The sequence below is a fragment of the Anopheles marshallii genome, chromosome 3 (assembly GCF_943734725.1).
Source record: "Anopheles marshallii chromosome 3, idAnoMarsDA_429_01, whole genome shotgun sequence".
In the NCBI taxonomy this organism is placed as follows: Eukaryota; Metazoa; Arthropoda; class Insecta; order Diptera; family Culicidae; genus Anopheles; species Anopheles marshallii.
Genome location: NC_071327.1, coordinates 25546973 through 25619061, shown reverse-complemented (window position 1 = coordinate 25619061; position 72089 = coordinate 25546973). Strand labels below are relative to the sequence as shown.

Genomic DNA, 72089 nt, shown 5'->3' with positions numbered 1-72089 from the left:
TACGGATATTGAAGATGTCCAATAAAGTAGGTCAAACAGTAGTAATGCAGAATTACCAAAGCAAACGTAGAATGTCCAAATGTTTATTGTGATGGATTGCAATAAGCATCGAAAGACTTAGTTTGTGGAGCTTTATTTAAGGGGGTTGTAAACGAAATGTCCCACAAAAAAAAAAAAAAAACAGGAATTTCAGAAAGACCCCAACGATGTTTCTAAATAAATCGTAAAACACTGAAAACAAACCCGGCACAGTGCAACCATATCCGTACTACCATCAATCTCAACATCCCGCGACCAAGCATCCATCCAGGGTGTGTAGCCCTTGCGGGATGGAGGATATGAATAGCCGGAAGCCTGCACCAGGGTTTATCCGTTGCACGAAACCAATGTATCTTACCTTCGTCCATGTGTCGGTATTTGTGTATGTGTGATTGATTGTAAGTGTGTATGCTACAGGATACAGGGATTCCCTGGTCTAGCGTGGAGCGTACCCAAAACCCGATTCCGACCCAGCTTCGCACCGGTGAAGCTTTCGCAAAACTTCACGGGCTAGCCCGGATTTAGCAAAAAGGACCGGTTTCGATTGCAGAAAAGTAATCCATCATATCAGTGGGTTCCGTAGCAGTTAGTGAGTGTTGTTTATGTGAATGTGTTTTTTTTTACTCCTTTTGCAGTAGATGGTGTTGAATAAAAGAATAAGCTATGCTTGAGGAAGGGCCTCGGAACGCTACGGGGCCTGCAGTGTAAAGCCGGACAAGCGACTGCGGAGTGTTTGTTAGTGCAGGCAGTTAGCGTGAGCGAGCGAGAGGATAAAAAAACAAAGTTGGACGTTCTGGAGTTTGGTTTGGAGCCCGGTAGAGCGTGTGCCAGAACGGCACCAACATCTCACGTCAGTGTCGGGAAACGCGCTTTGCAAAGCCTGCCGCTGGTGTGTTGTTGCCGCAACAGGGTTGGTACGAGACCGTGTACGACCCGGGAATGTGTGTATTGTGAAGTAAATTAATTAAAAAAGTTATATTAAAACGTTCTAAAAAGGCAAAACCAAATTAATGTTCCACGCTGTTTTCGGGTGGTTTCTTGCATGCCGGCGTGGGAATTTGCGCCAGGATTTCGTTGTGAAGCGAGAGAACGGGAGAGCAGACCCGAAGTGAGGTGATCGTTAGCGAGGTGAGCGAGGAATCCGACCCGTAAACCCTTTGCAGTTCCGTTCACCCGAGCCACCGGAGTTGCACAGTACAACTCTGGTTGAAAAAGGGTTTTAGCTGTGTGTGATTGCGGTTAGCGGTTGGGTGTTTTCCGCCGGGAGTACGAGTGTAGTGCATGTTTTATAATGAAGCAATAGAAAGGTGTGTTCTGCGTGTGTCCGACATGTGTACTTGCCCGTGCGTTGGTGTGGTACGGGCTACGGTGGAAGCGTCCGCTCAGCGCAGTGATTTGTTTGAGGGTAAAATGTGAAGAGGTATTTGTTATTTTCGTGTTGTTTTTTTGTCGTGCTGATTGAATCATGACTACCGTTTCATCGCTACTCACGTTCGTGTAAGACACGGGAAAAGGGCCCGGCAATGGAAATGAATCATCGCTGAACCATACAGTGCTACTAGCAACGTTAAGGATTCCACCTGGATTATTGTTGTTTTTTCTCCTTCTTTTGACCAACGAGCGTCATTGGTTGCGCGCAACGAGATAACAAGATAAAGCGGTAAGATGCTGTTTAATTAATTATGAGCGTTTTCTTTCTTTCAGCTAACATTAGATGAAATACGCGATTCTTGAAGCGTTAAAAAAGCTGACTTTAGATTTAATTAGTCTAATTACTAATTTATAATAATAAGTAATTCTACATTATTTTTCACATTCCCAAGTAGCAATATCATCATGATTTCTCTTATTGGTAGGTTAGTTCTTAGTTTGACAAAGTGAAAAACCATGATGATTTGACAACTGTGGTTATTTAATTTGAACTTTTAATTTCAATCCGACCGAGTTATGGACCAGGGACTCAATAAACTAGTCATGAATATTTTTTTTATACTTCCACTTCTACAAGACATCAAGAGGTTTAAAATCTAACATTTTGGGCTTCCTTTGACTTTATTTCCGTTTATATCCGTAACTGAATAGTCAGTGCATCGTATGGAGGATTGGCCTGGATAGGATTTTGGACCGGTCCTGTAGTGTAAAGTCCGGCTCCGCTATTAATACTTCACCAGACCGCCCTTTTAAAATATATTATATAAATTTATTTCTTCAGGTTAGCATAAAGTTGAGTTATGTAAAAACGTACAAGTAATCCTGTAAAACAGAGGTTCAAATCATCTATAGATGCGTCAAACCATAAATAACTGAAAATTGGAATAAAAATTTCCTGTATTAGAACTGATTTTGGACGAAACTAATAAGGACTATTTTTATTACATTTCATGGTAATTTGTCAGCTTTTACATTTAGTTTGGTTGGACATCTTCCTTGAATTTATGTTACATTATAAATATATTTTTACAATAATAACGATGACAATAACAATAAATATATTTTTTACGAATGTCTGTGCATCTAAAATCTAAAATATTTATAACGCAAAATAAAATATAGTTTCACATTGGTCTTGACAAACACATGCTAGGTTCCACATTTTTAAGCTTTCTTTGAAGTTTCACAGCTCATTGATGTTGAATAACAACAGCAAAAAATATAATACTCCTATGACCTTAACGCCACAGTAAACAACCGAAACCAACCACACTTTGTTGCTGTGAGGCTTTTGATCCGTTGTTGCCTGGTGGAAAGGGTTTACTATGCTACTATAGGATAATCTCCCACACACATTGTATGGCAGGACGTGTGATGGAATACATCTTTTTAAACTCACACAAGCAACAGCAGATGGTTAACGATGGAATTAATCAAGTATATAAATACGATTTTATTCAAGAACGTAGTGTTACTACCTTGGCCTGATGGATGGTTTCGAAATTTGGTGATTAAAGTTAAAGATTTCAGATTTAAAAGATTTCAACAGTATTGTAAAAGGCTTTTGTTTTCAGCAAAGCTCAACCAACATGGTTTTAATTGAATGAAAATCTTTTAAAGTCGGCTTTGTGCCGGAGCTGTTATAGTTTCCGCTGCTTAAGTTACGCCATCTTGGTCCGCTTCAAGCAATAACTTCCCATCGACCTATCACCCCACACTCTTTGTGTAGCTAATTCAATCACGGTAACGATGGTGGCAGGAGAATATAGAAAACTCATCAGCTTATCTAAAGATTTTCCAGAAATCTTAGAGCACATCTGGCGCGACGGGTGAACCGCTGAAACCGGCCGGAAAGTGAGAATAAGTTGAAAACTGAATTTAGGTAAATTTGATTACAGCCACTTCAAGCCGGGATTTTGTTCCCGCCTCGCTTGAAAGGGTTCAGACGGAAGCAGGACAGCTTCGAGCGCGCGATTTCAGCGTGAAAGGAGTGTTCTGAGCACAAGATTAAGTGTATTGAGAAGCCAAACAAATAGTACCGGTCTCCCAACAACGGCGGGACAACACAGGCTTAAAGATCACAAGACGGACGAAGTGCCGGAACACTTTCCTGCTGCCGGATCAACGGCGGCACTGAGGGAGAAAGGCAAAGTTTACACTGAACGTCGACCTGTCGCTATGCTTACTGGGTTGTTTTCCCATGGTTGGGCCGTTTATGGTAAATCGCATGGCGGACGGGCAGGGCAGAAGATCTGGCAGGGATTATACGTTCGCAAAGTTTAGACGGTGATGGATTTCGGTAGGAAGAGTAACTGGAGAGATTTAAGCACTGGCATAGTTAGAGGATTACGGCGAGGACCTAGTTTCCGGTGGATGCGGGTTTTACCGAGACTTTGGTTATGCTTTTGTTGTTATGGATGGGAATTCTTTTGCAAGCGGATCGATACATGTTCCGTACCATAGTTTTATTATCCGTCATGGAATTAAAGTGTGATGATATCAATGTTTTGGAACATTACTTCCATTGAATACCGTCGAAAAGGTTTTGCTAGAACTTTCCGAAATGTTTTGTGAATCATAAACGAATGAGAAAAATTAAATTGTAATTAATTCTTATTCGAATTGAATGCATTGAAACATGCCAAGTCTTGAATGCACCTTAGTGATCGCTTTCTTTTTGACAGATGGCGTCGATTCATAACTCAACAGACCACGTATAAAGGGGCCTGAACAGTGTAGTAGGATGACTGGAACATTATAATCTTAATCTCTTGTAACTTACGAATGTTCCGTGTGGATTATGCTGCAGTTGCACTTCGCGTAAACGTGCCCAAATGCAACACATGGTTGCCCAGGACGAGCTAGCTGCTGGTGAATGGTTTTCTGAAGGGTGGCTTTGTATGTTCCAGTAGTTTATCGATCACCTCTATCGATTTGGTAGCCCGTTAGTAGTGGTAAGAATAATCGCTACCTGTACCTCTCGATGGAACTATCCTATTTCACAATCTTCACAGCTAAGCTCTCTGAGATGCTTGCTCGTCTATTACGTCGTACTGGACTTCATCTTTCGTTCTCTGTTCCCGTATTACGTTGAGAGGGTTACTGTGAAGGGCACTCGGAAATGGATGTAAGAGTGCTTTAAAAGCTATCGCATGCTCGCATCGGTAGCCTTCACAAGCTCGAGCTGCTTATCGACCCGGCAAAGCAGCAATGCTCGAACGGCGTACAAGTGTCCTTTACAGCCGGAAGCATCAGCTATGGTCGAGGAAATAGGACCGATTTTCGACATCTGTTACCAAGATCTTGTTTAGCAGTTTAGTTGAAGCATATTCGCTTCTTGTTTATCTGCTTAATGTTTTAGTGATTATGGCGAAAATTATCCATATTATTTGAAAAAAAAAGAATAGAGATAAAACCCAGTTCAACACTGGTTGATTTGAAAATAAACATGATTATTTACCAACTATTGTTTCATGAATATTTTTTGAATCGTTTTTCTGTAATTTTACCTACTCAAGTCCCTCAGACAATGACCTTCTTTCACGGTTTTTGTGAAATCTTGTTCAAAAGGTTCAAATATTGTGTGTGTTCCCCGAACGCTTCGATTCCGATACGAAAGAAGTAGGATGCGCAGTGAATGGCAGCGGGAAATATGAATACGAAATGAGGTTACAAGGGAGAAGCAAGTCGTACTTTCCGGTACTAATCCTAGACACTCGTCCAATGCAATCGAACTCCGAGCTAGTTATAGAGTAACCATCTGCACGGAAAACCTCTATGGTACGTGAGTTGTAGAACATGTTCTTGTTCTTGGAATTGATTCCCTTGCAAAACCCGTACCGTAGACAGCAAGGCGAGAAAACTCTACCGAAAGGAAGGTCATTATTTTTACATAAATTCCACCTTACAAAGATGCGGATGTGGCTTATCATTGCTGGGAAGTGGGTATTCAGACAATGCGAAAGTTTTATTAATAAATCAGTCTTCCGCTTGTATACCGGCGCTATGCATGGAGTGGAGATTGTGGAAAGATATTCAAATGCCGAAGTTGGTTCATGTTTGTTGAAGGATAAAATTAGTTTACCAAGGTGTTTCACCATTAAATGAACTGATAGGAAGTAGACCAGAATCTGCATGTAAATAGTTAATTTAGTGCGAAGGTTTCAGAGTGTTGTTAAAGTCTCGTTTTTAGGATTAAAAGTTTTCATGCTCAAACAGGAATAGCAATACCTTTAATGTGACACTTCGTGTGATACTTGTATTATTCTTATTAAAATGACCATTTTTTGTAAAGTGGTTGGAGTATGTTCAGATTGATAACATTTTGACGTTATAGATATCTTTTCTGATATAAACATACGGTGAAAAGACGTATAACTCCGCTAGGCACTGTGACTCAATTCATGTTCATAGTCCTAAGTAATAATTCAAATTGAATGAATAGACAAACTTCTTCCATCACTGAGACACCATCTCAATCATCCTGGGAATTGAACATTTCATAGTACATCCCAAAAGGCCAACGAAACTAAAATCATCCTCACGATCCGGTCGTAGTTGAAACGATCTTCGTCATTGCATGAGTTAAACGCTACCGCTAAGAATAGAACGGAAAAGAAATGTCCCGGAAACCCCATGATGAAGTAGTATTTTTAACACCTGATTGAGCTCATGATATAACTTTTGTAATAGGCTCTTGACATATTTTCAATTACTTCTAGCGAGTGCTCCCGCGTTAAGCAGGAAGCAAAGCGCAGCGGGAAAACAGTGAAGCGAGGGTAATTTTATTAGCGACAAATCTTCTCCACAGTATCTGTTGAGTCAGCAAATGCGACGGCTAAAGAGCCTATCGCAAAGCAAGAGCAAGAGAGATCAAATCAATAGGAATCTTCGAAGGAGAAAGGAAAACCGTGCTCGTAAAACGGAAGTACACGGTGATGGTGTTTCCTGCTTGTGATGTGCCAGCTTTGGTGGTTCGGATTGCATCCATAAGCAGGGCCCGCGCTAAAGCTCCCGCTATATCCCGTTTTACGACTTCACCATATTGTTTCAGGACAATCGCTTGCGAATCCCGCGCACCAGTGGAAGAAATTTGTATCGCTTTGGAAGATCCCGGACAACTACAGCCGCCGGACGTAAAAATGAAAGACGGTTGTTAAAGAGCCGACCCAGAAGTGTGGGAGTTGATAATAACTTTACTTTTTTGTGGATGTCTATACCACTCTTTCTCTTCATTCTGAAGGGATCTTCCGATTTTATGAGATAAGCGTGAGAATAACGAGTGGTCATCATGGAATGTTACGACCCGCGAGTGAAAAGTGTCACAGTGGCTAGACAGTTTGTGATCTGTTTTTAACAAAAACAACACTAAGTAGGTTGTAAATTTTGTTAACCGTTAAATATTGTCACTTTTATGATGATTTGGTAACTTTGCGTCTGCCATATGCGTGGCGTAAATTCGCCTATTTTGTTTCCCATCGCTATTAACTATGCTTTAGCAAGAATTTTAATGGAAAATCAAAAACCACCCCGTTGAATGGGTCTTTAGCACTTGGTGGTAAATCAGCGCTCGCTAACTTATCGCTATCCGCCACAGACGCCGCGTTGAAGTGTTAAATTATAATAAAAGAAACCCGAGCGATATCCAGCGGTGGGAAGTGGAATGACATTTGTCATTGGCTAAATGTAAACGAGTGGCACCAATAAAACAAAACCAGCTACCCGACAGTTCGGCACCGTTGGTCACCGGCAGAGCAGATTCTTGGTGCTGAGGGCAAAAAATGTTTATAACGAAACCGAAACGACACCACCGACACCGACGAGTTCGTAAAGTGTAAAAGCCCTGTCGTAGGTAACTTCGTGGCTCTTTTGCTGTTTAGAAGGTGGCGTACTTGGCGCAACTGATGATTTTTTCCTTCCTTCTCGTTATACCACCGATGTTCGTTCCGAGTGAGAAAACCTCTTGCACGCTTGGAATGGTTTTCGCGCGTTTCGTAAAGTCCCTGGCGAAAATTCAGTCAACAATAAATTTTCAGATAAATGAAAAACGAACTTCCACTTGTCGGTAGGACCACGGCTGAGGTGAACGTAGGGCTTGATGTGGCAAAAAAAGCTCCAACTCTGCAAAGCAACTGCAGCAGTTGCAGTCTTATTCGGTGGAGTAGATATTTTGTACCCACCGCTTGCGGTGGCTGGTGGCTAGGTGGCTTATTTCGTAGCAAAGGAACCGAATCTGCAGGTGTGTAATTTATTTTTCGCTAACAGCAATCCCTGCCCGGCACACGGGGCACTACCACTGGAACGGACAGTGCGAAAAAAAATGGCGCTCTGCCTCATTCATTATTGTTTTATTTCTGCTGCCACACTGGGTGGCACACAGCAGTGGCAAAACAATTGCGGCATGCACGTAATAAAAAGAAAATCGCTCACCGTGTAGCTTAAACAAACAGGAAAGCCACAGTCAGCACCAGCACATCTTGGTCGTGTTTGTGTATGCGGAAATGGTGTGATTCGCGGTTGATGCACAACCAATGGCTAACCGCCCTAGAGCAATGGTTAGTTCTCGTTTCGCGTTATTTTCAATGGGAACAGTAGATTGGAACCATGCAAAGGAAATCATTAATAAATAAATTAATCAATTTTTACGATAAATGTGTATTTCTATATGAAAAAAGGAATCATTATAAAGTAAAGCAGCGAATGAAAACTGTAGTATGAATGTAGTTAAAGAGATGGTATTACAGATAAAAATCATTGACGGCACTATACCGTCTTTATTTTGTTTTCATTATTTTTCAAAATTTTGTTTGTGAGGTAATTTGATTATTTGTTAAGAGTTTTTTTTAATTTCTTTTGGAACTCAACAATTTTGCTGCGAGCTAAAAAATTTATCACAGCTAATGATTTCTAAATGGGCGTGAATTATCTGCCCGCTACCCGTACAAGAACAGTACTGAGCGTGAGATAAATAAAAAGGCACCACAACTTGTAGAAATAAACAAACAATCATCGCAAAGGTTGCGACAGTGCAAAGTTGTTAAAGCATTTTCCACCTTCTCCGTTTCAACTGGTACTGAAGTGGAAATTTCCAGCATTTTTCAGAATGTTTTGTTGTTCTTCTTGCCGACACTTGTGCTAAACATTGAGTTCACAACTTTATTTAGCAAAAGGAAACACTTTTTCACTCGAGCACATAACGCACCGAAAGTTACGCTGCAAAACTGTAGCAAGAAGCTAACCGTGAAGTGAGTTAGCTACGTGATGCTTTTTGATTTTAAAATTGGGCACATTAGGATCATCTGTTGGCAAGGTAGAATTGCGGGCGCAACTACAATGCTTGCATGAATGTGGAATTAACGTGAAGCTTTTGTAAATACGCGATGTACGCATACCGTTTGCGAGTAGACAGAGTGTACATTAAAAATTACCATTTAACAAAATCACCCCCAAAACATGTGAACCGGATTCATGGTTCACGCATGAAAGTTGAACCCAGGCGAGGAATGTTTTAGCGCTCATTTGAGGTCATATAAATGTAATACTAACGCTTCGCTGAATTTTCGTACAGCATCGTAAAAAAACGTCGTTTCGTGAGAGAAAGTGAACTGCTCTCACAGCCCTGGGAAGAAATTACACCTTCCGTAACACACACCCGCACACACATGCTACTCGTGAAAGTCGTGCCGCAGATTCTGGTCCCTGTCTGTGTCCCGAGACGTTTAGCATTGCCCATAAATTTGAGTGCATGCATAAAATTTATGAACCCCAAAAACCGTAAGGAATTCTATAAATCTCTCAACGGGGCAGGCACATGTATCGTTGCAGAAACATTCGTTCTACATTTTTGGGGGGCAGAAAACGCTTGCGGACGTATGGGCAATAAAGTGATGTCGTAAAAGCAGTCAGGTGTAGTTGAAACCGATTTTGCATCCACTGGTTGGTGCTAGCGCTTACATCGTCGTAGCGTACACTGGTTTGACGAATTCTGGTCAGAGATAGTGATTTTTGGAAATATTTTATAAGAAACTTACACGAAAAGAAACGAATACGACTGCCCGTACGAAAGGATCACAACTAAATCATATTGACTAGTTGCATGCTTGTGTTTTATTAGAAGAGTATTTACGTATGCGTTGCTAATAAATTGTTAATTCCAGTTTCCAGTCGAATTGCGTAAGTTAATTAAAGGAAGTAGCACTTAGTTTTGTAGAGCCTATTTGAATTAATGACCCATTAGAAGTGTTCACTACGTGTATTTCTGTCATAAGAACACGGTTTAAAAAAAAGATGACTTTCCCAGGCAAAGTGAATTGTTCCCAATACAGTATCGTATTTAGTTTTAAAATGATACAGAATATTCCCAACGAATGTTCTAAATGATGTCTTAAAAATTATCAATACAAGCTAATCACCATTACAGAAAAATCATAACCGTGATCATTTTTATAGGGTTTTACCACGAAAGGTGTCTTACTGAAAAAAATTTCGTACAGATTAGTTATCTCAGATATTGGGCTATTGTTCGGCGGTTTGCTATTGCGATTCGTGGTCCAACTGATTATTATCTGTGTAAGTTTCTTTTAATTTTATAAATCGCAATGCCGTACAGCTTTGTTATAAACCATGTAAAGAATCAACCATTACGTCATTTTTTGAGCAGATTGAATCGAATATTACGTCTAAATCATCGCAGCGGAACTTGACGTTCAAAAGAGCAGGAAACATAATTTTAATAAGATCATATTTAATACTGTTATAATATGGTACAACATGTGTGAAACCGAAAATAAAGTTTGATAAGCTCCAACAGAAGACCTTCTCCTCTGTTTAATGGCTTTGACTGAACAATCTAGCAGTTGCTAACTGATTAAGAAATAATAACAATCTATCCCCTTTAATCAGATTTTCACCGTGACAGGCCCCGGCGTACGCATTATGTAAATCTAAAACGATTCGTCTGTTCTTTTTCTTCCCTTGAAGTTGACGTTGGCGTAAAATCTCGAAATGCAAAGAGACCGGCGCCTAACACACATCCTTCAACTACCAGTTTATGCTGCGCACTTCTAAGCCCGCCAAAGAACGTTAAGCACACAAACGCGGACAGAGTACCTTTACGGTGAGGTCGTTATCGTGTAGCGGAATCGAAACGGTCCGGGATGCATAAATAACGAAACTCGCACATAATGCCATTACATAAAATATTTGGCTTGAATTTTATTTATTTTGCTGCTCTCGACCTCGGCTTTCATTCACTTCCTTTCGGCCGGATATGGGGAGCTGGTTGGTTTTATTTTATTTTCACCCCAACAGGAAGAACCCATCAAACCTGTACCCCTGACTCGTCTCGTTGCGGTCGGTTAAGGTTTTTTTGTTTTTGGTCGGTACGCAGGTATGTTTTGCCATTCGGCAAAAGCACATTATGTTATGTTTACTTGGTCATAATGATGGATTAGTTGTTTTTTTGAGTTGGACTTTGTTTTAAGTTTTCATGTAAAAAGAGCTCATACTCTGTGTTACATTTCAACAATGGATGCTGATTAATATACGTTTTTTTAAGTGCAAAAATAAGTATATAATTATTGGACAAGACAGGACAGGCATTTCGTTTCACTTTTGTTTCAGAATTGAATGAGTAGTTGGAATAGTTGTAGTGCCCCTAAGCATAATAAGTGAAAAATACGGTTTTCTTATCTGCTAAATATTGTGATCATAATTGTGGTAATTCACAGTATTCGAACGGATTATATAGTACAGGAATGTTCTACCTGTTCTTCTAACAAAGTACAAAGTTACTGCTTTGCATAAGCCATACTCCATCGGCGCCCAACAACATACTGAAAACAGCGGCAACAGCAACAACAACCAGGCGCCTCCATCACCATCCCTTCCCGGATGTGGTGAATAATTTGGAGGGCTGTAAAAAAACAAAACCGAACTTCCAGCAAACTGGCCCCGAAACGGGGGGTGGCCGGTTAAGTTGCTGCTCAGAATATGTATATGTGCGCATTACTTAGCGACAGAACGGTTGAATTCCTCACAGCAGAGTGCTTAAATATTTGCGCCACTGTACATGGGTGTATTTTGGTTGGGAAATATTACCATTATGTTTTATGGCGGTGTTTCCGTTTCCACCTGACCGGCCGCGGTACGTTTATGTACATTTTTCGCACATTTTCGACTCTTTCCACTCGAACCGGACCGGTACCACTAACACATTGACATTGGTACACCCCCGTGGATCGTTTTGTGGGAATGTGTGCTGTTTTTTTTCTCCATTCCTCCATTACTTAGTTGATGGGGAAAAGTGAAACGAAAATGTTTATTACTAGCATCACTGGCGAGCGCAAAACGTTCCATCAAACGTTCTTTTACGCTTTAAAGTTGAGCTTTGTGCACGCACAAAGTTGAGCGCTGATCGCTGCGGGGCTCTTAGAAGCTGCCACTGCCAGTTCCGGTACGATTTGGTCGATAATGATTTTCGTCAGTGGTCGGTGGTGTCTTTCACCAATTCGCCGCTGCTACAGTCGGAAGTGTTTGGTACGACAACGTGCTAGATTTGTCGACAGTATGAAGGCTAAGGTCAGTGAATTCGGGCACCATCGGCACGACGCGCTCCGTTTGACGTCGTAGGCGTCATAGTGATGGTTATTTATGCGATTGCGTTTGCTCATGGTAATGCTTATTTTGACGAGCTGCTTGGCTTGGCCAGCAGTTGACAGCAGTTTGGTGCCCAAAGGTGCTGCGTGTGCTTTTAGCACTTTGGTGAGTGGTGGGTGAGCGTTTAGGTAGAAGGTTTTACTGACACTTTCACCGGTACTGCGAATCATTTGCATTTATTTGCGCTTTCCCATGAGTTCTGCGTGGTGGGTAATCATCCCATGGTTGTGAGAGTAGGTATGAATAGAAATAGGAAACATACGTATGTGCTTGTTGCTATGCGCATCGTGAGAACTAGCCAAATGTTGTAATTTACATCCCCCGCATTCTCGCACAATACGAACAAATCAGCCAGATAAAACCCCCTGTAATGGCAAAAACAGTAGCAGCGGGTAGAATGTGGTAGAAGAGTCTGGTGGATAATAAAACTGATAACACTACAACATAAAAACTAGGCCATTCGCTTTGAAATGCAAAGAAAATTGAATATGCTGTTAGCTTAACAAATCTGTTTTATAACAAACGTGTCCTGCACGACTCGCCAGTGTTCAGTGTTCTGCTATGTCATTTTCATTTGTAAATTAAATTTACCTTCCGTTTGTTCTCACAGCCCAACAGCGCTACATGGGCGGAACACGCGTTTGTACATTTCCCACATTGTTATGGGCCGCGTTCTGTATAATGGCTTACTATTTCGACGGGGAACATGCCTTCTGTACCGTGCATAGAACATAGAATTTTATTTTCCCTGTTCTGTTTGCGTACGTGGATGATAAATTCCAAACTAAATTAAAAAATGCGGTGCTGCTGTAGAACACACAGTTAGCAAAAGAAAAAAAAATAGAACACACACACACACAAACAAACATTAAAACATCGCAGCTTACTACACCATATTACACCGCATGCTGCCTAAGGTTTGATGCATACAAGCATTTCCTTAAAAAATATCCCCCAGCGTTAATTGAATGGCCGCGGTGCACGGAAACATGGTGGTGGTTGTAAAATTTCTGTTTGTTCTCGGCTTCTGGGCCGACTATTCGCCGTTGTTATTTTACTTTATTATTATCTTTTTTCGAACATACCCTGGAAACCATTTCCCATGTGTCGCAGCGGAATGTGAACCACAGTTTTCAGGCGTGGGGACGAGGGGAGGGGAGGGCTGTTTGCGCTGGGCTTTGCCGGTCCAATCTAAAACCCCCCCGGCTAACACAGTGCGATAAAAAATGATGAAAATCCTCACCGGAGGCTCGCTGGCCTGTGGGGCCAGGATAGACTCAAAACAGCTTAGGCACATATTCGCACACAACCAACCGGCGCTTGACGATTGCAAAAACGGGGAACGACCAAAACTAGAGGGCGAAAACCATTCCATTAGCACAAACAAAAATGGCTGTGTCAATATTGATATTTTTCGCGCATTCGGGACCGCTTGTTGGCTGATAGGCCGGTTTGCTGGACAGACGGAATTCGAATCACACCCTGTAGGATGCTTGACTAACTGTTTCTTAAATCACCCTTCAAACTCGCACACTAAACAAACAGTAGATTTTTATGTCGTTGCACCACTCGTTCGTGAGATATGGTAACAGGTTTATGATATTATTAAGAGGTTGTCGCCATAACTAGTTGAGAAGAGATTTGTTGGGCGAGCAGGTGTTAATCGCCAGTGTAAATTGATTTCTTATCTAGGAAAGACTCGGGAATGCTATAAAAAGGCAGATTGTCGTCCGTTCTGTTTCCCTAGTCAATATGTTATGTGCTCATTTCACGTTCTAACTTCGTTTAGTACACTTAAAAAAAGGATTTAAAAATAATCAAGTTGAAATTTGTTATTGTATCAAGTACAAAGTAAAAACCTGGTAAGCTTTTTCTTCAAAATGGCAGACATTTGGAATTCATACAGCATTTTTTGTTAAAATTTTAACTGTTTTTATTTTTAAACAAAGAGAAATCTTAGGAAAATTTCGCGACAAGTGCGACGAGTGCGACAAGGACTACATATCTGGTATACATTTTAAGTCTATTTGTACACTTTTCGTGTTTTCGTTCATGTTCATGGGCATGTTTTTGAACCTGCTCACTATATATTTTGCCCAATGCATAATTAAATACATAGATACAATGTTACTTTTTTCAATACAAAAGCATGAAAGGATTCAGTTTTCATTTGCATAACCATGAACCATTTTTGCCATTTTTGAAACCCATCAAATTTCACAACAGTTTACTCTGCATGTCATCATCATTTTATATCTCTATTTAGCGCAGGAAATTAATTTATCATTTTGCTACATTTTTACTGCACACCTGACATCGGCCGACATAAAATCAAAGTTGTCACATTTCCTGTAACGAATTTCCATTTATTATGCGCCAGAACCTTTTTCGGTCCGTTTGTTTCACCATGCGATATTAACCTTCCATTAGGGTGCCTACCTTCGGTTGGTCCATTCAATCTCGCCGGGTGCCTGCGTCATGTGCATGTGGAAAAAAATGATAAAATGAAATAATAAAATTTAATCAAATAAATTGATATAACTTTTGCATATTGCTTCGTGTACCGGGGCGCCCGGGATACAATTTACATGGGATTGCTCGTACATTTTTCAAAGGTGTATCCAGACCAGAAACCTTTACAACCGGCCGACGAAAATGATGCGGCATCGTGTCAATGTGAAAAAGGTATGTAAGAAAACTAGCAAACCGTTCGGTAAATCGAGTGATGGTGGCCTATCCCTCACGGATGTTGGACACAAAAAAGGGATGGAGGAGTAACGAATGTGAAGATAAAAAAATCGCCGTCCCACACTCAAGCGACTGAGGCTGAAATGAAGGAAAGCAGCTACTAATGGAACCAGTGCAGACAGCGAGGAACTCTTGTGTCACCTTTCGTGATCCTCCAAATGGAACGGTTTTTTTTCGGAATCGAATACGGATCGGGCATTGGTAGCAAGCGCAAGCGATATCTGTAACGCACCTTGCACTTGAGCAGGGGGAACACGCGGTACGGTAGGGTATGGGGAGAGCATGGGACATCTATCGCAAATGTAATTATGTAAATGGAACACGGCACGTGATGTTCAATATTTTAAATTACTCTTGCTGTGAGTAAGTGAAAAAACATTTCTTTATTCCTTGAGAGCTCTTGCGCTAATTTGTTGCAGCGTCATTGCGAAAATGAGCTGGAGAAACATGGTACGCCGTTAGGAAGTGGATGGACGACGAACAGAGCTAGATGCCAACGATGTTAAGAGCATTTAGTGAAATTAACATGATTCTTCCTGAGAAATGGCAAATCTTTGGCAATGCTGCCGGGCAGATTTCGATTCGATTTGGTTTCAAAGGCTAGCGAAAATAAACAATGGTTTTCCGGAACAAGTCAATAAATTATCTCAATAGCGCATGACACGGTTATCTCAAACGGTTCAACATTATAAGAATAAGATTATCCAAGCGAAGGATCTGTTTGTTTGTAGTTAAATTGTACAAAAGCTTTAATTATTTACTTTATGGACAGATCATTCGTGAAGCAAAGCAAATGATATTGGATATGGTGGCTCTAGTCATAACAATTGCAATGGCACGTGTATCTGATTGCCTAACCAAATGGATTAATATTATGGCCTTATCTAGTATATTATTCAATGATTGCCATTCACAAGACAAGCTGTAATCATCATTTACTCTTAGCTTAAAGGGTTAAAGTGGTCATGGGTAAAATCATTCATGGGCAAATCTACAATCCACGAAATAAATCAATAAGCCAGTTTAAGATCGCATTTACGGCGGAATGATTAAAACAATCGCAAAAAAATGAATCATGCATTTGAAATATTGTAACTTAACATTATAAATCTGATTTCGTCCTTATTTGTGTATTGGCATTATTACTCGATTTTAAATTAACAATTTTCTTCATAATACACTTGAAGCTGTACATTTTTTCAATAACCTTTAAAAAAAGATTACAAAAACCTGTTACTGACTAATCTATCACTGACACATCACTTTACTAGGCACGGAGTAGATTTGTGTTCTGCCAGTGGTTTAGTGTCCCTGAGTTGTCCCGGAAAGTTTTCCTCCCTCAAGCAGTACCGATTTGGAAGCAGTATCGGCTGTCTACCACTGCAAAAGCTGTTCCACAAAAATTTGCATAATATGAGTTCAGCAAAGCCCTTCGCGTACCATCCTTTGCAGATGGTCGCTCAGCGAAAAAGATAATAAATTTATGCACATAATAATTACCGAAAGTACGTGTCATAATGTAAATAAATTTTCTATTTCACAAGCCCCGTAACCCGCTAGTTAACGAGCGTAACGTAGTCCAGGATGTCTACCGGCCCCAGTCTAAACTCGGTCAGCCGGTACCAACGGCGTTTCGGCTAACGCTTCAAAAGGTCCGCAAAGGCCTTACAGGCATTCTGGGTAACAGCTCAGCTAACACGGAGAATCTGCTGTGGCGGTGAGACCCACTACTAAACCACCATCAGCAGGAAGTATCGTTTGAATAGCGGTAAAATAGTTAGTCAAACAGGAATGTCTTCCATTGCCTTGCGTGCCTTACACCTCTGTTTGTGGCAGCAAAACTTTCGCAACATTTCCGCCCAACACAATAAAAGTAGGCATCATAATCGGTTTAGCGCATTCCAGATATCTGCCATGTGGGTGCAGAGACATTCTCAACCACACGTGTATTTAAATCATACCTTGGTTGGTGGTTGAATCGACAAAATTCACTGCATCGTACTACAATAGGAGGTCGGACTTCATAAATACTCTATTTCCGTTCGGGTAGGAAGAAATATGAAGTAGAAACTGTGGATTTTATTTGAGGAAAGTTGAGATGCATAGCTAAAGTTTCCTGAGAATTGGTGTATGAATGTAAGAAAGAGTAAGCCCATATTTTGTTATTGCAGAACCACAAGCTGCTCTATTGGATACAATTGTGTGGTTTTTTATGTTACAGGTGACTTCCTGTTGGGGAAAAAGAAGTACGCTACTTTGAATCTGATTGGCAACAGTTTGTTCTTCTGTACTCGAACGATAATCCGGCTAGAATCCGATTGAGAAGGAAGAAGCATAAACTCAAAAATTGTTTCAAATAAATGGAAATAAATAGCTCTATAATTCAAATGTCGAACCTCGATTGAATAGATCGCCACGGTACAAGATGGTACAACTTGGCGTAGATACTTTGCTGCTAGCAGAACGTAAGTCATATTGAAAAGAGAGAGAGAGAGAGAGAAAAACAGCACTTCATGAAATGTTCTTCGCTTAAAACAGTATACTCGAAAACGCTACACAATGGCCGGTGCTTCACGATGGATAGTAACGTGGCTCCGTTCAAGTGATGCCGAAAATGGCATGCATTTATTTTAAACGATGAAAACCAGCTGCTACAACAGCCTTTCCGTTTGGCCGCAGATTCGGCAATGGACACGTGGCCTCAAACGTTGGCTCGGTTTTATAAAGTACTCCCAAGTGCTACCGATTGGACAGTGCTGGGGGCCATTTTTCATCAGCTCCAAAGTTTCGTTTTCTTAGCACTCTGCAGGGAAAACGGCCCTTGTTCGGGTCGGCCTGTTAACGGTATGCAGACCGGAAGCTAGGAAGTCTCGATCAGCACAGCATAACTTTTCGTTGTACAGGACCAGGTGAGGGAAAGATGGACTGGCGGCGGAGAAAGCGTAAATTTGTATGCAAATAATGCATTTTCATTTTTCATCGGAAATGCACCTAGCACTGAGAATCCGATGCTGCATGGTAGAATATGAGCGAACGAATCATCTGTGGATTGCATGTGGACCTACGGGTGTCATCTATTATTCAGCTGATTTTTGACTTTTCATTTTGCAAGTTTGTTTGTTTTTTTTTGCTATCATTAGAACGATTTGAAAGCGGTAGATAACTGTTACGGATGCATGTGTTTATAAAGCGTTTGTTAGTTTGCTGAAGCATTCCATCATTTATTGTACGATTCTATTTTTGTTAGCATTTATTGCTTTATTGTGGATAGTTCTATAACGTTACATACGAATTTTATCATATTTGCACTCAACAGCTCATGGATAATTTACTTTGACGCCATACCTGTAGCACTTTTCCACCAACTGCACCTGATTGCCCAAACACGCGTCAAGCTATATGCGGACAAAAGCTTTCTGGGCTAAAATTTGAATGATGCATGTTCACTCTAGCGGTACCCGCAAATTGACATTATGTGACCACAGAAAACATTATCAATTAAATCCGCCATGCACGACCGGCTGCCTGTGTATACCCGGGGCCTGGTTTCGCTAAGCTCGATGTCACTTGTTCGATTACGAGCGAAGCACAATAACGACGACGCGTGGTTAATATTTGATTAAAACATGCCCTCAAATCAACGGTTTCGCTGAGTACGTTCGCCCCGTGCTTCAGTTCACCACGGTGTGCACGTCGCCGGGGTGCCACTACGGAAGCTGCGCGTCCTGGAGGTGGTGATGCAATTATTCAACAGGATCTTCGTGTGCATTGGTGTGCGTGTGGCCTAGATCGTTTGGACATTAGCGTAACTATTATGCAGGCTTTGGGCGACTGGCGATATCAGCCGAGCGTCGAGCATGAGACATACTGCTCGGGCGTAAGCAATTCAACGCTGCGCATTGTCTAGCTCACCGGCGAGCCGTTCTTCAGCGGAGGTGAGCTCTACTTCCGATGAAACATAACGATGATAGTTCCACCTATCTATGAGCTCGCCTAGGGTGGAATTCTGTGTATGGGTTGTGGGTAGGCCCTTTTTGACCTTCGGCTTCCAACTTCCAAACCCATATCCACGCGCATCCAGAACCAACCATCTCAACACCCAGTCAGGATGCTCCTCCAGACTTGCCTCTAATGAGTTTTACGATGACGCTAACGCCCTCGGAGACATTGCTCTACCTTGGCTCAAAGCATGGAGTTTAAGCATACACCCACACTCACATCCTCTTCGTCCCTGAGCAACTACACCATGATTTCGTTCGTATCGGCTCTAATTAGAGCACTCAGCACGAACGATTGCCGGCAAAGATTGTGCATGCAATGTAGCGGAAAATTAGATATGAGCAAGATAACGGACCATTACAGAGCTATTATACGTTTGTTTACTCTCATTATCCCGTGTAGTTTTACTCGACCAATGCCCGCATTAGAGTCGTGGACCATGGAGAGAGCGAGAGCAAGAGGTCCTGGCTTGCATACAACATCATTATGTTGTGAAGTATATGTGTGAACCGAAGAGCTTGTGTGCTGTTATAAGACATAAGGGATTTTGTGCTGTTTGCTGAAGGGTTGCAGCTTCTTTGCAGCAGGGTAAAGTTTCCATGCGATCGCTTGGACTGGCTGGGTCAGGCATGCTGGCATTGTCGACGAGTAACAAAGTAAATGCATCATTGCAATGAGATACTCTAAGAGAAATTTCACATTGCAGGCTATTCCAACTATTCAAATCCAGCATAGCAACATACTTTGTGTAAGAAAACAAATGGTGTGATAGTTATATTACATTGGAAAAAGTTTTTATCATATAATGACTTTATTGTGAGTTAAATTTGAGTGTCGTTTCTTCTAAATTTGTTTGTTCTGTAGAGCTATAGACAAATGTAATTTTCCAGATTGTCTATTCCAATAATTGTAAGCGTCATTAAGACGTTCCGTTAAATCATAATGTGGCTTACTATCTAGAAAGGACATAACAAATCCTGGGTGTTGTATGGTATTCGTTATGTATGTTATGACTTTACGTCTTTTTTATTATATTCTGGAATGTTTAGGCGTATCGCAATCGTCTTTTGAAACGCTTGCAAACTTAGTTTACAATGTACAAATTGTAAATTTACCCTTTTAAAACCCCGTTCAGCAGCTTATTGAGTTTTGCTGTGCTCTAAGCCTTCTCTCTCGGGTGTACTGGTGATATCGCGCATTTTGATATCACACCTTCCACACAACCCAGCATGGGATGCCGGAGAAACGGAAAAGACCGCTCATTAAAATGCAAAATTATTTTCCTGTTGTCTTTCCGGACACACTTAAAGGGCGCAGATTTTTGCCATTGCTGCGCTTCTACGCGCCACTTTATGCTCTCGTTAAATTTCCTGATATGATACAGACCGCGCGGCGTTTGTTGCGTTCCCGTAGCCATAATATTCCGGCTTTTTTGGGTCTGATAAACAAGAAAGAATCACTTGAGATGGAGGCAAAACCTTTTGGGTGAAATAAAAAAACCTTTTTTTTTCACCGCCCACAATGACAGCTTGATAAGTCCTAGTGTAAAGTGAAGGACCGGTGTTGCTTATTCGCCCGAACACTGTTACTTCACACGGCGTCGCTTGATGCCACATCGTTCTAGCAGGAAGCTAGCCACAACGGTTGGGGAGTACCATTTTCAATACAATTTCTGCTGTCTATTTTCGACCCTGAACGATGTATCCAACACGAGCCTGTAGGGTGATAACGATCGGGAGAGGACAAATAACAAAAAAAAAAAAAAACGCTCGAATTATACAGCATCCGGAATGGTGTTTGATGGAAGGGATTTTTATTTTCCCTATCACCTTTCGTGGGTTTTGGTGCTGTGTGAATACAAAAAAAAGGTGGTGGCACAAAATGTGAACAAAGGAGCTTTGCTGTGGACTTTTCCTTTCGAAATGCTTTTGATTTTCGTTGTAGATTTCAAGAATGAAAAAGGAAGGAAATAAGTTTTAGGTGATGTAAATGGTTGTTTTTTTATGAACCACAATTTAATTGGCATTTGAATGAATTAATTTCACACTCTCATGTTTATGGAGTGGGATCGAAATAAAGCATCAAATTGTCTAACGTGAATGAAATTTCTTCAAGAAGCGAAAACATATTTTTTGGTTTTTTTGATAAATTTAATCAATTAGTTTTAAAAAATCTATATTTTTACAAAATTACTAATTTATTTACTGTATAAACATAAAAACCAACAAATTAATATGAGCAAAGGGAACACTGGTCGTTATGAGCGTTTCGACTGTATGTATATGTGTGATTGATTAAAGATAGGTTAAACAATGGAAAATCAAAAAATTAATTGCCCCCAGTTTACCTATTTTTGTCACACTGTTAACAGATGAACGGTTTTGACGTTTTATTGATTATTTTTATTTCTGAAATAATATTTCAACTTCAAACTAGACCATTCCATTCTCACCACTAATTGATATCGTTTGGCATCTGTCAATCGACTCCAATTAGCGGGTGATGGTTTTCCGGGTAAGTTAGTCCACCTTTTCTATATGCCCAAGCTCACTGATACGTATGATATAGTGCATGTATTTTCCGCTGGTGGATTACACTTTGGAACACTCAGCAGGAAGAAAAAACAATTGCTCATTGAATAGCCACGACCAGCAAAAAACAACAGAGCTTACGAGCGTTATTTACTGAGTGAGAAAAACGCTATATGAGCTAGTCGGGAACGGGAAATCGCTTGTTCCTGCCGGTGCAAGTAATCGATTGAATTCAATTAAAAAATCATTTCCAACATCAACCACCATGCGTGCCTGCAATAGACGCTTTCCACCGGCTTCGTGCTATCGCGTCGGTCCATGCACTGGCACAGTCCATGGCTGGAGCGCTGCCAACACTATACAGCGCCTGATTGGTACAGGTGTGGCGGCGCGAAACCACCTGTGATTGGATCAGCACGAAAGTAAGCCCCCAGTGCCCAGCATGGGCCAGCGAGTCCCATACCACCCGTTCTCACGTTACCACTCCACGGTCATAGTTACGGTTGGCGAGAATCGATTTTTCTGTCTCATTAATAATGTCCGGTTTCCGGTTTCCCAGCCCGCAGATGGCAGAGGTTTCATTTTGAATAACTCGGTACGCTCGGTCAGCATTATTGGATTGCACTAGTCAGATTAGAGTGCCCCAGTCAGCTCTCGGGGTGCTTCGGTTTTGAGAGCTGTTGAAGCGCGAGCTAAAGGGTACAATGAGTGCGTTCATAATTTAATACGATGATATTTATGAAACAAACAAACGCTAACTGTTGCTACACCTGGGCATGGGCATGTATCGACAGCGAGCATTCGATCGACCTCAACCGGGGTATCATCGCAACCGGAGTCACACACTCAACCACCTCGTTCAGAAGTGATCCACAAAAAACGTACTTCAGGGCAAAAATTATTACCCACGCTGTGATATAATAATGGAAGACCTCACCAGAGTCTTGGTAGCACTTGGATGTGTAGACGCTCCACTGACGAAAATCATGACAAATTCCATTTCGATCGACTCGATTGCTTACAGCTCCATAACGACTTTTTGGTACGTTTAGCCGCTCTTCAGCGAAACCCACTCAAGCGATTGTTGGAGAGTGTTTCACGGGGTATCGGGGTGGCACAAAAGAAGCTGGGTTGTAAGATGTAGCGCTCAGCGTGCCTTCCTGAGCGAAATGAAAAGAGCCATTATTGGGTGAAGAAAGTATCCTTCCTTGCGAAGGTGCGGACACCGACTCGCATTTTGGGTTGGAATTCAAAGCTCGTTGAAATAGACTATTTTTCCCGTGGAACGTGATGTTGAAATGGCTCAATTTCTTAAATTTGGCGGCCAGTCAGAGCGGTGGAAGTGTACGTTTTATGGTATCCCGGAGCTGGAAGACGATTTTGTGAACGTACCCTAGGCCGAAACCAATTTTATTAATTTGATTTTTTATGGCTTACTTATAAGATCATGTTTGTTTCGTTTGCGATTGTAATGGCGTTCAAGATGGTTTGGGCTTCGTGTTGCTGGTATACATTTACCGCGTTCAATACTAAGGTTTCTCTATCGATTTATTTTTCGTTGAGCGTAGATCAATGCTGTTTAACTTCACAACAGTTCTAACAAAACGTTATACGTAAAGGGATTTTTATCATTAATAAACTCAACTCTCAACTCGCATTCTATTGCCCGTTGTTCAAACTCAACCCATTGCTCAACGGAACTCAAGGGTTTGGTAAAACAATCACTGTCCAAACAGAGACTCTTCTTTCCTTTCGTCCATTTTTGCGATACAACATATTATGATTGATTATTTTCACAACAGATCCCGAAACCCCGGATCCACGGGGCGAGTTTCCGATCCCGTTCCTTGATAAGATAAACATGATAGCACCCATTTTCTACCGGAAAAAGTCAGAAGATTCGTCAAAAATTCCAGCAGAATCTTAGCAAGAACGATTTGCATTGAATGTGCGACTCAAGCCTTCAGATCACTTATAACGATGTCCGCTTGCTTGCCAAGAGGATGTTATGCATGGCGAAGCATCCTTACAAGATCCGGTAGGTGAAACGGCTTATGCGAAAGTAGACGCGAGTAATAACCATGATGAGAGATTTGATCCGATGATGATGTATCAGCTCGACGTTCTGCTTCGTGCCGCAGTTGTTCGTCTGCATTTCCTTGTCCCGAACAGACATAAAAGAGCGCGTGGGTATGAAAATCCTCGGCACTGTCTGGGTAGGGATAACGCTGACGAGCGGATTTATCACGTTGAATCGCCTTGACGGAGTCATCCTGATGCATGAGCGCAAATAGAAGTCCGTGTCGGTTTTAGGGTCGGGCAGATCGGCTCCCGGGCTCCTCGGGCCCTCGTGGCGCTACGATAGGTGAGACGAAGTCACCCAAAAGTCACACGCCCCAACTGCGTCATTGAGGTAGTCTGATTGGGTGTTACGTGCTTGAAGTATTGTCGGACGTGATTTATTGCTTTTCGAATGGTTTGCGAGTGGAGTGAGCTTTTCGACGGTCTCCGCGCAAAGGAATGGCGAAACTCCCAGCACTTTTCTTCTGCAGTAAGCGGTCGCCTTGTCGGGGAGCAGACGACGCGCGGTTCGGCTTCAGTTAGCGTAGTGATATTAAATGCGACGTTCGTCAGAATTAAGACGAGTTCTGTGCGCATCGGGGCCTGGCAACCTAAGACGGCCATCATAGGTTAAGGACGAAACCGTTCAAAATTGCTCCCAAAGTTCCATGTTCAATTTGTTGGGTGTGTGCTGTTGTTGGGCTTAGAGAATACCGTAGCTGAGCCATTAGTCGGCGTGATTTATAATGTGTGTATTTGATGGTCCGTGCGCTTAAATTGGGCTATTTCATTTTTAATGGTTAAAATCGAAAAGAGTTTCTCATGACTGAAGCATTTATTTTCCTTCCATCGATTTGGTTGGAAAAGGTACCACAGCGCAAAGGAGAAGACTATCGATTGGACAGGGAGGTGATTAATGGGAATTCGGGAATAGAAATGTTCAAAGAAGTTAGTCGAGAATAAAGTTGAGGAGACGTTTGGATTGATTTTTAATTTCAACAATAGTGAACTGATCTTTTTGTGTTAGATTTAAAAATTTGTAACTTGTAAAAATATGCGATATAATAGTGAAGGGGATTTATAAACAAACTACAAACGGATGCAATTGAATGATTCTAGTTTAAATTCTGATTCGAGAAACAAACTGATTAAAAATAAAAGAAACACTCAGACAACAACAAGAATTACGATAAATCTTGTCCTAAAGAAAGAGTTATCTTCCAATTAACTTCACGTATTCATTTTAGCAAAGCATTTCCTGGTAAATTAACACCAATTAGCATAGCCCTGTTTTGACATAACGTTGTGTTAATTATGGCACAATCAGCACGGTGAAACCGGTGCACGATTGCAGCACCTTCCGTTTGTGGGCTAATTTTTGAATAAAACACAGTGAAATTGCTGTAGCAGATTATTTTGTTGGCTTACGCTCGCCAGGCTCATTAATTCTGTTTTAGCACTCTTACGACAACGATAACGATTACCTTAAACAACCTCAAAACGTCGGCGAAAGATGGGTTTGCATTTGCTGGGCCCGGTGCACCCAGGGCAGGACCGCACGAAAGCAACACCGGCGGTTTCCCAGGCCATCGAAATTAGCCAGCAATATATCAAATTTATCCCCTTGCCGAGGCTCAACGTGAAAAATTCCCTATCCAGAGTATTCATTAATTTGAAATTCATTCCATGTTATACTTTTTCCCCGATGTCTGGGTCGACGGTGTTGGGCACGGTGAGGCCAGCGGGAAGTTCAGCAGCGCTAGGAGCAAAACCAACACAGAAGAGATAATAAATATTTTAACAATTTTACCCGTGCAAATGAAGGGGATGGGCATAGTTCTCTTTCGTCTCTACATGGCCGACCATCACAGGAGTCAACAGTGTAGTTCACTGTGGAGCTTTCTAGGGGTAGAAGTGAAATACAGGCTCAGAAGCAAATTCCGACTACGAAACCGTCTACTACTGGTTTCGCTTTGCCTTGATGCGATCCTTCACGGTACGCCAGAGCCGCGTAGCATCACTAGCGTTCGCTGATAAATACTTCTCGAAAAACAGGAAGAACGCCAGCCGAGAAGCAAAAGCGAACAGTGAGGCGAAAACCGAGACAAAAATCGAACGTATGCTTGCCCTAAATTTCGTGGGAATCGTACTCTTTTGAACCCCGCCTTTCACACCGGCATGCCCCAATGCCAGGGAGCGTCAGCTCAATTTACTACCAAGCTAACGTTGGTGGAAACTATTTAAACATTTCCTACCAATTTTCAACAGTTTCAACCCCTGCGGGAGCTCCATCCCCGTCTCACTATCGGTTTCAGCGCACTGCAGCAAATGGAGCAGTTTCCGGTCATTCGAATAGTTCCGTGTGCCATTGCTATGTATTTCACCCGGGAAATTCTTTTTTAATTACCTCGCATGTCGGAGGTTTTCTTTCGCTTGCCAGCGCTTTTTGCCAATGAATAGGAAAGTGCACTGGGCGGGATGGCTGGCAGCTGGTTGGTAAAAGCATCGATTGCATTAATTTTACCCGAAGCTGAGAAAACTCAAGAAGCTAAGCGTTGGGGCAGAGCGTTGCGCTGAAGCGTAATGATTTTATTTGATACTCAAGACATTTCTATGCCATCCGAATGCACGGTAAGGACAACGATATCAATTTAAATGAAAGTGCGCGCAATGAGGCGAACGGTGGGCAAACGATCTCAGTGCTGCAGGTTTTGCAGTGTGTGACATCCGTCGACGATTGCAATTCATTATATGAAGGTGGTCTAACGCTTTGAGCAAAACTTTAATTTCAGACGCTTTTCAAGTTTTTTGACCATCGCGATTTTAATTTTATTCATAAAAGATACAGTAAAATAGAATACGGTGAATGCCGTCATTCTGGAATAATAAATGGGACAAAATGCAGCAAAATTATCGAATAAAAACATATTGCTTCGTTGAACAGCATAAAAGAACAATTTGAAAAATTTTACTGATCATTTCGTGGTTTTTGTAAGCCAATTTTTAAAATAAAAAAAAAATCATGAGTTAGTCGATATTACATTTATTTAGAAATTGAGTGAATTTCTTGAAACTTGATGTAAGAAATGGAAACATTTTACGATTGTATTAGGAGTGTCTTTAATAAGTGGGAAGTGGGTGTCGAACTCAAATTTCACGGAATTGTTGTAAAGAGCAAAGTTCTATGAACTTATTTTTTCAAACGATCTCGTTAACCAAGGACAACCATCCATCCGCGCATTCGATACGACATTGCGGTCCTTGTTTTACAACGGCAGAAAATGTTGTTCACAGTTTCTGTGAAACTTCCTGACTTACATCAAACATTCGGAATCATGCGCTTACTTTTCCCTTTTTTCCACCGACCGACACGTGTGTGATATGGTTGCGAATGCGGAGATTGCCCGCCGTTCGATGAGTTTCGCTTCAATGAAGGTTGAAATTTATTCGCAATTTCGCTTTCTCCAGTGCTGCTTGCCTGCTTGCGCCTTTGCAAAACATGATAAATGGGTTACATTTATCATGTAGTGTATACGTGTAGACTCAAGGATAGCTATCGAGTTTGCCCCGAAACTAGACTGTTGAGCGGGGCTTGGTGTTGGTTTCGCTTTTTTTGCTTTGGCAAAGGGAACTTTCACTGTACAAAGAAGACCAGCAGCAAAGATTACCTGGGACGAGTGAATTTGTATTTCAAAAAGTTTCATTCGAACGTGTTTTATTAGGGGTGAGAGAAAAAAGTTTTTTCATTCAGTTTCGATAACCTACACCCTTTTTTCTGTTTCAAACTCGCTTAATCTACTTTCGTTGCAACTCTGTGTCTTATCGTTCTCGTGCCTGTTTCCATTTACATTTGCAGGCCGTGCTTCTGCGGAGCTACAAATTATAGGACAAACGATTCAGGCGCCTTCACACCGACCAACTACAAACGGCACAGCATCATGGGGTCGGCCACCGTTCGATCGGGTGCGGACATCGTTAGCATACTGCTGCTCACTGTGATACACACGGGGACGATGGGCTGGAAGCTGGATAATCGAAACATCATGTACACTAATCAGGACATCTCGTACGAGTGTCCAATCAACACCATGTGCCGGTGTGCGAGTTTACCCAACGAAACCGCACTCCTCGAGATCAACTGCAACGAGGTGTCACTTTACAAATTTCCCGGTAAGTTAATGCGCAACCACATCCTCCATCCTCCCAACGTGGGCACGCTTCCGTTGGGCGTCCCTTGCACGGAACTAAATGCATTGTTTATATTCATGGCGGTGACATTTGAACGAAAAGGCAGAGTGAAGCAGCCGTTTAAGATAACATTTTAAACGCAAACAAACGACAGTTTGTCGTGCAAAGTCAACTGCTCTTGAGTGAGAGAGAAAGAGAGAAAGAGACTGCTACTCAATTATTGTGGGCAATGTTTATTCATCGCACTTTGCAGGATACGAATGGAAGATTTGGCCGATACGGGAGACCTGGCAGGCTTTTAAACAAGATTGCGTTTCACCGGCAAAACACACCGGCCTGACATCGTGCGTATCGAAATTTTATTGAAGAATAAATATTGACCTTCAAGCGTAGTTTGCTGTCACTGGTTCCAAACTGATCGGAGTGGTGGTACGCTTCTGTTTTTCTTTCGCCACTACGAAGAAAAGGCCAGCAAAGGGTGGCAACGGGTAGTTGGGCCGATGAAAGTTGATGTAAGAACCTTTTCCCTGTGTTCCCGGCTGGTGATAATCTACCGGAACGGTGTAGCACGGTGAATTTAAATTCTGTTCACCTTCACTGATAGGCCTGCTTCTAACTGGCAGTGTCGGCCAGAGTCTACCGGAGCGTTAGGCAGTAGCTCGCAACGTACTTACGGGTAGAGTTTAGGCGTTCTAAAGGGCCATCCAACGACACGCTTCATTCGTCCGAGTGGACGGAAGGTGGATGGGTTGTTGGTTCCTTTTTTTTTTGCTTCACTCAAATCCACAAGCTAAGGACCTTTTTTCGCTTTCTTGTTGCGCATTCAAGGGTACCGTGTTCGCGTGAGCTAGTAAATTTGGGTTTGTGGCCGGGTGTGTTGCCGATGAGAGCAGGTGAACCGAAGTCTCTCTGCAGGTCTAGCTTACCAAACAACCTTAAGCAAATATCACTAACAAGCTAGTCGCACTTCAATCTTCCCCGAAGCGAAAGTGCCCTTTTCCCAGGCGTTGCTGGTCGGGTCTTTGGAAGAGAAGCTGAGACAAGGTTTTACTTCACCGCGGCCCCACGTCAGGTGCCGGAACATCAACTTCATGGTTCGTTGTGTAACTGTGAAAAAGTAGGTTCTAGTCAGCTTTTCAGAACCCCAACACATACACACGGCCAGACACAGACTTTTCTGGCCCCATTTCGGTGCAGGAGTTCTTTAGAGCGCAGCGCAAGTTCTGCTTGGTCGGCCCTTCCGTTTGCTACTTCTGCCGGACGTTTCTTGTTCTTGAGTGAACTATTCTTCTCGCATCTCCCACAGTGTGCACACTTTCTTTTGCTGAATGGTGAGAAAAGAATTCCTACCCTCCCTCATCGTATTCTTCCCACCTGCTGACGAAGAGTTCGTTTGCTTTCATTCCAGTAACATTGGAAATAAGCGGATTGGGATTGTTTATTTTGACATTTTGTAATGTTGCGATTTTTTGTTTGCTGTTTTCTGTACTTCAGCTCTATCCTCATCCTTGCTATTGACTTGCGGAATACAAGTATCCCTGTATCGTCACAACTTTCGCGAAAAACTTCTCTCCACCTGCTCTGCAGCAAGTGTTGAATCCCTTCGAGAGTCTTGTTAGTGTCAGGTCGTTGTTTGAAGGATCTTAAGTGGTCGTCCTCTTTCGTTCTCTTTCTTCCGCTCATATGGCTCGTGCAAAGCAGGTGAATGGAGAAAACTTCAAATACTGGTAGTTTAGCTGAGAAATCAAATTATTCTTCGGTAAAAATCAGTCAATCTGGCCAGCTTGCGATGGTGACGGCACTGCTGCCACTACCTGACACGAACTCGCATCAGAAGAATGTGTGTGTGTGCGTGTGTGTTGCGAAATGGCGCATCATTACGATCAATATGTCGAAGTGGCAAAATGGAAGACCGCAATTTGTGCAACCAAGCTGTGTGTTTCGAGTGTGGTGACAAACTCGTTATTTCCTGTGTACACACGAATCGTCCTGGGGTGCTGGTTTGACTCTATTTGTTTACTCCCGGGCATGCCAAAACCAACTGATGGGGTTGATCGTACCGTACCGGTGTTAAGGGAATGAATAAAACGCGCACCTATTTATTCGTCTCTTCCGTACGAAAAAGGTACACGTTTGAAGGGCCAACCCACCCACACACGCAGATCGATGTGTGGCAACACATGAATACCAACCATTGCTTTTTGGTGAGGTTGGCACGCAGAGAAGGGCTATCGTAGCAATATTCGATGTCCTTTCGGTACATTATGTTTATCGAAGTTAAAAATGGAATTACGGTGTGTGCCAAGATGTAAGGTTTCATGTTTTGAGTTAACAAAATGTTGGCAAATTGACATTTGAGGGGAAAAAACAACTATTGATTTGTGTAACCGTTTACGTCATGCATTTGGCCGTGGTGTAGGCATGATTTGGTTTTTATTTATAATGGCCAATTCGAACGATAGGAAGTAAATAATTTTTTATTACATAGCAGGTACATTGATTTACTTCTAGGCTTTATTATTCCGTTTTAATCGCCAATCATATTCAATTTGATGCGTAATAACGTTAGAGAATGATGCTTACCGCTAGTGAAGAAATATACAACTCATACAATTGTCATTATAGTTCGGTTTAATGGACACGGGCTTGGTTCCGTCCCCAAATATTGGGTCTTCAAGTAAGTTTCATAGACAGTAACGGGTCATTATGGAAAAAATTATCAAATTTATAGGTTTTATCTGTAAATATTGTGGGGCAATATTTATCTGTAAATATTGTAAACATTCCATGAAATTATTGTTTATCAATCATAGTTAAACATTGAAATCATAAATGAAGGATGAATGAAAGTGAAATATTCACTCAAAGAAAGTCGTCCTACACACATGGTGGAATTAGAAGAGAGTCCTGTAATACGAGTAACATCTGAGGAATCAATAATAAGCTTCTTTTTAGTCTTAGGAATTAAAAAATTGCTCGATTCCTTCTAATGTACCATAGAGGAGAATGTGTTTAACAATTTTCAATAACAGTGAAGTTAACAGTTTTACAGTAAGATGGGGCACATTGTAGTTTCGTAACGAACATATTTGGATTAATACTATGCAACAACATTTTTCCAAATAATCCTTCAGTTAGTTTGTCCAATCTGCTTGCAATTTACGTATACACCCAAAATTAAATATCCCATTTGTTTTTGTTTAGTTCACAGATGGAACGATGTGCTTAAACATTACTACAACACTAATAAAAACCCAACATAGTATACGGTGTGTGTGTGTATTTGTAGCAAACCTGAAATTATCACATAATCACACATTAAAAGCTGGAAATAGGTGCACACTAGTAAATAACCATCAGCAAGCGTCTCCATCAAACTGTCTCGTAAAATACATTCGACCCCATACGGCCACCATGCAATCCGCGCTATCAGTCCGTTAGTGTACAGTCCAAACGTCCAGTGCCATGGAGCCGGGTAAAGGATGGGTCTGTCAGTACTGCTACTGCCCGAGAGCCTAACATTAGCTGCTGTAAAAACGGGGTGAAATATAGCCAATGAAATATTGAAATGCACCATAAAGAAGGTGATTCCGATCATCAGTCGGTTCGTTCGTTCGGTAGCGAACGAAACGTGCAATACGTTCTCCCGGTGATGGTTCCATAGTAAAAAAAAAAAATAGGTGGGAAAATGGGCGTTGAAATATACGACGACAAGACAACACGGCGCCACTTAGCCGTTTTTCGATATCCCAATATAACATAATCCTTCCCGATCCTGCAAACTCGGTGGAAGTTCCCAGCGCGATGGGAACAACGACGTTGCACTTCTTGCCAGACCCCGTTTGGGTGGTTGTTCTTTGGTCAAATTGCCTTACATGGTTATAAATGGGGAGGGCGAATGTTTTGGCAGAACAGTGCAGCTAAGTTTCGGTATCGGAAAGGAAGCAACATCATGGGAAAACAACAACGGAATAAAAGCAAATTTATGTAATGTGCAGCAAGCTTCAGCAATGATATCTGCTCTCCTCCGTTTCCCAACGATTCAGGTAGAAGCTTTACCGATTCTTTCAAACATTGTCACCAAAAAGGGCGAAACTTGATCCTTTTCTATCCATCCGTGCCGTTGGCAGGCGCGGGCCTTACACTGACCCCCCTTTTTACCTTCCTCTTTCCTACTCTTCCCTTGCTTATCTGTGTTGTTCTTTTCTCATCCCGAGCAACATCAAACGAATAACGCTTGTTCAAATGGTTTCAAAACAGAACAGAAATAAAACAAAGACACAAAATGGGAAGTTGCCAACCAAGCTTAACCCTCCACGTCCGGTAGAAGGGATAGCCGTCGGGAGGATGTGGAGGCAAAATGGTTTTGGTTCTTTTAGTTCCGGAAAAAAACAAAGCTAACCGTTTTTGTCATCTTCATCTTGCTCTTCGGGTTGCACGTTTCCGTTAAATTTTCACCAACAGTGCAAAATGGAGAAATTGCCACCGAGCTGAGAGATACAGTCATCGAATGGTACGAGGCCAGGGCACTGGGCAAAGCAACCCATCCGGATGGAAATGGGGAGGAAAAACTGTTGTATTTCGCACTGCCGCCGGAGTTTTCTTACCGGGTGCTCCCGTGTGTTTAGCAATGGCAGTGTTCTTTTGAAGTGGAGGGATGCGTGCCAAAGGTGCCATGATGTCTTCGGGACGGGCTTGCTACAAGCTACCGAAATGGCTGAACGAGTTTTTGTTTCGACAACGCTTTCAAATCTTCGGGCACTTACTGTAAGCTTACGGTGAACGTATATTTCCCGGAAGTAGTATGCATTGTGGTACGGAGAAGCCTTATGTTTGCCAACAGAAAACCTGACGATGAGCAACATTGGTACACAAGAAAAAAAAAGACTTCAAAACATGACAAACATGCTCTCTGTAGGTGGCAAATTGTAGCTACTCTGTTGTTTTAAAATTCATCTTCACTTGGCGATGGGATTTCTTCTGGTACAAGTGACATTGACTCACCCGGGGGAAAAATATAAGAACATGGACATACTTTACAATACGAGTTCCATTTTTTGTAACCAAAATGGCAAAGCGGATGTAAAATTGCTTTAAGGTTTATTTTTTGTTATAGTATTTTAGTTCATATTTAATTATCTTGGTTTTACTTCTCGATTAAGTTACATTAACACCTAATCCAAATCAAACGCTATTTGAGTAATCCACAGCTATCTAAGTACCAACAAAGAAATTTACGTCATATAAAACACTTTAGTTATCTTATGATAAAAAGTCTATACAATCTTTAATATTCGAGGAATTCTGGGAAAATGATGTTTCACCTTTATGCGTTTTGACTCCCAACATCCATGCTGCTCCGTATCGTAAAGTCGCCCTGTTGAACATCCTTCAATGCTGGTGTATGATTGCATATGTATGCGTTTTGCTGTAGACCATCCTAGCAAGAGTTAACCCAACCAGTGCAATGCAGACAGCAGCACAAACACCGCGCTCATAGTGAAAAACAGCAACAAGAACAAAGCATAAAACCCCGTACATCAGCATGTCCCCCAAAAATGGACCACAAAAGCACAAACATAACAAAAAAAAAAACCGGGACGTACATAACGTCTGTGTACATAAACACAATTCACAGGCATCAGCGCGGTCGCTGCTTTTCACGTCTGTCACGTGAGCCTGGCCCTCCGGTAAGGCTCTGGCGCGCGCGACCATCGTGACGAGCCCGAAACTCATGTGCACACGTATGCGGATTCAAGGTTCATGCGGCTTTAGGCGGAATGAAAATATAAATAAACAAACAATGCGAACATTTATAAATATGTATAAAGCAGTGAAAATATTTGCATGACATTTTGGAATATTTTTGCGCTCCGTTACCAGATTTAGAACCGGTCGATGCGATGCTGGCCCGACAGCCAGATATGACCGAGAGCATTTTGCGTACGCGTGGGCTTTTGCATGGTTTTTTTTCTTGCGGCTTAAATAATCGATGGCAGCGGCAATGGGATCATCCAAAACCAGCGATTTGCGTGCAATGTGATATGCTTACTGGTAGCTTTAAGGATGAGCTAATACGACAAAACATTTTTTTTTATACGCGCACTGAGCGGTATGTGTGATGTCATTTCCTGCGGTTCTGAATAGGAATTGTCACGAGCTGTGAGTGGTGACAATGCCTTTCAACACCGAAAAGAATCATAATAATGTGTGTTATGGAAATTGAAGACACTTTAATGCGATGTTTCATTTGACGTAATTTATCCAAAATTTTATAAAACATTTGAGAGCAGATGAAAATATTATTTCAGTCCACTTTTAATCCTTTAATAGCCCTTTCGCAACGAAGTCAAACACCAATTTCAAAATATCAAGCTACCAGCCGATCACCGCAGGAATGGAATTTTTAATCCTTCCAACACAAATCTTTTTTTTTTGTAACCGCAACGATCACTGCCATTGTGCCACATGACGGTGTATATGATATCCTAGGTAGCCGTGCCCGTTTCCGTATGTATTCCATCGATTTCCAGGACACTTTATCGGATCGCGTGGAATAGGCATGGTGATAATGCGATATATTCCTCACTTACGGTGATAGTTGGTTTTTTATTTTTGTTTTGCTTCAGCATTGCCTTCATGAATAGAGTTGCATATGATAGACGCAAAAACAGAGCATTTATCATACGAGCCTACACCCAGCGCGCCACATCCATTCCATCCATTCCATCGATCAATATGAGCGTCGAATTGTGGTGTGAGAAGTAGCAGATGCAGACATATGACGCTTACACAGCGGCGCTCACGCAATGGTATGCTGTGAAACATGTTGTTTTGGGGTTTCGTGGCAAATTTAATCACGTTCATACAACGCACAACAATAGCAAACTCACCGGGATTAACCATTAATGGAAGAAAGGGGTTTCATGCGGCCGTTTATCATATTTTCGCCGAGTTTACAATGAACCTTTTTTCTTATGCAACTATTTATCCATCAAAAGTTATTTTCACGGTAATTAAATCGTAGTATTTTTTTATTTACGTTAATATTTTAGTTTATTTTGCGTTTTTTATCTCAATTCTTTATAATCTCAAAATTAGTATTATTTTGCATTTAATAATTGTATACTTGTTTATTTATACTTTTGCTGCTAAGTATTGTTTATGTTTTTCTGAAGATGTTAAATACTGTATAAGTAACTGCTAGTATCCCTCAAAATGTATAATAATAGATCTACAAAGATTAGATTGCATTGAAATTGCAATTACATAACCATTTTTATAATCATCAGTACAGTGTCAACAATGATCATTTATTGACTAATTTGAGCTTTTATCGCTCATCCTAATAAAACAACCTGTTTTCTCCGAATTGTCCCTAATCTCTGCTCGGCAAACTCTTCAAACAGAAGGTCCTTTAAATTTCATTCAATTATACTGCTAGCACAGGACAATAAATCTTGCTGCAGATCTCCGAGTTCGAGTTCACGGTGTGCCTTTGTAGCAATCTCCATCTGTAGTACCGTATAATAGAATTCGCTCTCAAGAGTCTCCGAGGAGGCTTGTGTTTTTAGCGCCATTGACAATTTCATCAGCAAATCAACCGCCCACGAAAGCTTTGCTATTTGTACGCCCGCGTTCACGTTGTGGGGTTGTTTTTTACAAAAAAGAAGCGGCGAGTGACAAAGTCAATATTAAATTTACTTAGTTTACACCACACCTACGCTGTACAAAGTGCCATCCGATGCGAATGTCATTAATTTTATTAAGATGAAAACTGACTCCTCAATTTGGTGCCCTATCCGAAGGATAGTCCATTGTAGTCCTTATTTTGATTTAAAGCTCCCAAATATTGGGGTACATCAGTAATAAAACTCTGCCAAGTATTGAGGATGAAAGTAAACAAGTAGTAATAGGTAAGAGAGGGTTTAGGTGCTGAAAGCAATCAGACTTGAGGTAAAAAAAACAACGAAGATCTTACTAGAACTAACCGGCGGGAAAAGTTGATGACAACGGACGTCTTCGACCCAAATCACATAATTTCACCCCTTTTAGCCGCTTGAGAATTCGTAAAAACACGTTGACCCTGAGTACGTTAAAAAGGGATTCGGGACATTAAAAAACAACGTAGCTTAAGAGTCTGGTTCCCGGTTTACGGAACTTTTGGGATTGGGGTAAAACTTTTCTTTTAGTTCGGACTTTATGTGAAGAAAACATCGTTTTCCGTCACCCTTTTGACGAAATTTCTAACCTCCCACTGGCTTAAAGATCGTTAAAGATCCGGTTTAAGCTAAATGTTTTGATCATTTATCATTTGCTTTAAAAGCTCGTAATGCTCCGCTCGTACGAAATAGAAAATCGTTTTGTTTTCAATATTCCATAATTCAAAGAGACAAATAAAGCAAAGAAATCTCAACAGCTCTCGGTCAATTTTCACCAACGCATCGATGCCGATGTAGTTGTTGCGTTGCCTTTAGCGTCATATTTTACCAACAGTACGCAGAGCGATTCGCTTATGCACTGGATTCCCGGCGTTTGCTGGCTTAATGCCTGCCAGGATATACCATCTAACGATCCCTTGTGCTCTGCATCGTGGCTAGTGAGCAACGAATTGAGAGTCTTCCACTTGGTCGGCACATTTCTTCGGCAAGGACTAGCTGCCGTGCTGGCTCGGATCTCGGTGCACGGCCTCAGCCGGAAGTGGAAAGGAACAATTGCGTGCCGGCTTCATTTATCTTTGCCTTAACCTCGCATGGTGGTACCCGGTTTTTCGCTTCGTTTTAGCATATCTGCTCCGGGCGAAATTTGCACGACGAAGCATCAAGGCAGTTCAATTTGCCATTCGACGAGCGTGGCTCGGTGCTGCGGTCGCTGAGAAGATTATACGCTTTTCGTGGCTTGGTGTAGAGTTTGAAATAGTGACATTTCTGTATCTGCCGTTCATATTTGCCCCCGTGTGCCTTGCCCTTCCGTTTTTCCCTTTTGTTTTTAGGCCATCTCCTTTCGCGTGATCTGGCTGTACCGTTTTCCCACTTTAGCATACACGCCCGGAAACCTCGAGTCTATTTCTGTTTATTGTTGTTTGCAAAATTCAATCTACAATCAGTGTTGATTGAGTGACATTGAGAATTTTCCACTTTTTTACCCCTGAACTAGTGGAGAAGAAATGAGATTGCTTCACGCAAATGCAAAGCGTAAGTGTTTTCGTTTTTATGCTGGTTTATTTTGAGTTTTTCTCTGACGAGGTTCTACTGCTAACTTGCACAAAACGATGAAAGGTCAGGAATGTGTGCAGTGCAAAAGAACGGAAAGAAAGCAACGATGAATTTAAACGAACGCAACTTTGATTTTTTGCAAGCAGGTTTCAGTCGTAATCTTAAGCAAAAAGATCAACGTTGCAGATCATTCAACAATGGGTAACTCGTGATCCTGTTAAGTATGATACCATAAATTACGCAAATGAAATTTACATAAATTGAGCAAAAGAAAGCAACTTACATCGATACTCTAGCTCTATATACTGCATGAAAACTTTCCATTGTGTTTCTTCAGGAAGCGCACGAATTATATTATCATAATCGATGATAACGAATTCATAAACACAAAGAAAAATATTTAACAGCGCAAGCAAATGGCATTCCGAAGCCACGGTGTAAATGGTGTCCGCCTTGTGGGAATCGGGATTGTTCGAGGAATATTGGAGGGAAAAATGAACAACCGCTTTGCGAGTTGAGGAGTGCAGGTGCCTCACAGTGGAAAAACGCGTACAAAAGGTAATCGAACAGTGCCAATCGATGTGAAAAGATACAAGGTAATATTCGTGTTGGTAACTGTGGAGAAATACTTGACTACCGGCAGTGAAAATAAGCCATTTACATTGCTCTGGAGTACGTTGAAAGTGCACACCTGTAACTGACATGCAAAGTGATCAGCAATGAATATTGTTACAATTGGTACGAAGCAATCGAATGAACTGAATGGTGTACCAAGAAATTTCAATAAAAAACAATTCCAAAGTTGTATATCAGAAATTCAAAAGCAACGGTGCGTTTTTGTCAATCCATGACTGTTTTCAGGCATTCAGTTTAAGATTGAACTCGAATATTTAAGTATTAAAGATGTAAGTGGTTTATCAAAACATATTAACTAATGTTTAATTCAATTGATTATAGTATTTTTACTTTCTCAAACCACAAAATAGTACGAATCAAAGACACCTAGCTACGCTTAACAGCACCTACAATGCGGAACACCTGCCAGTGTTTCGAGATCCCCTTTTGCTGTACAAACAACCCGAACCGAACCCTCGTTCCTAGGAGATTGTGACCGGGTTTGGAATGTGCTCTAAGATCTTCCACGACTCACGTGCAACCGTGTTTCTTCATTTGGGAAAATATTTTTCTTTAATTTTCCCACTCTTTACCGACGCTGTTTAGAGCTGAGCGCTGCGGAAACATCGGAACGCACCAGCGAATGCTTCCCATGCGGGAACTACGGTTCCTTGGTGTGGCCGCTTGTGGGTTTTACTGTATTTATGTTTGACTACGACGCATGCATGCTTTGCAGCGCTTTAGATGAAGCATTTGGGGCAAACATTCCATTGAGTCGCACGATACTTGGTGGGAACGGCAACTCGCAGCACGTGGTTGAAGTTTGCCAAAATGGAACGGATGCACACTGGATGAAAGGATGCACGTATCCTGCGGGTGATTCAGACGGTTCGTGCGTTCCAACCGGTTTGTTGGAAGTTTTCTTCCTGCGAGTCATTCCCAGCATATTTCCGTTTCTGAGAAGGACTGCAAAGAAGGCTCCAAATCCCATAGTTTGAGGATGAATTTAATAATCACGCTGGCCAAGGGTTTAGTTTCTAGAATTAAACACACAAAGCATTAATTTGATTAATGCATCAAAGATATGAGTGAGCTTTAATAAGGTTTGGATTAACTTTTCGAGTTAATTACTCTATGAAGTATCTAATGTTATATGATCATTTAAGAAAAAGCTTGTCAGAAAATAAATTCTCTTGCAATGGTAGTATTATCAAGTTTAATATCTGTCTGTTGAATCTGTTTAACATAATTTTTGACATTTAAATTACTTTAAGAATAATTTTCATAATAAATCTATCTTATATGTAATGATAAATACGTCTTTTGTTACAGAAACAGGAACGATTTACATGCAGATTTTTCCGTTATACTTATTTAATTATTGTTGCTCGTAATGGCAAAGGACAAAAAATTTAAAAAGCTTTAATCGTTGTTTATAATGATGATTTGAAACCATTAAGTTGATTTATCGAAGCACCTTTAAAACAATTGAACCTTCCTGACAAACTTGAACATGCGAACCACACTCTCCTGGGACGTTGGTTCCGGGTATGCAAATATTTAATCACACTAAGTGTACGATTAGGCTGTTTGAGCTTCATCTAACACCAGGTTGTTTGAAGTAAAAGCCGACAGCCTGACCACTGTACAGTAACACCTATAATTTGTATATCCCGTTAAGTGTCCCTGCCATCGAAACGAACGGACGAGCAACTGTGCGGCGGAAACCGTGCACACTAATCGTCGCACGAAAATCCACATACCATCAATGACACGGTGGCAGCAAACGAGAACAAAAAAAAAAAAAAACACACACACACACAAAGAAATGGCACGGAAGGTACAACAATGGCCTATTATCTTGGGATCTTTGCTTTGCCACGGTCTGCGCCCGGAAGCAACTAAGAAACGTGACACACTTTCCCGGGAGTGCATAAATAACGCCTCGAATGGGTCCCGGGAGGCTTGGTCTGGAAATGATGATCGCTATCAGCTCCGTGCCGCGCACAACTGTACATGTGACCACATTTGTGCCTAGTGCCCGCACATATGGCAACATTTGCCTTGGTTGGTTTCTGTCACTGCAGAACATACGCAACCACGTCGGATGGTTCGGCGAGTACTGATGAGTCCGACTTGCTGAGTTGCACTCAGTTTGTTCGACGGCAGTTCGTATGTGTGGTACGAGTATGTGAAACACTGGTATGGTGAAGCACCGTATCAGTACTGTTCCTCACGTGTTCACATGTTGCATGCTAATTTTATTGATATTCCAGGAAGCGGAGGGCCAAGTGACTAAATTTTTACGATGTGTGTATGTCTCATGTAACAAAGCGTAGAATTTTCTCGCAAGCATTATTGTCGTAGTATGTATACGTGGTTATTTCTTATGAAACTGATACTGTGACCAGTATTTTTACTGCTTGCGCATAGGTAAATTTTTGGTCAAATTTAAAAGTAAAATTTCTAAACTAAAACAACTCATTCATAGTTATTTGTAGAAGTAAAATGAAAAAGTGTTGCTTATTTTAATTCAAGAACAAATGACTTAGAACATACCGCTAAATGCACTACATTCTGAAAATAAAACTTCTATTAATATCAAGGCAGATCAAAAACAGGCCTTCATGTCCCTAAATAGTGCATCTAACTTGCGTGTCCGTATCCTGCGAACAGAAATAGACTAATTTTCTTTTGGCATTTAGTTTGAACCATTGACATTTAGTTTAGTTAGTTTTACGATCAACTTCATTCTTAACACAAATAAAACCTGATGCAAGATGAGTTCCTTTCCCTATTAAAACTGGAAACAAGAACTTTTTTATCGACACAGCAACCTCAAGAGGGTCTAGGTCTGCCTTTTCTGGCTTGCTTTGACTGTATTTACCCGTAACTGGATAGTCAGATCTGCGTTCGAAGTATTGGTCCGGATAGGATTTTGGACCGGTCCTGTCGTGTGAAGACCGGCCCCGCTCCCAATACACCACCGAGCCACTCCAAAGAAAACAAGAACTTATTCTTTATCGGCACAACAACCTCAACAGGTTGTTAAGGACGCCTGTCATTCCTGGCTTTGTGTGACTTTATTCAGCCGTAGCTGGATAGTCAGACCAACGTCCAATCGTACGGGGGATTGGTCCGGTACGTTCGTGTGAAGACCGACGCCGCTACCATCATGCAAGGACACCTACAAATAATTATAGCCATTTAAGAAGGATGACAAAAAATCTTTTATCGTGTTGTTATTATCAACACGCATCAACGGATTATACGGAACGTTGGGTTATAAACAGACGAAAGCCTGTAGCGTATAAAAAGCGATAAGCGAGCTAAAATAAATAGGACCAGTAAAACAAACACTGGTTCAATCGATGCAATGGTGGCATTAAGCGAGTTGGTGTTGAAAAAGGGGAGCGAAGAGTGATTAAATAGATTACTTGCACGGTTTGTTGCAACAGCAAATAAATCTTTCGTTTTTATAGTTGACGATGAGTAGTGCTGCGCAATAACACAAAAGGCACAATGTAAACAGAAATGTTTTTTTTTTACTTTCGAAAATTGGCATAGCTTTAAAGCAACGTTTGTAGAACAGTAAATATAACAATGTATGACAAGGTTTTTGTGTCACATGGTACAATGGGCCCTTTTGCACTAATTAATATTTTACATCATTATTTTCACTTCTTCTTCTTCTTTATCGGCACAACAACCTCAAGAATCTATGCCTGCCCTTTCTGGCTTTCTGTGACTTTATTTACCCATAGCAGGAGTCAGTACTGCGTACGGGGGAATGGTCCGGACGGGATTTTTATCCGGTCCGTTCTTGTGAAGACCGGTGCCGCTACCATCTTGCCTCCATTGCTCAATAACAATCCTTTTTATTCCAAACGTTTGACCAGGCAGTATTTTTATCAATTGATAGTTATGAAGTAGACATTTTCTTCAAATTTTAATTCCATTTTTAAACATAATGTTATTCGAAATAACATTCCACGATGCCTTTATGTTGATGCCTTGCGGAAAGTCACAGTCTCAAATTAAGAGGAATAGCTTAGCCACTCTTAGAAAAAAATATAATCTTAAACCCCAAATTGAGATACTAACTAATTCAAGGCAAATATCTCATTACTACTTGCCTAAGCGCAGGACTTAACAAGGGCTGCATGAGAACACCTACAATGAACTATACGAGCGCTCAACCTTGTGAAAAGTTGCAACCACCGGCACGAAGAACCATATTTGCATGATTGTATAATTGCATCATGGCACGATAATTAAGCACAGGGGCGGATTAGAAATATTCCGATGAGAACTTTAAATCACGCCGCTTGTTATAGCCAGCTCTCGTCGCATGGTCGACGGTGACAAATTTCGGACCAAACGTGCCGACCACTTCGCGTTCCTGGCGGGGCAGGAAGGGGCTATTGGGAGGTATTCATTCTCTAGGCAAATTGATTTCAGGACGCAGTGAGCATGAAATGACACCTGGCGCACAAGGAAAAAAGGACACTTTTCGTTAGGTGACAATACGAACATTCCTACCGCCCCGGTATGCAGCGTCACGGAAGACTGAATGCAGCGTACTGAAAACTTTCCGTAGGTGTGAGCGGATTGCGTGGCAAATAGCAGTGAATTAAACATGCAACTTAGTGCTGAATATTCGAGCACGTGCGAGTTTCGCTTGGTACGAGGTCGAGGTTTTCGACCCAAAACGTGAGTCAACGGAAAGTAACATTGCTGTACCGTTTGCGTGGTGTATCTCACTTTACCCCGGTGGTGCCACCTTCAGCGTGAAAATGAATCAATGAGAGCTGGTTTGGAAAGTTTCGTATTGTTGAAAAAGGGAGTCTCTGCGAAAGGAGCGAAACAAGCTTTGGTATTTTGTTGTTACTAAGGAATGGTTGTTGCTATAGGTTGCATTCTATGGAGACGCCCAGTACTTCAGATTTTCTCTCCTGTTAGGTATGCTGTTGGTAATATAAATGTTTGTATTGATGGAAATGAGCCAATTTCGATGTTCATAATCGTTCCACTCAACAACACATGATGAAGAATGTTTTCTCCTAGTTGATTAAGTCGTACACGCTATCATATAATAATTAAGTTACTAAGAAAGAACTATAGCTGAGAGTCGTTTTATGGATGCGGCCAATATTTAACATTGTCTCATCTGCTATTTGTGACTTTGGTAAAATAAATGTTTATTCTGATGGAATATGGATACAACAAAAATGCGTATTCTCATCTATTTCACTCAGTAACCCAAATGAACGGTTTTGTTTTCAAAATTTTTCTGCCATACAAAACATAATGCTGAAATTAAATAGCCTTACTGACCATTCTATGGAGGCGCCCAGTACCTTATATTCCATTGATTGTTGCAGTTTGGGGGTTAAATATTTTATCTGATTTATCAAATGAAATCACTTAACATCTTTCGAAGAATAAATTTACACCCAAATCTATAATAACACAAGGTTCGTATATCTCAAATGGTTAATTAGGCCGCGAGTATTACATAGTCTGAGAGGATTCTAGACTAACTGAGTCCTTGGAAAAGAATGTTGAGCAAAATCTTGAAATGAATTTCGTATTAATATATTTCTCCTAATCACCCTACGAACTTACCTGCAAGGAGTAACATACTCGAAAAAATCATTCTTTATATACAGTGTGCTATGTAGATTCGGTTAATTGCAGCTCAAGGGCCAAGGGTGATTTACAACGCACAGTGTTCCACACCAGTAATCAATGTTAATTGATCCATACAACCTACCATCATGGTCGGCAACGTTTCTTACGATACGTGGGACCATGTTTTGCATAAAAATATCCACAAATATTCGCAACGATACGAATGTGCCTTGCCACGATGGGAAATGGCACAATTCCTTTACTTTTGTTTCAATAAGACTGCTCTTTTGTTTTATGTTGAAATACTTTGGAAAGCAAAAGAGTGCAAAAAGAGTGCTCTGCAAAAGAGTCTGAACTTTGATTTGTAATTGCGTGCTTTGGAAATATAAAACTGAACACATCGTCTGACCGGTTCACAAAGTTGTTGACATTGTTTACCTTAAAGGTTAAATAGAACATGTTGATTTAGATAAGTGGTTCAACGACGAATCTTGATTAATATCTGAACTTTGCATTTCGATGCTCATGCTGTATAAAATATCTAACAAAATTATATTTTAATAGGGATTTATTTTGTTCCACTCATGATATTTTAGCAGCACTAGAAACGTCCTTGGTTTTTCTTTCGATCGTAGGCCATTAAATAATTCAGACTAATTAACAAATTCTCCCACCAATAAACTCCCCTTTCGGGGGAAATATGCACCTTGCCGGTTTTATACACCAATTTTTATAGCCACATATTATTACGAAAATCGACAAACACTGATGGCACCGCACAGCCAATTCATGCTTAACCTGTTGGCGAAAACATATTTATTTTTACGACATTCCCGTGCTCCAACGCTACCTTTGCTTGATCTCAGGAGTGGTTGTTTATTATTGGGAACCATCCACAGGCTCCTAATATCGCACCATAATCAGACAATTTGTAGCCCATCATCTTCACCACGCTGCATCGTACAGCCGTACAGCTTAGCATCATCACTCCCCAACGGTGACACTCGATTAGAACGACAACCGCATATCCTACAGGCCGGCTGGGTGGGTCGTATAAGCTCCTTCAACATCGCACAAGCACTATTAAACTCTCGCCAAGACGTTATGAGGGCGGAGGGTTTCACTCGCGTGATTAGCAGCTTCGCCAACGTGATTCGCTCGATTCACAGATGCCGAAGGATTGACGATGGTTTCCAGTGAAGGCCATCACCTCGGGCCTGCCAAAGGAAGACCCCAACCTAATAAGCTATTGACAAAAACATACTGAGCACAGCCCCACGTGCTCGTAATTCGCGCAAGCAAGCAACACAAGCAGCAGGAAAAATCGTAAAGCTTATACAAACACTCACACTCTTTGGTGGAAAAGTTTATACCTAGCGGCCTAATCAGATTAGTGAATTGTTTACTTATTTATTTAGTTTTGCGACTCTGGTGGTTCCGTGTAACCAGCGATGCTGCGAGACAGTATTATGCCTGGGTGAAGACGGTGTCGGAAAGGAAAATGGCAGTGTCAGTGAGTTGTTTGTGTGATTTCTCGAAGTAGCTGTTTCGGTTCATAAAGCGAATGTTGGTATCTGAACGAACCGCGTCCACGCGGTGCGCGGTGATGGGAAGGATGGTGAAGGAAAAAAATAGCAACACCGACAAAGATGAGTGGGAAAGTTAGAATGATCGTTCCGAACGGGTGTATGACCGCGCACTCGCTTGCTTGGTAACCTCAAGCCACCCAACGATGACTGGCGGGTGATACGATGGGCATCAGGTCGGAGGGCAGGCCGAAAACGAAAGTGAGATTAAGCTGAAAGATTAGGGGGCCTTTGTCTGAATTGAATTAGGAGATTCGGAAATTAATTGCTAATGGATTTCCGATTGTGCACGCTTCGGTAAGCTAGTCGGTCTTCGGATGAAACAAAAAACGACACGAACCGTGCAAGGGAAGTTTGGGTTTATTTTAGCAAGTGCTTTATTTATTTATCTATTCAACAACTCCACCTGTTTGATTGTATTCGGTTCGCAAATGATGGCTTATTATGAGGAAAACCTTGAAAATGGAGTAACAAAGATAAAATAGATCTTTTTTGTTCAACAAGATTCGGCCCAAGAAGTCCTTTTTAGTTGAAGTGATATAGGAATTAAATGTTTTACAACTAAGTTGGTTTGAGCTTCAAAAGGTTTCGTGCGAGATATTACAATTTCATATTATGCCTTACTCAAAATAGCAAAAAATTTAACTAAATCAACTTTTTAAGCAACATTTTGTGACACATTAACGTCTCAAAAGCCCAACAGCCTCAAAACTTGCAACTTCTTCAATTAATATCAACCAATTCCTAGGAGATTCATTACTTCCTGCATATCATTTGCTCAAGTTTTGACTATTCATAAAATATCTTACGATTTCTCACCAGGCGCCACATACGGCTGCAAACCTCATTTCTTAAAAAAAGGTCACTTTTCAGTTCCAGCCTGATACAAGGCTCTTCTTTTCATCACTCCATGCTCGTCCAACCCCTGCACATCGTGTTAACCTCGAGCTCCACCGTTTCAATGTTTTGTCAAGGGCGACAAAGTGTAAACATATTTGCGTTTCCAACAGCAGATCGTAAAACCAAAAAACTAACTGGATGGCAAAAGCTAATTCCGTCGCACGAACAAACGTTGGGCGCACCGGTGTTGAGCCGTACAGTCATTACCCAGCACACATAATAGCTTGCCACGGAGAAGATTCCCGTGCTCCAGTGTTAGTGGTGGAACTTTGCTATTAAAACCCGAAAAGGTTGGTCACAGAGGGTCGAAAGATTTTCGCTTCACCCGGGCGAATAGCGACGCATTGAAAATTACTATGTAGGCAAGCGGAAACGGAGCCCTTTTACACTTTACGTTCGGCTAAGTGCTGCCATGTGTTCGCGAGGTGCCGAAGAAAAGGATATTTTCGTGTAAACATGATGTTACGGCAAATAATGTACGTTTCCTCCGCTGTGTCGAGCTCGATTGGTCCGGAACGTTTGCGGAGAGTCTCACCCCGACTAGTGGCGTTGAACCACTCCGGTAGGCTAATTTCACAAGCTTGTCGGGACTAATGGTAGTATTTTGTGACAATCCACACACCAGAACCGGAACTGCGCTTTAGATACGGTGGTTTTACAATCGCACGTTTCGAACCTTCTGCTGGATACGACACACTCAAACGTTGAAATCTGTATCCTGTAACATATGGATGGTACGAATTTAGACTGCTGCAAACACGGTTTGACCATGACAGAGCGTTATGTTTAATTATTTCATTTGAAACGGATTATCATCCTACCGCACGGTTTGTAGAAATGAAATTCATATCGCATTTAGAAATCTAGGAAACAAAAGGGCAAATCTCTGTGCTTTCTTATGACGATAATTATTAATACAGTGACGAACATAACTATAAAGCAACTCGGTTTATTGAGACTAAAACAGACAAAGTTGATGAAAAGGATAATTATGATAGTGAAGCGCCAACAAATTTAAACTGTTGCGTCCTGCAACTCGAAATTTCGTCGCGTCCTGCAACGATATTTCTTTCAAACGTCCTTCAACCAACGATCTCGGCTCTTTTAACACTTCAAACCGTCCCGATTTATTACTTTTCGTACACGATAGCGCGTGGTTAAAAAAACAACCGTACTCTCACTCGCTGGTTGAAAGAATGACCATCGTGGCCAAGCCGACCCGAGGCGGGTCCTTATGTGGTGGTCACGCATAGATCGCGAATAGCGCCCTCTGGCGCGTGGTACCGGTACCTCGCACCGTTACTAACAGTCACCACCAAGATTGTTAGTGACATAAACAATATGAACTTCATGTCCTTTGCATATTTTTATCAAAACAGTTACATACTTTTTAATTAGGTCCAAAATTTCTATCAATTCGAATATAACAATAAATAATAAATTAAAAACTGAGATAATTCTTATCTGGATAGATGACTTAAACGGTGTTCTGACATAGAAAAATCATAAAATGGCAGAAATTCCTGATGTTATTTTGTGAAGTGTGTTTGTTTAACGATAAACATTTAACGAGTTTTATTAAAATCATCATTACTTTTTACAGAGCCATTTAAGTAACAAAATCAACTATTCTCAAATAACTACTTGCCTGGAACATGTTTTAAGAACTGTAGAAAAGAAAGGAGAAATAAGTATTTGCCACTTAGAAGCTGATAGGAAATCATACAAATAAATCTATTTTTATGCATCCAATACAAAGTTGACACGATTTCAATTCAACAGTTTCTTCCTTCAAGCGAAGCATTAATCACCGTTTACGAGCGACGAGAGAACAAGGGTACGTATCGCATGGCGTCTGAAACTCTTGTCGAACATGAGCAATCGTTAGAAACGTTTGCGTTCGCTTGCACACAGCCGCTTGATAGGGAAATCCATAAATCTTTCCCTTTGTACCGTGCGTTGAGCAGATAACGATAGCGGTGCACTTAAAACTCTTCCCTGCCAGTGGTTTGTTTGTTCGATTTGCTGTAACAAATCGGGCATTAGTACCAATTAAACGAATGGAAACTTTTAAACCAACACACCACGCTGCACGCAATGGCATATCCCAAATCGAACTCAGACGCCATGAACTGTATTAGTGGGTGTGTGTTCGTGGTGATTTTTTTTTGTCTGCAATCAAATTCATCAGGTGGTGGAAAGCAAACGGATGCAGCTTATCGCTCGGGCCAGCGGGCAGGATGGAATTTAATTATTCATCATTTTTATTGCACTTCCAAAAGTACATTAAAACGGATCGATTTATTCCCGCCATACCTTTCACGGGGTAGCTGCTTGCTTGCTCATCTCTAAAAATCCGATGAGACGCTCACCGGCGATCCGGCTCGATCCGTGATTTTGAGACTCTTTGCTGCGCTGACGTCGGCTGGTAGACACACGCGGAAATGGAGGGAATGGAAAACATACAAAAAAAAATCCCAGCTCGGAATGCTATCACGACCCAGCGCGAAACTTTGGTACCGTCCAACCTAAAAAGTGCCGCCGGCTGACAAGCAAGCTCCGGTGATCCCGGTAGAAAGAAATTCCCGGACCCAAGAGCACGGAGCCCGATATTTTGTTTCTCTCGCATGTCCGCCGGGGGTTTTGAATTTCCATCAAGGTTGAGAACTTTATGAAGAGGGAATTTATACAAGGTTTACTTTCACACAATCTGCCCGAACAGTTTCCGTTCGTTTTTGTCAGTCAGTCCCTGTACCTCGGCACGACTACTTTAAACTTTCGGCTTCGAGAAATGCAGTGACGACGTTAGTGAACCGAAAGAAAAGAAAACAACCGCAAACATCCACAATTCACTTCTCTTAGCGGAGTCATACACAGGGCCCTTCGGTGGTTTTCTGCCAGAAATTGGGGCTCTGTCCCTTTCGCTGGCAGCAGTACTTTTCTTGGGGTCTTATCTTACCGGTTAAGAATCCCGTAAGAATTCGTCTCACCGGAGCCGCGAATGCACGGTTGCCGAAACTTTTCTTCATCGCTATGTGCGTTTTTTTGTGTGTGTGCTCTTTTCCTCCTTTCGCTTGGTCATACTCTTCACACAGCTCTGTGCTCAGTGCTGGTTGTGTAAAATTGAGAAAGTCAAACCAACGGAATGAGGTAAAATTTTGAGTGAAAAAAAAGTTTAATTGAAGATAAAGTAACTTCCACCAACGCAGGCAGCATCCCGCGTAAAGCCAACCATTCTACCGTTTCTGTTGATCCCGGTGAACCAGCTGAATACATTAATTCATTACGAAGTTTCACCGGAGGATTAAACGAAAATAGGATCTCCAGTCCGCTGACGACGTCTTGGGCAAAAACATGAAACCCTCGTTTCGCCGACCTAATGGTGTTTTGTGATTTCGGTCGTTTCGTGGGAAGCATGTAAAACCGTTGTTACATGTCGTTAGCAACTATATATGCGCATTCGGGAGTGACACTATCGTCCTTGTTTGCTGGCAGGTAAACATAATGCATACATTCACTAAACAGTACAAATTGACATATTTTGTTACTGGTTCGGGATCTCAAGCATGTACTCTTGTTTGGTTTATGGAGTATTCCTAAGGAAAGCAACGACATATGAGTGAATGTTGCAAACGTTTGTTAAGATTAAGCTTGCTCTCGTCAAGCAATTTCACCCGATAAGACAGATATCAAATCTCATCCGAAGCACCCCTTAGTTCGCTTAGGAGAACGAGAAGTTCGAGAAAAGTAAAAATACCGAGTACTAAGTGTCTTAAAGAGTGTTAAAGATTTTGTTTGCAACGACTATAATATTCGTGATATTTAATGAAAAACATCCCCAAAATAAACAAAATGTGCAGCTTCAATAAAAATCCAAATTATTGACTGGCCAAAACAAAGAAGATAGCTATATCATGACTCGGAGTTTAACTCTGTTCTCATGTTTTGCACGAAAGGACCACAACAACTCTGAAAAATTAAACTTATACGATTTAAATAAAGAACCAGCTACTTAACCTACACCTTGTCTTAAACTAGGTCGATTTCATCGGCACACCCCAAGAGCAATCCGATTAAAATCTGTTGATTCACTAGCCGGGGTACAGGATCCGCCAGCTGTTCCAGGAGCTATTTTGCAGCAGTAGCTGCATCACACGCTCCAATCTTTACCACTTTTCACATTTCAACTGGAAAAACATCGGGTGCCAAAATGTCAGCGCTATACCATTCCGGCACGGGTTGAACCTGCTTAGAGTTGAGCTTAGTTTCACTTTTAGGTTGACTTTGCTAAACTTGCTCTCGCAAAATTCAAATGATATCCTGTTTGTGTCCTGTCAGCTGGAGATAAAAGAGATGAATAGCTTCTCGGTTTGTCGGTTTTTGTGGTCTCGTCCCGAAAAGTCCCTTCCCTTCACTTGCGAGATGGCCAAGCTCGTAGTCTTCCCAACAAAAGGCTGAAACGATGCATTCTGCGACGTAGTGCTATATGCTGCAAGAGCGAGCGCTGGAGCAGCTGGTCCCTGCTGGATGAATAGTTTGCCATTCCCGGTCCCTTGTTGGTGCACTTGCCATTTTGATTGTCGGATTTTTGCCATTGGTTTTTATTTGTTCAAAATGCTTCAACATTGTGCGACAAACGACAAGGAAAGGAATTTTGTCCAACTGACACGCTTATGGCTCAGCTGCTACTGCTGCTGAAGGATTCTACTTTTCATGCGCTGTATCTTTTGCACTTCAAGACGTATTGGTGCATGCGATGGGACAAACAGCCAGACAACTGGAATTTCATCAAACGGACGCTAGAAATAGTCACTTGCCTAAAATGGCGACACCAGTGTCGCAATGCTTCTAGCAGAAGTGACTATTATTATGTTTATTGGATGAAAAATACAATTGCAAACTAGCAATGAGTAGGAAAAATGTGAGTAATTATTTAAATCTGACGAAACAATGTTGCACGAAATAATCAGACCCTGTCATCAAGGTAATCAGTACAGTTGGAAATCTATTTCACAATCCTTTTTATAGGTTGATACAGTCTTTTCTATGTTGCTGATATCTATTTATCATTATTCCAGCATTTGTGTTATAAATTGGTTGATTTTGTTCTATTACTTATTTCTTAATAATTGGTAACACGCTTGTTTTCATCTTTTCCAATTCTCTAAGTGCAAAAACACAATTCTGGAAGACAATTGATTTCAGCTGTCAATCGTTCTATAAGCTAAGCTTCTTTATTTAATTTCTAAATTTTACTCGCGTTCACAAGGATCCAGCAGTCAAGTGTCTATCGCATGAACGATTTGATTCCCGTGAATCCATTTGCAAGCTAAGCAACCGAAATGATTATCCAATTTCATCATGGCCGTAAATGAAAACCTTCCAACCGATATTGAATAGACTTACCCAGCAGTAAACGCGTGAACGCACTTAGAACCATTAAATTAAATGAAACACAGAAAAACACCATCTACACCGACAACAACGTAAAGAAAAGAGAAAATGTATTTACGTACCTGTCACAGATGAAAGATTGTCAATGACTATGTTCTTCGAACGCAAGGCACCAGTTGTTTCGCATTCCAATTTCCACCAGACCATGTCCTTCCGGGAAGCGCGCTCAGAACGATTCAGAACTAGATGACTCACAGCATCGTGTTTGGCAGCGCCAAACGGAAGACGCAAACGTTGCGTTGCGTTGAAGTGAAAATTAAATTTTCGCTTCAAATTCTTTTCACCCACAGACGACCCACTTCGGGCAGGATGATTCTTCATCCACCCGATCTGTTTTACTGCGTAAACGGTGAACGATGAATCTGCCTTAGATCGGTTGCGTCCTCCGATCGGTCCTTTAAAGGATTATGAAAAATTAAATTTACCAAAGAATGAGCGATTCCTTCGTCGTGTTGTCATGATAAGCCGTTTCCCGTTTCGAGGGACTCGTTATGTTGGACACCACACGGTGATGCTGTTGTGCCCCCGGGTATGGTGTGGGTCATCTTTCGATCAGACAAAACCTTTCGGGTAGACCTTCGGGTTTCGGGCTATACGATAGACGTGATAATGGGAAAATCGGTTACGTCCTTGCGCATCGGGCAAGATTTTCTATCCGACAGCCAGTAGCTGCTACGAAACCAAGGAAATGAAAGGTAGATTCAAATCATTACGGCAAGCTGAGCAAGCACAAGATTCCACAGCAATCTTGGCATGACAATGGCCAGGCTGATGATGATAGTGGTGATTGCCTCGGGAGTTGTTGGTGCGTTGGAAAAAGAGTGGGAAAACTATTGTGCTTTGGGATGATAAGAAGGGAACTCAGGGCGGAAGTGATAGCTGAAGCGGACGGCACCAAACCTTGAACCATGTGCTCAAAATAGCTTTCATAGGTAGAATAAATAGGGCTTGATTGTATTGTGACATTTTGTTTGGAATCCCAAGCAGCACACTGGCTTTATTTAGAGTGAACATATTGACTTTTGCCGAGTGTATTATGGCATATTTGATGTCTTAAATTGTAGCATAAGCTACATTTGCAGCTTCATTTTGTGCAGTTTTTGTTTATTCTACTTATATTTGAGAGCAAAGAGAGCAGCATAGAATTGTTGATAATTCTTGCTGTGTTTCGTCTACTCCTGAGGGGTTTGTTCGCTTTCCAGTAAATACACACCAAAAGAAAACAACACGGTGCCATTCATAAACATTTCGCTTTCCCGCATCAACTCTCGTTGTTAAACAAAAGACGCATTATTTCCGCCCGATGATCACAAATCGTTCATCGTTTGGCGCTGCAGAGGTTACTCTCTACTCCTCTTTCTATATCTCAAGCCTTCCAGCACTAAATGTTGAGAAAAGTTTGTTTTCCCACCTGTTCGTTTCGGTTATTTTTCCCCCATTCTCGAGGTGTTGTCGTACCGCATAGACACCACCGCGTTCACGAAGTCTAATCATTTTCCTTTTGATTTCGTCACAGAGTTTCTGCACGGGACGATAAAGCACATCGACATGTCACGCACCTTCATCCACAACGTGGACGACGAAACGTTTCAAGGGTTGCGGCTGGAGTCGCTTAAGCTGGTAGACAACAAAATACAGGATATTTCGGAAAAGAGCTTCAAGTAAGTAAATGTACAAAAAAAAACAGTTAATAGGGAAGTATAAAGCACATACAGTGCAACCTTCGAACGAACGAAAACGCCGCACAGGACGCCGGTGACAAACTAAACGACGAAATTTCTTCAGACACAAAGTACCGGTGAACTACTTCCGTTTCCTGTTCGTCCAAGAAACAGTGGAGTGAAATATTGAAAAACTAAAACGATTGTGGATAAAAGCGTTAGCTGACCATTCGTCATCCCTCATCGTCGGGTGATAATTGAAAGCAGAAGTACGACAACTTCCAAGCGATTTTGTCGTTTTTCTCCGCAGTGCTTCACTGCCGCAATGCCATTTTGCTGGCTGTTTGCGGGAATCATTATGCCCAGCATGATGGTATGTTGGTAATGAGCGTGCCCCTTTGCACCCGTAGGTGGTCCGTCCCTACCGTTACAGTCAGGCAGGCGGTAGCATGACGTGAGTGTGGGAAAATTAGAAAGAAGCACATAGCACAACCCTCCAACCAACCTGGACAGCTATGATTGATGATGGTACCGGTGGTTAAAGCACGCCACTGGTCATCGCACAATCGCACATACCAGGCAGAGCACGTATTCAAGGACCCTTTGTGCGGCCGTTCCTGTCTTCACCACCGCATACTCCAACAGAGGGCACCAATTTTTAACGCTTTCCCAAGAGCTGGAAAAGCTGCACAATATATCCACCCGTGGTCGTAAGACGGGAAACGAACACGATTATGAGCTGCTGCCATGTTAGTAACGAGAGATGGATATGGTTCTTTTTCACTAGGTGAAAATTCTAGTAACACAGTATAAAAAAAAAACACCTCAAGCTTTTGTGGCAAGAAATCGAATCCACAGGACGTGAAGCAGATGGAAGGAACAGCAGCAAAAAAAGTGAAATGAAATGAATGAACAGCAGCTACTGCCGGTGGCAACAACCGCAAATCTTCGGCACATAAATAGACACACATACACCCAGAGAAAGCGCCCCCTGAACACAGGAAAGCAAAATTTCAATCGTTAGTTTATAATGATTTTCCTTCACCGCCGTCACCCGAAAGAGCGAACGCTTTGATTTGAATGCGGGTGAATGTGGGTAAGGTAATGCTCGAATACATGCGAAAGCTCAGCGCATTGAACCTTGGCCAGGTGTATGAAGGACGCGCAAGGACGCGCGAGTGGGGACGCTCGACGACGGATATGGGGGACGGAGTTGACGCTTCATGATGAGTTATGAATAGGATGTTAAAATTTAAATTAAGCTTCGACGGTATTTTGTAACAGCCGAGTCGCGAATCACGATGAAACGACGAAATGTGCTTTATTTGCTTGAAGATGATTTATAATGTGCGTCTTACGCCGATGGGGTGCCCGCTTGGAAATTGTTTAGCTACTTGGATGAAATCGGATTTCGGGCCAGTTTTAACTAAGGAGGGTGTACATTATTCCGTGTTTGACTCTAGCAAATTTCTCGCAATGAGCCATCAATTAGCGGGGATGATAAATTAAAGGTGAAATCATTTTGACGCGGTTTGCTGAAGCAAATGCGAAGGTATTTCATTGCAAACCAGAGCGCAATGGCAAGCGGGAATTAGTGGAATTTCCGAATTAAAAAAACAACAGTTTGCGTAATGGATGATAGAGCAATTTTCCTCAACAACGGCACAGGGAAGTGGTTTTATGAATAATTAACAATGAAATCCTAACTGCAAAACGACACACTTTAAACGCGATCGATACACTGTGGGAATTCGCGCTGAAGCAAACATTTTAAAGCAGATAACAATTCTAAAAACACCATTGACTAACATCCCTTCCCGGTCGGGAGCTTCTATGCCACAGATTTGAATCCTTCATTGGCATCTAATGGCAGTTAAACCGTACCATTTGAAAACTATTATGGTACACATTGAACGGGGCACACAACTATCAAGATGCAATAGAACTTGTGCAAAAGGAGCGCTGCATAAACATAAGCTGCAAGCACTGCTATACCACGATTTATATGCCAGTTCCAAACTTCGGAACCGTCGGTACTAACAGCCCGTTCTAGTACAATCTTTTGCCACCAGAACCGGGTAGCGCTAGTGAAAAGTTTTACCGCCATAAGAGATTAGCAATATTTTGTGTTGAATGTTCGCCCTCCGTGCTACGTACGTATTGCACGACCGTGTGCAGTCGGTTGCATCACCAGCAAAATGTCACCCGTGTTCCCACTAGCCCGTCCCGGTGCGATAAGATTGTGGAGAAGAGAAATAAAAAAACATCTGCAACCACCTACTCACTCACACGCCATATACATCAGTCGGGTGTACACATAGTATTCACCGAAGCACTTCCATCAGCCATAAACGGGTTCGGAATGTTTGCGGAGGAAAATTGGACCGAAGTTCTTGTTGTACAACTGCGCACACAAGTAATTCTCTAGATAGTCCCGGTTTGATCCTTGGCATCTCCGTAACGAGCAGCTTCCGTGAATGTGATCGTGTCACGGACGGTATGGAAACGTGTAGGAGACAATGTCTTTTTCCCCGAGTGCCGTGCCTGATGGAAGTTTTGAAGAAGTGTGGTTGAGCGAAGCTAACCTACAAAATGCATCTTTAGCACTTGCTGCATTAAGTTTTATGATTTAAAAGCAAAACATTTGCTCACTCGAGAACGGTGCAGCTTGCAATAAAGATCACAATATGCTTAAATTTATACCGGAACGGAATCTATGCTATGTCATATGTTTAGCAAAGCTATTAAGGCGCTATTAAGTATGGTAAGTTTCGAGCACTTTTAGCTGTGTTGGTTGAACCAGTTTGAACTCCATTGCTGGTTGAGAATGTTTTTTTTTAAATAGTATTCCGTAGTGATCGTGGCACAATCAGACTAAAAGCTTAATCTTTTGTGTTAATGTTGGGTGCAACCGGAAATGGAGGGAAAATGGATCGGCAGAGAGAAAGAGAGAAATAGAGAGAGGGGAAAAAATAAACCGTACAACGAGTGTTATGTGCTAATTTCAAGTACTTGACGTGATTATTTTTGACGCAGCAGTCACTAACTTTGTCAAACTGTCACGGAAACGTACATGACTTACATGTACTGCTAATGCACTCAATCCATTTGTGCATTCCACCCGCTATGGCTTACATATTCTTAATGCACTCGGTGCACAAAAAGATCTCCCCATACCAGCCGTACCTAGCCCTCGCGCAGATCGTACATGTACTCTACTTTGTAGTGGAATGGCTCACCCCTATGCAAAACAGCACCGGGACGAGAATAGCGTTACGGTACGATGTACACGCCGCGAACATCATACACCAGAAACACAAACACTTCCGGCCAACCCTTCATTCAACGGCGCGCTACATCCGGTTTTTCGTTCCCGGGCTGGCATGCCCACACATTATTGCCGGGTGGCAAACCGCACCGTTGCTTTTCGGCTAGTTCGGAGGTTCAGGTTTTCCCTTTCGCACAAGCAGTTCCGGAAAAATCAAAGTAAATGCATCGTAAACCATAAATGAAGTTCGCTCGCACTAGCGAACATACTTCGCGGCGTCGGGAACGGGTTTTTGTATGGTGGTTTTCCATGGAATTGAAGAAAGGTTCAATCTGCGCAACACAAAGAACTCGAGAATCCTGAAAGCGGATACTTTTGGATGACATTTTGACTGGAGTGGCATTAGCTGGATGGGGACGATTTAAACGCACATTTCGTTTTTGTACATACTTTTAAATGGGAAATGGTAATTGAAAATGCTTATTCGTCGGAAACTAAAGATGAAAGCTAATTTGAGAAATAAAAATTGATCGAATAACGTGGTTACATACGATTAATATCAAACGGTTTAGTTTAGCACGGTAATAGTTTACTTACTTACTTATTCGGAGCTACAACCGTTACACAGTCCTCGCCTGCTGCAGGAGTCCTCTAAACTGCTTACGGCCAAGCGAAGATTTCTGCAAATATCTCGGCTTTTTTGGTGGACGCTACAACGCCATCACTCCAGCATTAATTTGCCTTAATTTTTAGCATACCACGTCTTCTCTGTCAATGGGAACGAAATAAAAGGGCTAAAAATAAAAAGGTCCTAAAAGGACGACCTAAAATGGGAACGGGTTAGGTCGTCCGGTGTCATTCTAATAACATGACCAACCCACTGGAGCCAGATGATTCTTACGAGCGTGGAAAAATATTCTTCCAAGCATTTTCCTCTTGATCGCTGCTAAGATCGTTAGTTTTTTTAATCTCAGAGAGGTTTACCATTATTTTTGTTCTAAAATGAACTAAGAATACTAATCGCTAAGAATACTATCTTAAGATTCGAAAAGAAAATCCAAACATAATCGCATTATTTAGTTAAACATTCAAGGAAATTTGTACTTACATTTACACCTGTAATTTACAAGTAAGTAAATTATTAAAGAAAACTCACTTTACACTAACATGTACTTCAGGCTGAAATCAAAATGCAATTAAGTACCAACACCTAAGCTACTAATTCACTACACAAAAGCTCAAAAAATTTAAAACAATGATGCTGCATTAGCAGGAAATGCTCTTTGCATTGGCGTAAAGTGTAATACTACGTAAGGCATACAGTACATGCAATCCCCTGTAAAACGGAGCTTCGGTAAAAGAGCGCCGAAAAAATGGATTTTCGTTGTCGAATTGCTGCTAGGGCCTCCGATGCAATTGCTCCAGGGAATAGCATTTGGTTGCTTGGTTCCATTTCTAGTTTGGGCTGGGCATTAATACGAATCACGTCTAGTGATTCAAGAACACAACATGTAAAGCTCGCTTGAGAGCGGCACGCGAGAGTAGAGGCACCAAAAGCGCACCCCCAATCGAGAATGCGCACCCAGGGGCCAAAAAGAAGAAAAAAAGGACACGACACGAAGGAAAAACCCTCTCGTATAAATCTTATCTCCGCGAGGCAATCGAAGTTTCTTTTCAATTGTAAAGCAATAAAGATGTACAATCTCTGATTTCTGCTGCAGTCCGCCTTTCGAATGGCATGAATCGAATTCGAAGCTACCGGCAGTCCCCACCCGGTTGGACGACCATGTCGCTGGTGGATGGTGGGAGGGCCGGACCTTAGAGCGGGGAGATGATGAACTTTTTCCGTTGTTATGGGCCGGTTCGCTTTACAGAGGGCGTTTTATTTTGCTGCCTTCGGAAAATGTACGGAATCCAAAGCAGTTCTAGAACAGGGCTCCACAATTGAAATATAGAGCGAGAGAGAGAGGGAAAAAACCGACCCATCCCAACCACCTACAAATTTTGCAACACACCCGGGTTGCACCCGGAGCTGTGGAAAAGAATGCATTTTCTCCTGCACCGAGACCTATTGCTTCTTCGCATATTTTTCATCTTTTCATTCGAATGGTCTGACGCAGTTAGCTTCACTCAAGTGAATCGAAACAAAATTGTACCAACTCTTGTTGAGAATGGAAATGGAGGCAAAAAATAAAATGAAGGCATCGCACCAGTGGCAGTGCTAGTGCACAAGAACACGGCAAGCAGCATACCTCCAGGAACACAAATAACGGAAAAAGTAAATCAAGGAACACTCGACACAGCAGAGTGAAAACAAGAGGAAAAGAGAAACTGTTTGAAGCTAAAGGCAGCAGCAACAAGAGAAAAAAAAACACACACACACACCCTGCAGCACATCGTGGTGGTCAAAAAGTTCCTGATAGCATCTCCAAAGTGCACAAGGCCTTTGTGTGACGAAGTTGTTGATGTTCGGAGAGTATGCTCCGACTCGAACACCATGCATGGCCCTGGAACGAACTTTTTCGATGACCCTCCTACCGTTTCGTCTGCTTTTGTGGTGGGAGTGATGTTTTAAAGGTTTAAAGGTCTAATGCTATACTCTGGTACTATGCTCTCCCACCGCCCATACCCGAAAACCCATCATCCTGGGCTGTCGTACAAGTGCAATCGTAATAGAGTTTCATCTTAAACTTCCCACAAATGATACGGTCAATAATTTTCATGGTTGAAGGAGATTGAATAAGATTTGTAATATTCTATCAGGTACATATCAGGCTTACGGGGGCACTGTTGGTTGCTGGTAGAGCAAAGGATGCAGACAATTCATCTGTAGCACTCAGTGATTAGTAATGCACTGTTTGCCCCTTAAGTGGAAAGACACTTGGGAGATTAAATTAAGTGCAGGTATAAACCCTGCATTATTTGCATTTAGAATGTGTACTCCGTATATTTAACTTTCATTACGGAACTTTCCATTCTGAAAAGTGAGACGAAATAGGTTAAGATAAATGATAGTAGTGTTGTAATTTCTACTGGTTGAGATTTATAAAAAATAACTTGAACATGCTCAACTAAACGAACTCATCAGATTGAAACCTTCACTAAACATACAGTTTTATGGCTAATATTTGCGTAGTTAATGTAATGTAACTTTGAGATAAGTCTTTTTGACCATGGAAAATGTTTCCAAACATGTTGCGGCTTTGGTAATACACAATTCTATTGTAATTGATGCAAGATTCTTGAAGAGTTCTTATAGAGTACGAGAAAAATACATACATTATGTAATTCTTCGAAATTGTGTAACAAGAAATCATAAAAAGGTGTTTTAAAACAAGGTAATTCAACAACAACAACAACAACAACAAGGTAATTTTCCGAATAATATTGACCAAATTTATAAAAACAATGTTCACCCATTGGTTGAAAATGGATTCAAACATAAACTGATATTCCCTGATCCAGTTTTGTCAGCCTCCACCATAGAGCAAATTCTCTCGAATTCCCAAAAGACGAGAATTTTGGTCTATTTCAATTTGACGCTCGTCGATTGTCAATTTACAACCGCTTTTAGCTCGTTCATGCTTTGCTGGTGAAATATCGGTATGGGGTACGACATAGACCGAAATCACCAACGCTCACACAAGCCCGCAATTTGCCATTCGGCGCGACAGAAAATCGTTCCATCACGATGCATAAGGTATGCCAAACTGGGAGCCATAAGAAAGCCTTCAGAAATCCGTTCACGCTCTAGGGATAAAGTGGGATTTTTTGTGCTTGTTTCTACCGCCAGCTGCACACTCCCTGCCAGACGGATCGACGTACAAATCGTTCGCCTGTTGGCCGTCATTCGGACTGTTTTGTACATCGTTCATCCGGCGGAATGGAGAGGCTCGACACACCGCCACGTCTTAAACTACGGCTGAGGGGATTTTTTTCATTGTGTCTTGTACGCCACAGCCTAAGGTAACCATAATATCAAACATAGTTGATCTTCGGACCGAGGCACCGTTGCGGGCTAGCCAATTTGGCTAGCCGCACATCGGCTAGCCTTCCAAGCGCAGGATATCAAATAAAGGAGATTTAAAATACAATTTAAATTTGCATAAAAACCATGAATAGATATGACGGCATATATTATGCGATGCTTTCGGGTTTCTTTCGTTTCCATGCGCTCTCTTCCTTCTGTGCTGAAGAAGAAGCAGAAGAGTAAAAAGCAGCGCCAGAATGTACACATGGCACACGTCCGAAGAACGCGACACACCAGAACCAAGGAATATGACACAATCCCGTGCTTCCTTTGCGGTATGCGCTCCATACCCATCCGAACCGATCCCGTTGAGGCCGAATACACTTTTCATGCGGAAAATATTCCTTGCGAAAAGCTCATCGATGAGGGAACGTTGCAGTTTTCCGCTAGCTTGCACGACAATTCCGGCCTAGGCTTGACCGTGCGTTTGCCTTTCTGCTGATTTTGCACCACGCCACCGGAAGAGTTTTGCAAAACTGGTAACAAAACATTTTTTTACATGACAATGATCCTCCAACGACCCGGAACATACTGACAGGATGCTCCTTACGGAAGAGAGGTGCCACACGTCTTTAGCGCAAAATCTGCATGACTCGAGACAGAGTGCCCGGGCCCTGGCAGCGCTGCATTTCCATTACATGAATGCAAGCCGATGAAAATTCCAACGTAAAGTGCACTATGACAAACGACAATGACAACGATGACGATGTCGCCGGCACCGACAAGCTTTATGGGTATGACGCTGCAGAACGGGATTCCCCGGAGAGACAGAGACACACACACCGAAGACGGTGTACGGGATAAAGCCAAACCATTTGCACTGGATATTCGCACTTTGCCACCTATCGCTTAAGCCCTGTCCTTGTGAGCTAGCTGTGTGCAAAAGGAGGCCAAATGCAATGGCACAAAGATCGACCGGAAATCTCAAAATAGCGCCAACCGAACCCGGGGCCCGCTGTTTGAAATGAACAGGCGTTAGTGAGAAGCGTATGTGATGTGCTACTGGCAGTGGGTAAGCCGGTACAATCGAAAATGACGCATCGTTTCGCCGTTTGGTTCTGGGAGTGGTACGATTCGGCAGCTTAACGAACGTCAGTTTGATTGTCGGGTGTCACTTTTGCACACAGCACCGATTTGCACCGTGCGCAGAAGGAATCAGGAAGAATTAAAACTGATTTACTGGAGCGAACGTACGGTAGACCGATTGTGGTAAGTTGATAAATTAGACACAATACGTCCACCGACCGACCGACCGATCCGATTGATGGAAATTCGTGCCCGTGCATTGATGTCCCCAGTACTTTTAATGACCCATGCCACAAGCAGCTTCGACACAAGAGACGGTATGGAACGTTTATGTCATGGGTATTTTTACGTCACCTTTTATGTGATTTTAATTTGAAAACAGCTGGATTTGTAAGGGAATTTAATAATTATACTTAAATACTTGAATCCGAATAACATTATTTAATGGCAAACATGTATTCTTTCTAATTTTATAAACTTCAAAATAGAGCATCAAATCGATGCTCAAAATTTAAATTACAGAATAAACTTTCCTCTGTCAACAAAATAATTTTTTAATGTACACAATTTTTAGTTTTATATTTTCTAACAACGTTGCTCACATTTAAAAATCGAAAATAATAATTTATCTCCCAAATTCAAACGTTGGCATAAAAGCGACACATACTGCTGAAAAATGTATCCTTACCCGTTCTCCAAAAACCTTTACCGAGGCACGGCCGGCGACTTGTGTTTGTTTGTAAAATGGAAAATTTATTGCCCGACCCATTCTAATGCTACCAACCAATCCTAGCCAAGATGTCGTCGTTCAAAGCTTGCAAATTTTCCGAGAGCGATGTAAAATATTAATAATTCAACTCGATGGCACCGGAGCATTGGGCTGGTGCATTTAACCGCCCAATTCTCCGTCCGTCGATCCGAATCCGCACCTGCACAGAAACAAGGAAATTCAGTTCTGCTACCCAAAACGGGAACATCGGGCAAATGGTGGGAAAAATGTACACCGAGTGTGATAAAGAGAGTGTACACAAACTCGGGCAGATGTGTTATTAGTACGTCAGAAGTTTTGTGCTTCGTACGATCATGCTGGGTCTCCTAGCCCTATTGCCAATGTTCGATGCCGCTTGTTTGGTCTTGCGCTTCGGTGAGAATAGTTGTTATTTCATTTGTACTGAAGGCAGGGCATGTTAACACAACTGAGGAAGGTGCAAAAAAGGGGTTTAAATTCATTGGACCGAGTTGCATCCCCGTACGATCTTGTCTAGTTTCATTCGCAACCCGTTCATGTGGATGAGATACCTTTTGTTGTGTAAATGGTTTTGTGTTGGTAAACATCGACGCGCTACGCTTCGTGCTTTATGGGGAAAATCTAAAATTTTCTCTTGAATTTATTTAAAGCAGTTTTAATTGTCAGCAAAAATAAAGAGCATCAGAGTTCTGCTCAAAAGTGTTCCCAAAATTTGTTTCATGTTGAGTGTATTAACACTTGTACTTCGATGCGTTTTTAGTTTTTTTTAAGTTATGATCACATTATAAATTATTTTTTGTCATGCGGCGTTAGAGCGGGCTGGTCATATCGACTTGTTCCACCACGTAGCCGGAGTCCTTGCGATGGGGAATTGGTCCGGATGAGATTTTAGACCGGTCCGTTCGTGTGAAGTCCGGCGCCGCTACCATCATGCCAAGGGGCCGCCTCATTTATAAATGGTTTGAAACACCTAAATTATTATCGTAATTAAATTATTTTTTAACTATCGATTGATCATATTTGATTATTTGATTTGTTTATATTTTTAATTATTTGATTGTTAACTGTTTAATTCGGATTTTAATTTGTTCGAATTTCATAATAGACATATGAAACTCTTGCTTTATTCTCGGTGGAATTGCTTGACGTCAATAATCTTTAAAGAACAATTAGTTATGGTACAGCAGGCAAGTGCCACGCCCCTTGATGTACTAAGCGTTTGTACATCATCAGCTTACATAAGGATGATTTTTTCAAATTTCTTGCTTGTCCAGACAATCCTAGAAATCAAACATTGCTGACCAAGTCTTGTCTCGTACACAGAACGTTCCGATCCATGTCTATTTCTGTAGAATCTCCCCCCGAGCAGCGCCAGATAGCGCAACGGCTAATACCGTCAATGTTAACTATTGAATTAGCTTCATCTTCTTATCGTGAGCGCAACATCCACATGTCCAAATGAAGCAACCCGGATTCTATCAGTAAATGGTCAAGGTACGTTGCTGCGGCGGAAGATCGACCGAAGATAACTGCTTACGGCTAAACTGTCTGCCCGTTGATATCCTGGCCGTGCGCCCGACCCCACCACATCACCCGTACAAACGTGAAAAGCCGAGAATATATGCAGCCAAAACAAATGGATTGGGAAATTTGATTTTCTCCGGTAGGAAAAACAATTTCCAATTTAGCTTCACTATCAACAGGGGGAGAGAGAAAAAAACATCTCTCGAAAACGGAAGTTCCGAGACTGGGTCAGGAGTCGTGTACCGGTGTTCGGTACCGTTCGGTCGAGGACAAATGCAAAAAAAATTACGTTGACAGGCGTAGGTCGCTTGCATCTGTTTCGATCGATTTTTGTCCCGCAGGCACCGATGCAAAATACTTTCCGATGAGTTTATTGCTAACGTATACCGCATGTTGGTCGATTTTCTCCATTCCGTCCGGATGCTACTCGTTTTCTCGATTTGGCCTTTGCGTGCAATGTTTTTTTTTCCTGCGGTGGGGATCCAATTTTTGGACCAAACCCGTGCAACCAATCTAAATCTTTTCTCCCTTCTTTTGCAGCTTTATGCAGCATTCGCTAGTGTCGCTGGATCTGTCCGACAATCAGTTACAGGGACTACCGCTGGATTCACTAAAAAATGTCCACACGCTAAGCCGATTAGTAGCACAGAGGTAAGTGAAGAAGATATTTCTGATACATTCAGCAGCAACGATGAAAACTACTACTCACACAGAAATAGAGGTTTATCTCAGATTCAAAGCTTGGCTTAACAGTAATCGAGGCGTGATGATTTTGTTTCGTTTTGATTTTTCTGTTCCTCAACCCAACAATGAGGGGCTCAGAAAACGTCGTAAAAATCCAAAAAAAGCTTGCATTTCTCAACAGATGGAAAGTAAATCTGACACGATGGTAAATTACTGCGTACCAAAAAGGTCTTTTTCATCCTAACGAATTCGTATGTACAGCAGACAGATGCTTTGTGAATGTCCTTTAGTGATGTTACTGTGCATACAAAGAGTGTACTCAATGCGGAGCATATGGAAGTCAATCAAATTCAATAGCAATGAATGCACCTTTTTGAAGCTTTTGTAAAAAGAACCTTTTTGGCAAAGGCGTTGCAAACAGACGTAATCGAAAATAATGCGCATTCATCCAAAGAGGCTTTCAAAAACATGATTTCCCTTGCTTTTTGATATTAAATAATTCATTTCCACCTCGACTACATTCATATTTCATTTGTCAAACAGATGTAATTGAATGTAAATGTGATATACTTTTTTCAACTTTGAAAATGATTGCAAACGTACATCAAAAGTTAAGTAGATTTGCATTTGCAGGCTCTATTCACAGGAACCGCCCACACCAGTTTTTGGATAGTCAGAATCCGAACACCACAACTGGAAAACAATCCAAAAATAGCTGGTTCACAACGAATCAATGAATCGCTTTTGTATAATGAATCAATGATATCGATTATAAGCGAAATTCTTCGTATTATCAAATTAAACCATTAGAGCTGATATTATTATACCACCTTTCCTAGTCTATTACAAGTTTATTTCTATCAAAATATCATCCCATCAGGAATAACATACACCATCTGGACGGTAACTGGGGCGGTTTGGTGGATTCGCTGCGCAGTCTGCACATATCGGGCAACTCCATTTCCGAGGTATCTTTCTACACGCACGATGAAAAGCGTCAAAACCACACGGCGCCCAACTCACAAGCTTCCATAATAAACGCGAAACAATTCTCACAGTATCCGCCGGTGACGGTGGTGGGGCAGCAAACGGCGGGCAGCAACGGTCTCCAGCAGGGCGTTAAACCGTTCGCCAAGCTGAAAAAGCTCGTCTGGCTCGACATCAGCTCGAACCGTATCGCACACATCAGCCCAAACACGTTCCCCAAATCGTTGGTAACGATCGACCTTTCCAAGAACATTCTTTCCCAGTTTCCGACGGCTTTTCTGGAGCATCTGCACGATCTGCGCGTACTCTCGCTTAAGGATAACCTTATAGCGAAGGTTGACGGGAGCCCCGAAATAATCGGAACGGCTCGAATCCGGCTCGAAAAGCTCGATCTCAGCCTGAATCTCGTCGAAGAAATACCTTCCCTGCTGTTTAATGGAAGCGTGCGCATCAAGGCAATTAATTTTGATAAAAACTTTATCCGCCACTTGGAGGCAGACACGTTCCAGGGGCTGAACATTGTGCACATGGTGCTGGCATTTAATTTCATCGAATCGATCGATGATGGTGCATTTGCATCGCTCGAAAACAGCCTGGAATATTTGGATCTCGAACGAAACCGACTGACAGTTGTTCCGAGTGCGATTGGACGATTGAATCGGTTACGCTATCTGTACTTGACGTCGAACGAACTAGCCAGCATTCCTGTTCTGCCGGAAGCGTTACTACCCACCACGCTGAAGGTACTATCGCTAAGTGGTAACAATTTTACCGCCATTCCTGTGGATGGTTTATCCAACTGCACCGAGCTGTCGTATCTGAACATGGGCTACAACAAGATTGCCGAGATCGAGGAAAACGCGTTCTTGGGTTGGGGTTCAAATTTGCAAACATTGCTGCTACGCAACAATAAGATCACCAGCCTTAACTACGGTGCTTTCAACGGACTCGATACAATCAAGGAGATCAGTCTCAGCTTCAACGACATACACTACGTACATCCGAACGTGTTCGAAAATGTGTCCACATCGCTCAAGATCCTGGAGCTTTCGTTTGGCATCTACCGGGAAGAATACCCCGGCGAAGCTCTGGCGGTACTGACCGAGCTAATGTGGCTAGGGCTAGATAACAATAATCTCAAAACGCTACCAGATGGGGCACTGTCGACACTTGGGCAACTAACGTACGTAAACCTGGCATTCAATCGAATTGTTGCTATTCCTCGTTGGCTTTTCCGATCGGACGTGCATCGGAACTTGGTAGAGATAGATTTATCGTTCAATCAGCTCGAAGACTTACCCAGCGCAACCTTCGACAGCTTGGAGTTGATACAAATTATCAACTTATCATCAAACAAGCTACGCAGTATTCAGAAGAACGCGTTACATGATCTACCGTACCTTACCTACGTCGATCTGTCGTACAATGCGCTTCAAAATGTCAGTGAGGGAGCGTTTAGTTTTCTGCCCAGCTTGCTGAGTGTGGATCTCATGCACAATGAACTAAGTACGCTGTCGTTGAAAGTGTTTCGTCAAGTATCAAACGCTACCACTCCGATGCGGCTGAACATTAGCAATAATGCTATCGAGTTTCTGGATGGAGATGTTAACTCACTGCTGTACGTGTACTCGCTAGATGCTAGCCATAATCTGCTGCAGGACACGACCGTGTTTCGAGCGCTAGCATTTTCATTACGCATACTCTACCTGAACTGGAACAACTTCACTTCCCTCGGCAACCATGCGTTCGGAGACTTGCAGATTCTGGAAATACTGAATCTGGCGCACAATAACATAAGCTCGCTGCGAAGACGTAGCTTTGCCGGTTTGGTAAATCTCCAGGAGTTTGATCTTAGTCACAACCGAATAGAAAGTTTGCAGATAGAACAATTTTCTCCGTTGAAAAAACTACGGCTCCTTCGGCTAAATAACAACCGGCTGCGTACCATTCCTCGCGATACGTTCCTCAACACGCGCATTGAGTTTTTAGACCTGTCCAACAATCAGTTCGTAGCCTGGCAGGCAACGGCTTTTGCTGACATTGGTTTCACGCTGCGATCGATACAGTTCGACAACAATCTGCTGGAGTTTCTGGATCCGTACATGTTCACCAGCACGCAGTTCCTGCTCGAATTAAACTTGGCCGGAAATTTAATCAAACTTATCCCGGACAATTCGTTCGCCAACTTGAACAATCTGACGGTACTGGATCTGAGCTACAATCTGCAAATGCCGATCAACTTTCGGGAGTTGTTCATCAATGTACCAAGATTACGTGTCTTAAATCTGCGCTCCACCGGGATATACCGTCTTCCGTCCCTAGCATTACCGCAGCTGGCCACTCTAGACGTAAGCAACAACAATCTCCAAGAGATTGATACACAGGAGGAGCTGTTCTATCTGCGCGAGCTGCACATACAGGAAAATAAGATCAACAACATCTCGAACCTGTTGCGAAATCTTCCTCCCGCGCTGCGTGTGCTGGACATCTCGAGGAATCCGATACGAAAGATATCTTTTCACGATTTCTCACTCTCCCGGCGGCTTGAAGAGTTACTAATTGAGGATATCAAAATAGCCAATCCGGACATATTCATAAAGTTGCACAACTTGAAAAAGTTACGCATCAGTGCCCAGCACAACTTTAGCGAGTTGGTCTCGAAGCTAAGGGGTCTGCAGGAGCTGTACGTGACCATCTACGATGAGCACCTGGGCGACGGTCTCTTTACGTCGCGTATGCACTCAAACACGAAGCTGAATGTGGTTGAAATCACTGGCCGTCGTTTGGTGTCCATCTCCAGCAATGCCTTCCAAGGGTTGGCCCGGAATCATGATCTAAAGTTGCGAATACACAACACCATGGTGAACGATCTGCCTCCGGGTGTGTTCTACGCGCTCAAGTACATCCCACGGTTGAGCATAGATTTGTCGGACAATCTACTCGCAGCCCTGGCGCCCGATAGCTTTTACCCGAACGCCAGCTCGTGGGATGCGGTGGGGACACGGAGCGTCATCGGTGGGCTGGACGTGTCCAACAATCCGTTGCAGTGCGAGTGTGGTCTAGTTTGGCTAGGTCATTGGCTCCGACGATGGTTACGAGAGACGGCGCAGGTCAATTTGATTCCTAAAGACGAAATGAAGCAAATGATTCGTGTAAGTAAACAACATGTTCTTTGTATTTGTCTCTGATTAAAATTGGTGTAAAGCCTAAGAGAACCGGATAATTGTTTTAATTGTTTAGAAGTTAATTATACAAATTGGAAGGATGCTTTGTTTATACATTATTGGTTTACATATTGTTAAAAAGTTAGTCTAGACAATTTTTTTTTCATCCTCCTTTCATCAATTATATCAGTATCAGTTAGATTCTGAGCGAGTATCTCATTATCTTTTCAACGCGCCTTTGAAAAGAAATATTCCACTGCCAAATCTACAGTACAGAAACTTTACTCTCTTTCACCCGGAATTGAAGAAAACCAGTGTTTTTGATGGAAATATTTTGCTAGCAGACTTGCAGCAAGCCATGATTAATTACACCGTCGCTGGTTCTTCAATCATCTGCAGAACTGCGGTTCGCTATACGGCAAATCGATATGACGTGCTGCTTCCTCGTTAGCGCACCAGCCGGCTTTCGGTGCGTTAAGGACAAAAAACTCTAACGACTTGCATTCTACTCTACAGCTCAACCACATCTTTGTATTTTGTCGTAATTATGCCGTTCTACACGTCACAACACGATGCAAACGGGTGGAACGCTTGCAAACTGTAAAGCTAATCTGGCGATACAGCAACACAGCTTTTCCCCCGATTTCCAGGCCTCGTTGGGTGTTCGCCCACCGAGTTGGTACTCTTTTATTCTGAAGTTGATTAATACGAAACGACATCCATAATTTATGCTTCTCGCTCGCATATAATGATGGTTTTTCGCTTGTATCATTTTATTCGCTGACATCTTTTTTGAATGAATGAATTTTTGCGGAATGTTGTTGTTGTTTCTCGGGTTTGTAAGTTGCTAGCTCATGGGCTAGTTGGAGCGCGTTTGTGGTTGTGGCGCTTCCCAGTTGGCTGTTTGAGGCAAGTGTTTTATTAATGAAGGCGATAATAAACTGCTTGAAGAATAATGTAATTCACTCGACGTGACGAAAGATGCTGGGTGAATAATAATAGCAAAACGGGCTCCTTCGAGAAATAAATCCAGAACGATGAAGAGATTATTCAATGTGCTTGCTGATGCAATTATAATTTGATTCGATTCATCATAGCCACTCCATTATTCTGTTTTATAAATATTATTGTACTTTAACATATTAAACTCATTCAGTATTGAACAAAGAAAATCAACGAGTTATTCTAAAGTGATCCCAGCCTCAACTGCCTCAATTCTGTGTATAATTATTTATTGATTTTGTTATAAAAAATTACGCATTCTGCGACAAACAACCACAACTGGTAGTTTTTTACATTGTAACTCTTGATACTGTCATTCAAACCGTTGTTAGCAGATTTGTTTACACGGTAACATCTCACACCACCTCCCCACATGTCCCGATGCACGACGAAGTATTTCGTGAGAAGTTTCCGAAAGCTTTTTGGACGACAAAACTAGCCCCACTTGTACTTGAAGAAGGAGTCTATTGCCGATCACGTGATGCTGACAAAATTAGTCACATCTTAGGGTCAGCTCATATGTTTCTTTCGTGCACTTTCGTTTAAATATACTCCCTTTAGTGACCGACGACTCCTTCCTGTCGTCAGGTAAAGTCGGCTTCTGTTGCTCTTTTCCTAGCACTTTGGTAGAACACTATGACTAAGATTGCTAAAAGCTGCGATGCTTAGACGAAAAGTTTTGCCGTGTCCCTTTCCACCTGCTCGACTTTTGCATCTCGTCCAGCTGAGTACAGTGTTTGCGGACACATTAAGCAAAGCATGTGCGCTGGGTAGAGCATGTGAATGTTGACGGAAAGTTTTCTCAAGCACACAATATGACGACAACATCACCATCCGAAGCGGTCCGCTTCTTTCGGGCACTGTTTGCAGGTGAATGTTTGTTTGCTCTCGTTTTTGGAACAAAACTTCAAGAGCTGAGGCAAACTACCTTGTTTGGGTGTTGCTGGCGATGGACTTCATACCGGTTTCACCGGTAAGCAAAGGGAAGGTTGATGTTGGATTCCCATTGATGGGAGTAGCGTAGTATAAGAGTGAAGGGAACACGAATTCTGATGTTAAACTTTCATTGAGTTTCAAACCTGGAAAACAAAAAAGTTATATTTGTCTTGTTTCGGGATATAAGCCATCAACTTTGAAGATAGTATTGGAAGTGGTAAAGCCAAAGAATTCTCTCAAGTAGTGTCAAATGTTGAAAATGGTCTAGAATTTTACAGTTTTGTTATTTTTTTATTAGTTTCTAGTTTATTTTAAATTGTAATTTATTTGTAAACTTTAATGTACTAAATAACATTAAAAAAAACACCTTAACTGGCTTATTTCTCTTGTTTAACTTTGGTTACAGCGAGCAAAAAGGAGTACCTGCACGGATCCGCTAACCGGCAAGCGACTACCGTTCCTTGAGATCTTCCCCGAAGATCTCCTGTGCCACGCTAGTGCCCTGAGTAGTTTAGCGTTAAAGTTACGCTTTCGGTTTATGTTAATTTGTCTCAATATGCTGCTAATAGTGCTCCACAAGTCCCGAACACTGGTACTGTAATTTCGAGTACAGCATCCCGTGTCCTTCGCACCTGCTGACAGCATTCGTTGACGCTTCATGGCAACAGGACATCCTACTCCATTGCAGCACGACAATTCCCAGTTCAATCTTCCCGGCATCATGTCCATAGTGCCAACGCGCCAGGTAAGCATCGTTTAAAAACTGTCGAGGGCAACCAGTCAGCCAAACTATTGATTGGAAACGAGTGTGAACATTCATGAGCAGAAAAGAAAAAGGATATTTCACATAGAGAAAAGAAAATCATCGTTCACCCATTAGAGTATCCGCAAATGTCCCACAGTGGTACATAGCATTGTACATAGTAGTAGAATTGTAAATTATAGAAACAAAGAAAAACACCCATTTTGTACGAAGTACGATTTAAACACGTCTCGTTAAAAAGCCAAAACCAGAAACAAAACAAAAATTTCAAACCGGATGCGATTTGAAATAAAGCAGATCCTGTTAAGGCACGACATCTTGTTGAAAAACAAAACGAAACATAGACTAACAAAGTCCTAGCAAAACTCGCACTGATGAACTGCATAGTAGTGTACGAATACCGCAACGTGTATAATTTGTAAATGAAACTAAGAGCGACGGGAATGAGCTGGGATCTCGAATCTCAGCCGTTGGGTGCATTCCGAGTAAGATATAAATAAAACCCATCCAAATCAAACAACATTCCATCACGATAGTAGAAGCTTTAGAATAGGAAATTAAGTTTTCGGGCACCACTTTGCACTCGAGTGACAAAAAAAAGGATTACGGTTCCTTTCTACCGGCAAGCAACACGTTATAGTAACAAGTTTCGCAACACACAAAAAACAAGGCTAAAACCAAGCGAAGGGACCCGGTAAACTATGCTTTTACAAGGTTTTTCGTTTCGTTTTTTGTTGTCAATTTTCCTATTTTGTTCAGCACATCAGTGGTTGTTTGCTTGCATTCATTTGGTTTCAATTTTAAAACATTGCCAACGTTAGCAAGTTTTGCCGTGACAGGCTGTCTGCTACCTTACAACGCAACCCAATCCATTCATGAAAGGAAAATACACAGTTTATCTATATGCTCATTGCAGCCAGTGATGCCATTGAAAGGAAAATGCTTGCATTGCACTTCAAAAACAAGTGAAACGGAATGTGGAAAACCCAAGCGAAAAAAACAAATAACAACTCCGTCAAATGAATTTGATAAGCCAACACGTTCCTGTCCCGTCAATCAGATAACAATGATGGCGCAATGACCGTTACCGACCCAGGCTGACCGTAAGAATTGCACCCAGGCCCAACTGGTACCTGGTTTTACCGCAACGGATTGGCCCTGCGGCGTACAGGTAGCGGTAATGTGTCCCGGATCACAGCGAAACGACATAATTATGCAATTTTCAGTCCAATTACGAAA

At 41.8% G+C, this 72089-nt stretch overlaps 1 protein-coding gene across 1 annotated transcript; it reads left to right on the top strand.

Annotated features, from left to right (window-relative positions):
- Positions 1-27403: 27403 nt before the first annotated feature.
- LOC128715908 (protein artichoke) lies at positions 27404-70688 on the top strand. Its single transcript, XM_053810827.1, has 5 exons — positions 27404-27635; positions 52574-52718; positions 63855-63965; positions 64879-68137; positions 70494-70688. Exons 1-5 carry the CDS (start codon positions 27404-27406, stop codon positions 70686-70688), a joined length of 3942 nt encoding a protein of 1313 aa, XP_053666802.1.
- The last annotated feature ends 1401 nt before the right edge of the window (positions 70689-72089 follow it).

What these genes read in the sequence shown, in the direction of transcription:
- LOC128715908 (XM_053810827.1), top strand. Translation starts at nt 27,404, where the DNA reads ATGGGGTCGGCCACCGTTCGATCGGGTGCGGACATCGTTAGCATACTG. An exon ending in ATTTCGGAAAAGAGCTTCAA is followed by an intron (nt 52,719 to 63,854) that starts GTAAGTAAATGT and finishes CTTCTTTTGCAG; the next exon opens with CTTTATGCAGCATTCGCTAG. An exon ending in AAATGAAGCAAATGATTCGT is followed by an intron (nt 68,138 to 70,493) that starts GTAAGTAAACAA and finishes CTTTGGTTACAG; the next exon opens with CGAGCAAAAAGGAGTACCTG.